Genomic DNA, 72,089 nt, shown 5'->3' with positions numbered 1-72,089 from the left:
ATGCTAATTTTGAATGTCTATTTGCTGTCTTTATGCTTCACACTTTAACCAATTCCTCACTGTGGCAGAATTGCCTGAGAAACATAATGCAATATTAATCAGTCCTAGATTTAAATAACACAGGGTCATTCCTGTTTTCAGAGGTGAATTTTTTAAAACTTTCTTGAATAAAATAAAATAACAGGTCATTAAGAAACCATCTATGTTTTAAAATATTGAAAAGTCTAAGAGTTCAAAAAAATGGTGCAAAAGTGCCGATTACCCAATTTATCAATTATGTTAATATTTTCTTCAGGTGTTAACATACACATTAAACTTTACAGAACAGAAGAACTGGAGAATAATTCTATACTTATTGTTGTATTTTCCTAGGTTACTGCATCCATTCTACAATAAAGAACTCTGAGCACCAAGTAAGAACCAATGAGTAGGAGTTACAGGGAGTTCTCATCATCCTGGTGGAACACCCATAAAACCATTATGCCATGTATATTCTTGTTGAAGTATTTAAGCCACTTCTGAGTTTTTATTTATCGGTTTATTTATTTATGATTTTTTCTGGTTGAATGAAAGGTTCTTTAAATTCTACAGTGCTTTATAATTTTCAAAAGTTTCACGCACATGATTTCATATGATCCCATAATAACTTTTTTTTCCCCTTCCCCTGTATTGCTCAAGAATGCATTGACAAGAGCACAGCCAGGCCAACCTGGACTAAGAGAGATTGTGACTGAGATTCTAGGCTGCAGGAGACAGCTGGCAAAGCTTCTCAGCAAGCAAGGAGAGTATATTCTCCAATGCCCTCCTCAAATGTGGCTAAGATGATGATATATAAAAAAAAAGAATAACCCAGAGGGTATCTGAGACCTTTTGGCAAATAGATTTCATCCCCCTGTTCCACCCCATCTCTGCACTTGAAGGGATTATTCAAAGTCAGCATTTGCTAAGCCGTAGGAGAAAAGTTGGCTTTTGGCTGCCTACTTTGATTATATTGACATTTTCATAACTAAAAGAGATTTAGTTGGGGCATTGGCTGCCTACTTTGATTATATTGACATTTTCATAACTAAAAGAGATTAAATTTTTTTTTCTCCCATAGTAACAAAAATCTGCCCAGAAAAGATTTGCCTTTTTACCGATGATGATAGAGGTACTTCAACTGGCAACTCTCGTATAAGTTGTAAAGTTCCCTGTGACAAGGTCAAGGTGGAAATCAACTTGCTTCTTTTTTGGTGTGTATTGGAAAGTAAAAATCCTTTCCCTTCTTTTTCGGTTATAATTTCTTCAACACTAGCAGTTTCACATTGCATCTAATATTACACAAGACATATCCGTGATTAAAAGGTGTGAACTAATGTTTACACAGAATTTTCCAACTCCTTGATCCTTTTTCTCTCTCACAAGACGCAGCAAATTCTTAAAGTTACAGCATTGAACAAGTTGGAGAGTTGAATCTCAATCCCTAAAATCAAGTCTTTCTACATTGTTTTAAACATTATACTACAGTTTTCAGAAATATTCTTTGTTGATTTCTTTCACTAGGAAATTTAAATGATTTGTCAAGACTGGCTTCAGAGAAAGGAGTTTTTGTTGTTTTGTTCTAAAATAAATATTCTGAAGCTTATATATCCAGATGTATAGGGGAGTTAACTGCAAAAAGCTTAGTGGTGGAAGGAAAATAAACTTTAGCTTGGTAAAAGGAAAATTATTGAATATGATTTCCTTGAGTCATTTGAAATGGTGATATGTGGAGGAGGAAATAGGTTTATTCTTTTAGCTTCAAATGTTGTCAGAACTAAGGAAAGTTAGTGGATGTCTTAGAGAAGGAAATCCAATAGAATCAACCATGGGCTTAAGTAGACCCTAAATGATCATAAATTGCAGATATTATAGATTTTTATATTGAATGAAATGTTGGACAATATACATATTAAAGTATTCTCCAACTTTAAAACTCTAAGATTTCATAAATTTCATAATTTGGGGAAGACATAAACGTAATCTAGAAAGGTGAACATTACTCAGATCTTTTTTGAAACTCTTTTTATTGGAACAGACTTCAGAGCCCATGTCTTTCCACCGTGAGAAAAATATTATTTATAGTTACAAAAATTTCTTTCTTGATTTTCATTGTTTTCTTCCTCTATGTACATCTTCAGACTTCTTTTCATCTTACTTCTTCCCTTTCCACCCACATGGGTTCGTAGTGCTCAGCAGGTCTTTGAGCCAACAATCTGGATGATCAGACAGTCTCTGTGCTGGTATTGACTTTTTAAAAAAAATCTTTGGGGAACAGAGGCTGTGATATAGACCCAGACTCAAGATGTACATTCAAATAAATATGGGTCTTGCTAATGTATGTTTTGTAACAATAAGACTTAGCCTCATAAAGCCAGTCATGGGAGTTTCATACTTTTTAAATCTTAGGATTCTTATGATCTCTATTATCATGGATAAATAAACAAAAAAATGATATTCCTAATAATTCTAAAGTTCATCTAGCCATAGGAAGCACTGTTATAACCAAAAAACGTACCACAATTTAAAAAGTCCCTATCATTGAATTGCTTCTTTATGTTCTTTTTGTTCACAGAAAGCTCTTAAAATGCCAGTGTGAACTCCAGCATGAATAATACATAAGGCCACATACCCTTATAACTCATGAATACTTTCTTATATCAACTTTCTTTTACATAGCAGACAGCAGTGCTCTCATGAGTTAGGGCATAAGAAAGCCATGCTATATGGAGCAAGAGTAGAGGAGAGCCTGGAGGGCAGGACTGCATACACACAGAGGGCCAAGGAGGTCTTTGGCAGCTTAGGGAATAGCATAAAGTCTCTGCATTGCCGGTGGGAAGAAGAGTCCAGTGGGGATGGATATGAGTTTGTCCCTTACAGAAGACAAACTCAGTTGGTCAAAAGTACTTAAAATTAATACTAAAAGGTATTTTAGATCTTGTTATATCTAACGAGTTACTTAGTCTATATAAGCCTATATAAGCTTCTTTATCCTCATCTGTAAATTAGAAATAATTCTACTTAACAGTGGTTAGTATTTAGATGAAATGACGTTAATGAAAGCGTGTTAAATTCTTCTGAGTTATGCATGAATTAATAAATAATGTTCATAGAGGAAAATATAGGAAGAACACTCTTTGACATAAATCACAGCAAGATCTTTTTTGATCCACCTCCTAGAGTAATGGAAATAAAAACCAAAATAAACAAATGGGACCTAATGGAACTTAAAAGCTTTTGCAAAGCAAAGGAAACTACAAACAAGACGAAAAGACAACCCTCAGAATGGGAGAAAATATTTGCAAATGAATCAACAGACAAAGGATTAATCTCCAAAATATATAAACAGCTCATGCAGCTCAATATTAAAAAAACAAACAACCCAATCCAAAAATGGGAAGAAGACCTAAATAGACATTTCTCCAAAGAAGACATACAGATGGCCAAGAGGCACATGAAAAGCTGCTCAACATCACTAATTATTAGAGAAATGCAAATCAAAGCTAGAGTGAGGTATCATCTCACATCAGTTAGAATGGGCATCATCAGAAAATCTACAAACAACAAATGCTGGAGAGGGTGTGGAGAAAAGGGAACCCTCTTGCAATGTTGGTGGGAATGTAAATTGATACAGTCACTATGGAGAACAGTATGGAGGTTCCTTAAAAAACTGAAAATAGAATTACCATATGACCCAGCAATCCCACTACTGGGCATATACCCAGTGAAAACCACAACTCAAAAAGATACATGCACCCCAATGTTCACTGCAGCACTATTTACAATAGCCAAATCATGGAAGCAACCTAAATGCCTATCAACAGGTGAATGGATAAAGAAGATGTGGTACATAAATACAATGGAATATTACTCAGCCATAAAAAGGAATGAAATTGGATCATTTATAGAGATGTGGATGGATCTAGAGACTGTCATACAGAGTGAAGTAAGTCAGAAAGAGAGAAACAAATATCGTATAATAATGCATATATGTGGAACCTATAGAAATGGTACAGATGAACTGGTTTGCAGGGCAGAAATAGAGACACAGATGCAGAGAACAAACGTATGGACACAAGGCGGGAAAGTGGCAGGGGAGTAGTGGTGGTGTGATGAATTGGGCGATTGGGATTGACATATATACACTAGTATGTATAAAATGGATAACTAATAAGAACCTGCTGTACAAAAAAGTAAATAAAATTCAAAAACCCAAAAAATAAAATAGAAAAGAATGTTAATAATGATTATTATTATCTTAAAATTGTATCTGAGGTCTGAATGATATGTGAAACAATTAACTAAGAATTATAGTTAAGAATTAAACCTAATTACACTACTGAATATTTGAGGGAAATAGCAGTTTCTCCTAAGAAAAAGCTGTAATCCTATCTACTACCTTTGGAAATCTTAGTTCTACATGAGCAATTTTATTTTTTGTGACCTGGAATTTGGACAGAAGTTCTGGCTGGGAGGTTGAGACAGGGAAAACAAAGGGTAAGCAATTTGGTTTTTTTGGCACAGCTGACTATCAGACTGTCTCCACATCACAGTGTTTTCCTGATTCTCCAGGCTTGCCATCCCTACTCCCTATTTCTATTTTATTTTATTATGTATTTTTAAATTTTATTTTAATTTAATTTAGTTTTATTTCTATTGTAGTAAGAACACTTAACATGAGATCTACCTTCTTAACAGATATTTAAGTATACAATACAGTATTGATAACTATAGGCACAATTTTGTGTAGCAGACCTCTAGAACTTACTCATCTTGCATAACTGAAACTTTATGCTTATTGATTAGCAACTCTCTATTTCCCTCTCCCTCCTAGCCCCGGTAACCACTATTCTATTCTCTGCTTCTGCAATTTGACTATTTTAGATACTGCATATAAGTGGAAACACGCAGTATTTGTCCTTTTGTGACTGGTTTTTCCACCTAGCATAATGTCCTCAATGTTCATCCATGTTGTTGCATATTGCAGGAATTCCTTCTTTTTAAAGTCTGAATAATATTCCACTGTTATATATACCACATTTTAAAATACATTCATCTACTGATGGACCTTTAGGTTGTTTCCACATCTTGGCTATTGTGAATAGTGCTGCAATGATGTGGAAGGGCTAGCATCTCTTCAAGATCCTGATTTCGGTTCTTTTGGATAAATACCCAGAAGTAGAATTGCTAGATCATATGGTAGCTCTAGTTTTAATTTTTTGAAGAACATCCATACTGTTTTCTATAGTGGTTGCACCACTTTGTATTCTCACCAATGGTGTCCAAGTGTTCTAATTTCTACATATCCTTGCTAACATTTGTAATATCTTTATTTATTTATTTTATTTATATAGCCATCCCAGCTCATGTGAGGTAATCTCATTGTGGTTTTGATTTGCATTTCCCTGATAATTAGTAACATTGAACATCTTTTTTATATGCCTGTTGGCCATTTGTATACTTTGGTTAAATAAATGTTGGCTGACACTGGGGAACTGGTGACCTCAAAGATGATGTGGTAACTGGCAATTGACTAGTATCTGGGGCCTTGTGCGTTGCTCCCAAGATACAATAGTTTTTCACCAGTGCTATCAGCTCTTAATATCACTTTCTAACCTGCCCCTACCCAGTCTCAGAAGTTTAAGAAATAAGATCCTTACTTAGGCATATGTGTTAGTCTTATTTAACATTGGTTCAACTTGAGCATATATTCAATTGATATGTATATGGGTGCAGTACCTATACATTAGGTATCCTATTTTAAATGCCTTAATTTCTAGAAAAACCATAGCATATGTCCAAAGTAATAGTCTCTAATCCTACACTTGACTCTTCTATAACTTCTAAATGCACTTCTGAGTGTTGTAGAACTACAAATACTAGTAGCACAAAAAGTGGCAATAGTATTCTTTTACTTATATATTTTATCTGTGTATCCATTTCTACTGACTAAAAAGCTAAAAAACAAAAAGTCAGGAACTCCATGTTTCAGAAGGCTCTTTTGTTGTCTTATGTGTTGATGCTAATAATACTAAATTACAAGGTGCATTTTTTCATCTTCAGTTAGAGAGTTTTCCTCTGGTATTTCTGTAAAAATTATAAGAAATTCTTAAAAAACAGATTTATGTGTGGGCTGCAAATATTTTAGTTGCTTAGAAGTGCGTGCTATTTTCAATACATGAATAGTAGTTTTCATAAAAATCGTTAAGAATTAATCTCCTCTCCTGTGTCCTCACTATGTGATGCTTTGAAATATCTACCTAATTAGAGAAATTCTTATCCCCAAGTGGCAAACTGGCCTGCCCCATTATCTACAGGATAATTTTCCCTTTCACTGATGTTCTCCTTTACAGTAGCGTGGTTAAGAGCTGGGGCTCTGAATCTATACTTCATGGGTTTGAATCCAACTCTGCCATTTATTAAGTCAGGACTCAGATTTGATTAATACACGTCAGGATGGTTCTCTCTCTGTTCTGATTGTTAATGCCCATGTTGCCATTATATATATATATATATATATATATATGATTAATTTTTATTGAAATATAGTTGCTTTACAATGATGTGTTAGTTTGTACTGTACAGCAAAGTGAATCAGCTATACGTATACAAATATCCCTTCTTTTTTGGATTTCCTTCCCATTTAGGTGACCACAGAGCATTGAGTAGAGTTCCCTGTGCTGTACAGTAGGTTCTCATTAGTTATCTATTTTATACATAGTATCAATAGTGTATATACGTCAATCTCAATCTCCCAATTTGTTGCACCCCCCTTTTTCCCTTTGTTTCCATACGTTTGTCCTCTACATCTGTGTCTTTATTTCTGCTTTGCAGATAAGATCATCTATACCCTTTTTCTAGATTCCACATATATGCATTAATATATGATATTTGTTTTTCTCTTTCTGGCTTACTTCACTCTGTATGACAGTCTCTAGGTCCATCCACATCTCTACAAATGACCCAATTTCGTTCCTTTCTATGGCGGAGTAATATTCCACTGTATATATGTACCACATATTCTTTATCTATTCCTCTGTTGATGGACAGTTAGGTTGTTTCCATGTCCTGGCTACTGTAAATAGTGCTGCAATGAACATTGGGGTGCATGTGTTGTTTTGAATTATGGTTTGCTCTGGAAATATACCCAGTAGTGGGATTGCTGGGTCATATATTAGTTCTATTTTTAGTTTTCTAAGGAACCCCCATAGTGTTCTCCATAGTGGCTGTATCAGTTTACATTCCCACCAACAATGCATGAGGGTTCCCTTTTCTCCACGCCCTCTACAGCATTTATTGTTTGTAGATATTTTGATGATAGCCATTCTGATGCTGTGAGGTGATACATCATTGTGGTTTTGATTTGCATTTCTCTAATAATTAGTGATGTTGAGCATCTATTTTCGTGTACATCTTGGCCATCTGCATGTCTTCTTCAGAGAAATGTCTATTTAGGTCTTCTGCCCATTTTTTGATTGGGTTCTTTGTTGTTTTGATATTCAGCTGCATGAGCTGTTTGTATATTTTGAAGGTTAATCCTTTGTCAGCTACTTCGTTTGCATATTTTCTCCCATTCTGAGGATTGTCTTTGTCTTGTTCATGGTTTCCTTTGCTGCACAAAAGCCTATGTTTAATTAGGTCCTATTTGTTTTTAATTTCATTACTCTAGGAGGCTAAGAGGTGGGTCCAAAAAGATCTTGCTGCAATTTATGTCAAAGACTGTTCTGCCTATGTTTTCCTCTAAGAGTTTTATAGTGTCTGGCCTTACATTTAGGTCTTTAATCCATTTTGAGTTTATTTTTGTATATGGTGTTAAGGAGTGTTCTAATTTAATTCTTTCACATATAGCTGTCCAGTTTTCCTGCACCACATATTGAAGTGACTGTCTTTTCTCCATTGAATATTTTTGCCTCCTTTGTCATAGATCAATTGACTCTAGGTGTGTGTGTTTATCTCTGGGATTTCTATCCTGTTCCATTTATCTATATTTTTGTTTTTCTACCAGTACCATACTGTTTTGATGTATGTAGCTTTGTAGTAGAGTCTGAAGTCAGGGAGCCTGATTCCTCCAGCTCTGCTTTTCTTTCTCAAGATCACTTTGGGTCTTTTATGTCTCCATAAAGATTTTAAGATTTTTTTGTTCTAGTTCTGTGAAAAATGCCATTGGTAATTTGATAGGGATTGCATTGAATCTGTAGATTGTTTTGGGTAGTTTAGTCATTTTCACAATGTTGATTCTTTCAATCCAAGAACATTGTATGTCTATCCATCTGTTTGTGTCATCTTTGATTTCTTTCATCAATATCTTATAGTTTTCTGAGTACAGGTCTTTTGCCTCCTTAGGTAGGTTTATTCCTAGGTAGTTAGTTTATTGTTTTTATTGCAATGGTACATGGGATTATTTCCTTATTTTCTCTTTCTGGTCTTTCTTTTTTAGTGTATAGGAATGCAAGAGATTCCTGTACATTAATTTTGTATCCAGCAACATTACCAAATTCATTGATTAGCTCTAGTAGTTTTCTGGTGATATATTTAGGATTCTCTATGTACAGTATCATGTCATCTGCAAACAGTGACAGTTTTACTTCTTCTTTTCCTATTTGGAGTCCTTTTATTTCTTTTTTATTTCTCTCATTGCCATGGCTAGGACTTCCAAAACTATGTTGAATACTAGTGGCGAGGTTAGACATCCTTGTCTTGTGCCTGATCTTAGAGGAAATGCATTCAGTTATTCACCATTGAGAATAAAGTTTGTTGTGTGTTTGTCATGTATGGCCTTAATTATGTTGAGGTAGGTTCCTTCAGTGCCCACTTTCTGGAGAGTTTTTATCATAAATGGGTGTTGAATTTTGCCAAAAGCTTTTTTGGAATCTGTTGAAATGATCATATGGTTTTTATTCTTCAATTTATTAATATGATGTAGCACATTGATTAATTTGCATATATTGAAGAATCCTTGCACCCCTGGGATAAATCCCACGAGATCACAGTGTATGACCCTTTTAATGTGTTGTTGGATTCGGTTTGCAAGTATTTTGTTGAGGATTTTTGCATCTATGTTCATCAGTGATATTGGCCTGTAACTTTCTTTTTTTGTGATATCTTTGTCTGGTTTTGGTATGAGGGTGACAGTGATCTTGTAGAATGAGTTTGGGAGTGTTCCCCCCTCTGCAATTCTTCGGAAGAGTTTGAGAAGGATAAGTGTTACCTCTTCTCTAAATGTTTGATAGAATTCTCCTGTGAATCCATCTGGTCCTAGACTTTTGTTTGTTGGAAGATTTTTAATCACAGTTTCACTTTCATTACTTATGATTGATCTGTTCATATTTTCTGTTTCTTCCTGGTTCAGTCTTGGAGGTTGTAATTTTCTAAGAATTTGTCCATTTCTTCCAGGTTGTCCATTTTATTGGCATATAGTTGCTTGTAGTAATCTCTCATGATCCTTTGTAATTCTGCATTGTCACTTGTTACTTCTCCTTTTTCATTTCTAATTTTATTGATTTGAGTCTTCTCCCTTTTTTTCTTGATTAGTCTGGCAAAGGTTTATCAATTTTGTTTATCTTCTTAAAGAACCAACTTTTAGTTTTATTGATTTTTGCTATTGTTTTCTTTGTTTCTATTTCATTTACTTCTGATCTGATCTTTTTGATTTCTTTCCTTCTGCTAAGTTTGGGTTTTGTTGTTGTTTTTGTTCTTTTTTCTTCTTTCTCTAGTTACTTTAGGTGTAAAGTTAGGTTGTTTATTTGAGATTTTTCTTGTTTCTTGAGGTAGGATTGTATTGCTATAAACATCCCTCTTAGAACTGCTTTTGCGGCATCCCATAGGTTTTGGGTCATTGTGTTTTCGTTGTCATTTGTTTCTGGGTGTTTTTTGATTTTGTCTTTGATTTCTTCAGTGATCTCTTGGTTATTTAGCAGCATATTGTTTAGCCTCCATGTGTTTGTGTTTTTTACAGGTTTTTTTTTCCTGTAATTGATTTCTAATCTCGTAGCATTTTGGTTGGATATGTTTGATATGATTTCAGTTTTCTTAAATTTACCAAGGCTTGATTTGCAACCCAAGATGTGATCTATTCCTAGAGAATGTTCCATGTGCACCTGAGAAAAAAGTGTATTCTGCTTTCTGATGGAATGTCCTATAAATATCAATTAAGTCTATCTGGTCAAATGTATCATTTAAGGCTTGTGTTTCCTTATTAATTTTCTGTCTGGATGATCTATCCATTGGTGTACGTGAAATGTTAAAGTCCCCCATGATTACTGCGTTACTGTCGATTTCCCCTTTTACGGCTGTTAGCATTTGCCTTATGTATTGAGGTTCACCTATGTTGGGTGCATAAGTATTTACAATTGTTATATCTTCTTCTTGGATTGATCCCTTGATCATTATGTAGTGTCCTTCTTTGTCTCTTGTAATAATCTTTATTTTAAAGGCTATTTTGTCTGCTATGAGTATTGCTATTCCAGGTTTCTTTTGGTTACCATTTGCATGGAATATCTTTTTCCATACCCTCACTTTCAGTCTGTATGTGTCCCTATGTCTGAAGTGAGTCTCTTGTAGATAGCATATATATGGGTCTTATTTTTGTATCCATTCAGCTAGTCTGTGTCTTTTTGTTGGAGCATTTAATCCTTTTACATTCAAGGTAGTTATCGATATGTATGTTCCTATTACCATTTTCTTAACTGTTTTGGGTTTGTTATTGTAGGTCTTTTTCTTCTCTTGTGTTTCCCACCTAGAGAACTTCCTTCAGCATTTGTTGTAAAGCTGGTTTGGTGGTGCTGAATTCTCTTACCTTTTGCTTGTCTGTAAAACTTCTGATTTCTCTGTTGAATCTGAATGAGATCCTTGCTGGGTAGAGTAATCTTGGTTGTAGGTTTTTCCCTTTCATCACTTTAAATATGTCCTCCCACTCCCTTCAGGTCTGCAGAACTTCTGCTGAAAGATCAGCTGTTAACCTTATAGGGATTCCCTTGTAGTTGATTTGTTGCTTTTCCCTTACTGCTTTTAATATTTTTTTTGTATTTAATTTTTGTTAGTTTGATTAATATGTGTCTCATTGTGTTCCTCCTTGGGTTTATCCTGTATGGAACTCTCTGTGCTTCCTGGACCTGGGTGACTATTTCATTTCCCATGTTAGGGAATTTTTTGAATATAATCTCTTCATATATGTTTTCAAGTCCTTTCCCTTTTTCTTCTTCTTTTGGGCCCCCTATAATTCGAATGTTGATGCATTTAATGTTGGCCCAGAGGTCTCTGAGACTGTCCTCATTTCTTTTCATTCTTTTATCTTTATTCTGCTCCGTGGCAGTTGTTTCCACCATTCTATCTTCCAGCTCACTTATCCGTTCTGCCTCAGTTATTCTGCTATTGATTCCTCCTAGTGTACTTTTCATTTCAGTTATTGTGTTGTTCATCACTGACTGTTTGTTCTTTAGTTCTTCTAGGTTCTTGTTAAACATTTCTTGTATCTTCTCGAGCCATGCCTCCATTCTATTTCTGAGATCTTGGATCATCTTTACTATCATTACTCTGAATTCTTTTTCAGGTAGATTGCTTATTTCTTCTTCATCTATTTGATCTGGTGAGTTTTTACCTTGCTCCTTCATCTACAACATATTTTTCTGCTGTCTCATTTTGTGTAACTTACTGCGTTTATGGTCTCCTTTCCACAGGCTGCAGGGTCATAGTTCCTCTTGCTTCTGTTATCTGCCCCCTGGTGGATGAGGTTGGTCCAGGGGCTTGTGTAGACTTCCTGGTGGGAGGGACTTGTACCTGTGCTCTGGTGGGTGGAGCTGAGTCTTTTCCCTCTGATGGGCAGGGCTGCATCAGGTGGTATGTTTTTGGGTGGCTGTGAGCTTAGTACTCCTTTATGCATCCTGTCTGCTGATAGGTGGTGCTGTATGCCTGTCCTGCTGGTTGTTTGATGTGAGGTGTTCAGCACTGGAGCCTGCAAGCAGTTGGTTGGAGCTGGGTCTTGGTGTTGAGATGGATACTTCCAGGACAGTGCATGCTGATTAATATTCCCTGGGCCCGGGGATTCTCTGGCAGTTCAGTGTCCTGGACTTAGCACTCCCACTGCAGAGGCCCAGGCCTGATGTCTGGCTGGGGAACCAAGAGCCCACAAGCCACGCTGTGCAGCCAGAGAAGAAAGAAAACAAACAAACAAACAAAACCCAAGAGAAACAGAAAAAACAAACACACAGCAACAACAACACAGCACACACACACACACACACACACACACACACACACACACACACACACAAGAAGAAAGAAAACAGACACACCAAATCCATGATAAATGATAACAACAAATCCAAAGTAACAGAAAAAAAGAAGCAGACAGAAAAGAAAAAACAAAAACAAAAAACAAACAATAAAAAAATAGGAGAGCAAACAAACAAAAGAATTCAAAAGTGAGAACAATCAATAAGGACTAAACTAACAACAAAAAAAGAAAACTAAAAGAAAAACAGAAAGCAAACAAAAAGCAAAGAAAACATAAACACATAAAAGCAATCAAAAAAAAAGAAAAAAATTAAAATAAAATAAAAAACGAAGAACAAAAATTAGGAAAAATACCAAAACAACAAAAAAGTAAAGTAAAATAGAAACATTTAAAATATATATTAAAAAAATAATAATAACAACAACCATAACTGAAGAAAACAAAACAAACAAAAAAAGAATAATAGTAATAAGAATATTTTCCTGGGGCCTCCTCTGTCAGTGTCCTTGCTCCCACAGTGAGCTAGAGTCAATCCCTGCCTCCCCAGGAGGTCTTCCGATACCTCTAGGCAGGTCTCTGGACCTTCTGTGGGCATGGTGGGACCAGCTCAGACTCTGACCTGGCCCAACTGCCATGTGTACTTGCCCCCAAATTCCACGGGTGCTAAGGCTAGACTGGTGTCAGTTGTGGTAACACACATTGTCTATTTAGGTATTCCACAGATGCAGGATTTACCAAACCAATCGTGGGGATTTAATCCACGGCTTGTGCAGCTACAGAGAAATATTTCCCTTCCTCTTCCTTAGTCACACCGCCCCTGGAACTCAACTTTGGTTTTGGCCCCGCCTCTGTGTGGTCACTACCCTCAGGCATCTGTTCCCTGCCCAGGTGAGAGGGAGCGAATGCAGTGGCTGATTGGGGCATACTTACTCCCTCAGACCCGGGAGGGGTATGGCAGCCACAGCTGGGGTGTGTGCAAATTGCCTGCAGCTGCAGGGACCAGCAGGCAGTTGCAACAGACTGGGGTGTGCTCACTCTGGTGGGAGTGCCATTATATATTATGAAGATTACCTTTGACCAGCTGTATGACCTTGGATAATTCACTTAATTCAACTGTGCCTCAGTTTCCTCAACTGAGGGATAAAATGTATATCTATCTCATTGAACTGTCACGAGAATTAAATATATAAATATCTGTACAGTGTTTAAAAAGTTCCTGTCACAGAGTAAGTGCTTAATATATGCTTTTATCATCTTTTATTTCCCTCTGGCTCCTTCTGATCTATGTCTCTATCTCTCACTTTCTCTGTCTTCTTCCTAAACTTATGCTCTTACAGAATGTAAATGTGAAGAAAAAAAGGGAGGGAGGAGAAAATGTTAAGGTAGGGATACTAGCTCTGGGGTTATTTCAATTGTCTGTTCATGAGGAAACACATGAGACAGAAGAGCCTTATCAAAGGGAGTAGCTGTGGGAACAGAAAGCAAGAACTGATGATAATAGCTGACATTTATTGAGCATTTACAGTGTGCTGGGCACTATGATTTCTTAAATTTATTCTGCCACAGATTTTGTTCTAGGTATACCAATCAACAATTTAAGGACGCTAGAGTTTACTGAGGTTAAATAATTTGACATCCAATCAGTGACAGACTTGAAATTTTAATCCAACTGTTTGAGAGTCCCAAGCATATGCCCTTAACCACTATATATTACTTCACTCCAGGCATTGGACCTGAAGGACTCAAGGGAGTCTAATTGATATGGTTTGAGTCATTTGAAAAAGCCGTCAGATAGTATTTTAAGTTTTTGGCTTATTGTTTCAATAGCCAAAATCAAGGCTTTCATCTGAAGCAGCTTCCTTTTTGATCTCAAAAAGCTGTAGGAGTCTTATCAACAAAACACCTGTCAGTAAAGGAGGACTCATTAGCCTTATCTCTGTAGACCCACTCAACCACTAGCTACCTGGAGTTGTCCCATACTATTTTATCTCGGCACAAGATGGTAAATGGCAAAACTGCCCTTTAAAAATAACTCTTTTCCCATAACTCTTTCTCATCCTTGCTATTTCCTGGTCACTAGTATCTAAGGAAGTTAAATAAAGCTTGCCTGCTTTTCCTCTGAAGGAGAAGCGATGACAGATCCCTTTTATAAATAATCCCCTTCTTTGCACAAAAGAAATGTCACTTCTTAATATAATTTGTAGCAACTCTTACTATTTATTTCCCTGAATTCACACATTAGTTAAATCAATCATGGGATCCACACATGAGGGGCAGATGATAAACTTGAATTTCAGTTGATCTAATTTTTCTTGATTACAAATATTGGAAAGGGAATGAGTTTGGGAAATAAGTACCTCTAAATAGATTTCTTTTTTATATGCACCAAATAACATACTATATTCAAAGTTTAAGATGAAAACCAAAAACATAGGTATACCTGCATCACAGACCTTATATTGATACATATGTAAGAAAACAGATGTTCATGTATACAGTTTTGTTAAATTGTATTTATGAGTTTTGGATAAATTCAAGAAATTATATGAAATGTCAAGGTCTTATAAGAGAATTTTCTTTTTGATTATCAACTCCTGTCAATGCAATGAATGTTTCTCTTTTCCTTAATTTGGTAAATTTCCCCCCTACGCTAAATATAAAAGACTCACTTTTAAGAGTATCCATAGTTCAGTCATATCTGTTAAATAAATAATATTTTATAACTTTTATTTCATAAATATGTATCAAGGGCCAACTATGTGCACTCTCCTAGTCATGGTAAAGAAAGCAATGAGAAAAACAGTCTCTTTGCCTATGGATGTTACATTTGAGTGAAGAAAGACAATAAAGAAGCAAACAAGTCATATGTCACAGTGGTAAGGGCTATGACAAACAGTGGGGTTGGGCAAGGGTGATAGCTATCAGGGTGCTATTATATATCAGGGGTCTGTGGTCAAGAAAGTCTTCCCTGAGGAAGTTCTTCACCTACCTGTGTATGAACAAACCTTTTTGTCTAAGACATCACTCTTCTCAAAAGAAGACATTTCAGAAAGGAGGCAACAGAAAGGAAACCAACACCTAAGCATTAATGGAACTTGAACACAAACCCCATGTTTACCTAGATCATGTAGATGTATATATATATTCCTCATGTAGAAGTGTATACATATATGGATATACACACACACATATGTGTATATATATATATATATATATATATATATCCTATTAGTTCTGTTTCCCTGGAGAACTAATATATTCATAATGGACTTGCTATAGCTGAGGTGGGAATGTGGCTTGTAAAACAATGCAACAAAGTAAGTAAATATAATCATGACAAAATGTTTTCAGGAACATTCAAATATAAGTTTTTATTTTCTTATTAAAATACAGAAGTATTTATATTTTTCCTGCCAATGCACTATAGTACAAGAGATAAGAGGATCTCATATGACTACATCAGGCAATTTTGAAAAGTTCACAGTGCAGTAGAATAAATGTCCTTAACTCACATGGATCTGGGTATTAGCAAACAGAAACAAATAGCCAAAGTAATAGGTGAGAAAGTATGTGTATTAGATATGAACTAAAATTGTCCTGTAATCATTTTGCCAACACTAACACAATAAATAACTAGTCTAGCAGGGTGATCAGCATGGTCCATAGAGCACTTTGGGGCACAGAAAGATATAAATGAATCATTAGGACAATGAGGCCAGAAGATCAATTAAGACAAAGTAATTATATTGATATATTTATGCTTCAGTTTATTCTAAATTAATACCCCTGGTTGCTTTTACAAGTCCAGGTGAGTTTAATATTGATAAATGTTGTAAATATCTTTTTTTCAGTAATAGCTTTATTGACTTATAATTCATATACCATAAAATTCACTTTTTTATACTGTGCGATTTATTGTTTTTTAGTATATTCACAGAGTTGTGAAACATTGCCATTCTCTACTTATAGGATGTTTAAATCACCAACTAAAATCACACACCCAAATGAAAACTCATGCCCATTAGCAGTCACTCCCTATCCTAACTCACCCTACCCCTACTCTCCCAGCCTTAGACTACCATTAATTAATCTATTCTCTCTCTACAGATTTGCCTGTGCTGGACATTTTATACAATATGTTTTTTTGATTGCTTCTTTCACTTAGCATAATGTTTTCAAGGTTAATCCAGGTTGAACATATATCAATTTACCATTATATACATATATATATATATAGAGAGAGAGAGAGAGAGAGAGAGAGAGATTGAGAGAGAGACGTTTGTTAGAGGGATTTGGCTCACTTGGTCATGGAAGCTAAGGAGTCCATAGTCTGCCTTCTGCAAGCTGGAGAACCAGGAAATCCAGTGGTATAATTCAGTCTGAATCTGAAGGGCCACTAGTGTAAGTCCTAGAGTCCAAAGGCCAGAGAACCAGGAGCTCTGATATCTGAGGGCAGGAGAAGATGAATGTCCCAGCTCAAAAAGATAAGAAAAGAGAGAATTTGCCCTTCATCTGTCTTTTTGTTCAATTCAGGCCCTCGACAGATTGGATAATTACCCACTTTGGTGAGGCTGGATCTTTTTTACTCAGTCTACTGATTCAAATACTAATCTCTTCCAGAAACACTTTCCTGGATGTACCCAGAAATAATGTTTTACCATTATCCTGACATCCTTTAGCCTAGTCAAGTTGACATGTAACAGTAACCATCACAATAGGTGATTGTTCCACAAAATGGACAAAATATCCCTTATGTAGGACTGAAACAGAGATACTGCTCCTGGGAGTGCCCTAGAGCCATATTATATGTACAGGTGGCTAGGTAGGTAAGCACGTGTATGTTCTCTACTTTATATCTCATAGTATGTTATTTTTTATGTAGAATCTTTTAACCTTCTTTGTGTTAACTAGGGGGCACGGGCAAAGACTACGACTGACACAAGGTTAGGCTCAGTGAAACTTACAGGTGCAGGGCTGGTAATGCATGTTTCTCTCTTGGGCAAAGTGGGGCTATATGCTCCATAGGTTTTGCTCTAGAAGAAAACCTGTTTTCCCTGCTGCTTCTCATACTGGAAATTTAAATGAGGGCAGAATCATCCTAACTGGGACACTTTGAGTTAATAATCTGGGTTTCAGTTTTGCTGGCATGAAAATTTAGTGTTCTCTGGTGCCTCTCTGCATATCAGCATTAGGTTTAACTGGAGGCCTTATTGCTTACAACCTCCCAGGTCAGAGACATGACTCCTAGGCTACCTGAGGTATTGCTGTAGGGGTTATCCAGGGAACCAACTGGTTTTATGGGGTTTTTTTTCACCATTTTCCATACTACCTTGAAAGTTATCTAAAGTCCTCTCCCCAAATTTGTCAATATTTTGTATAAACTTAATCTCCAAATTGTTTCCCAAATGTTTTATCCCAATGTGAAGTTACTAATGAAACGAGTATTGGGAAACATGAGTTATATAAATCTGGCTCTGCCTGAATTTCAGAGCTCGAGAGTCAAGTAAGTTCTATTAGATTCATTTCATCACTAGTAAGATGAGGGAGCAAGACAAGATGATCCCTCATCTCTTACAAATCTGTGATTCTCTAATGATGTGCAGTATGGATAAATGTACTAAAGGAAACAACTCAATTTCTATGTGTCTAAACAGATCACTTTACAACCTTTTCATTGAGAATGTCTCTTTTTATTCCAGATTTCTCTTTACCTTATTATGCCCGTCTCTTAAGAACTGTAAGTTAACAAAGCAAGAGATTGGTATAGCTTGCTTTGGAAGATAATGCGTTAAATTTATCTTGCTGTATTTTAAATTCACTAAATCCAGATGACTTTACCATAATTGCATCTCAAAAGTTCACAACACTGCTGTCATATAGACTTTCTGTCTTAATGGGTATAAAATTGGCTACAAGAAAATGAACATTGTAACACCTTATATATACAAAGGCCAAATCAGATGTCATTTGTGTAGCTATCTCTAGTGAAATAATCATGTAGTGTAATTAGCACTGTATTGTGTTAATTCTGCCTGCTCTTAGGGAACACAGACTTCTTAACATTGCGAATAAACATCTAGAAATGAACTCATTTTTGATAACAACGGTAAAATGGCCATGTCTACTTTTTTCCATTAGTGTCTGTTTATGGGCTTGAGTGAATCATTGAGTAGCATAATAAGATATTTATTATTTATCAATAAACTTATAAGGTGAACTAGGCAATAGGAGTGTCTCTTAAATACAAATTAGTTTACACTACAGAAACAACTCTTTTCAGAATGAGTATGAAGTGCTGATAGTATTTCAATAAGAAAATTCTCAAGATATGTTTTCAGTCATAATGCACTTTTGCAAGTACCCAAAATGAACTGTACTTATTTCAAAGGCTTTACCATTATTTTAACTTAAGGAAAATGCAAATCAATGTAAAACAGATTTCTGAATCTGAGTTTAACTGTGTGTGAAATTCTACTTAGAAATATGTGGTGTTTGGCAGCTCCTTTGTAAAGTGGCCTCACAGTGGGACCTTTAGAACTGAAGTTTTCCTTTTTCCTGACAAGTGACAGTGGAAATGTCCTTATATTGGGTCTCTCCTGGGAAATATCTGCAAAATGTCACAAAGGCACTACATGAAAAAAATTGAATGAGTAAACTGTAATTCTAAATGGATAACTATAGATTTTTCTGGGCCAGTTTTCTCAATTTTGACACTATTGACATTTGCACCCTATAATTCTTTGTTGTAGGGGGCTGTCATGTGCATTGTAGAATGTTCAGCAGCATCTTTGCCCTCTACCCATTAGATGGCAGCCCTCTTCTAGTTGTGACAATCAAAAATGTCTCCAGACAAGATCAAATGTGTCCTGAGGAGGCAAAATCACCCCTCCCTCCCCAACGCCATTGAATACCACTGTTTTAAGCAAAGCAATGATATAACATGTCTTCTCTGATTTGGAAGCTGCTGTACTGTTCTGTTAGGGGATCCACTGTGGTAGGAAATACTTGAGATGAGTTCTTTATGTATTTCGATAGTAAGTGCTTTTCAGATCTATGATCTGCAGATATTTCCTCCCAGGGATGACCAACAGTCTTATGTGTATAGAAGAATGATTAGGTTCGTTTGTATTTCTGTACAGGTACCAGGGAGCTGGGACTGGTCCTTGATGACTGCTTGGCGTTCTGCAGGCTCTTTATCCAGGTTGTCTGAAGAGTATAGTATCATCTGTAGAAAATTGGATTATAGTCCTGCCATTGGCAGTTTCTGAAAAGACTACTAGGGAAAAGACCATTAGGTTTATACTACCTATCTCTTCAAAGCTCTGTAGACATCACTAACACCACTCTCCCTAAAGTCCTTTCAGTTTCTTCGCATTTCCTGGGCACTCTTCTCTTTCCAAAGCTGCTTCTCTATTTTTTTCATGTTTATCATGGGGGGACCTCCACTACAAGAAACCAAAATCTGTTTAGTTATTCATTGCTATATAAGAAGTTACTCCAAAACTTAGTGGCTTAAAACAATAATGAATTTTTAATATCACACACAGTAGTAGTGGTCAGGAATTCAGGAACTGCTTAGTTGAAGGGTTCTAACTTGATACCTGTTGCGAGTTTGCAGTCAAGATATCAGCCAGGTCTGAAGTCACCTGAAGCTTTGACTGGAACTGGAGGATCCATTTCTAAGATGGTTCTCTCACATAGTGCTTAGTAGGACCCTTTAGTCTCTTTCTAGCTGTGGGCAAGAGGCTTTACATGGCCTCCCATGGGGCCGCTTGGGAATCCTCATGACATAGCCGATGGCTTCCCATAGAGCAAATGATCCAAGTGGCAGTAAGGCAGAAGGTAGAAAAGTCTTTTATGACTTAATCTTGGAAGTCACACATTATTTCTGCCACATTCTTTTGATCACGAAGTCAGCCCTATTCAGTGTGTGAGGGAACTACACAAGGGTGAAATACCAGGAGGCAGGCATCACAGGATACCATCTTCATGGCTGGCTGCCACAATCTCTTGGGTTTGTTTCTGTTTTTGGTTTTCTCTTGACTCTCAGTCACATTTGCTGCCTCTCTGCATGCCAAGATTCACTTGCATGGTGGGCTTTGTGTTGAACCTCCAAAGGACACTATCTTTCTTTTACCTGAAGTTTTGCCTTTCCTCTATTGAGCAGGTAGAGTAAGGGGCTCATTACCTCAATCTGGTTTGAGACTGGGTTAGATCAGGGCTGGACTGCAGGTTTGCTAAGATTCTGTCTATCTTTGATTTTCTTTCCTCTGTTGTGTCCTGTCTAGGCTTCTTACCAAGAGCCTGGTGAGTCACTGTCTCCTTTCTGAAAGATAATACATGTATCATGGGGAAAATCTAATTGCATGTTTAGGATTCGTGGCATTTCCAATTTATTACACCAGTGCTTCATGACTTTCAAAAGCTTTTCTGATTTCTCTTTACCCCGGTAGCATACCTCTTTGCGCTCCAAGCCATCCTCTGCTCATCCTAATTCTCGGCCAGAATAGACGAATATCCCCACGGGAATAGGGTTACTGGTAACCCTATTAGAAAAGAAAATGTCCAGTAACAGATTGCTGCCTCACAGCGGCTCTCCCCTTTTAGATATTCTGAAGTTTCAGTTCATCGTTCCTCTTTCCTACAGCTCCCTGTAATGCTTTGGCATATATATTGAACAGCTTTTCGAGTGTGGGGCTCCTGTAAGCTATGCAACATCACAAACAAGACACTTTATTATTGTATTGTCTGCATATGCTTTTAGGACATATTTATAAAAATTTGTCTTCTTACTAAATTTAGTCTTGAAAACTGAAGTTACTTGCTATGGCTCAAATGATGAAATCAGACTTGGAAATTAATGCCATATACTTGTCATAATTTCCAACAATTCCTAGCAGTTATGCTAATTAGAAGTTTCCTGAGGCACTTGGTTTGACGACTGAGGTTAAGTAACTGTGTTTAATTACAGAAACCAGAAACTTACAAATCCGAATGGGTCACTCAGGCCACACCTTAAGAGTAGAGTATTTCTCATTAATTACACACATTGAAACATAAGATGTCCATTCTAAGATGTACGATTGCTATTCTTCTTTTGAGGGAATCACAGAATCAAAGACCTGGAACAGAGTTCAGGGATTACCTACGAGCATTCTATTCACTTGCAGACACCCACTTGTCTGCCATCGCAAGCCCAGTTAGAACCTAATTGTTTTTGTCCCCCTTTTCATTCCTGCCCTCACACCTTCCTCCCCACCACTTGTCATTATCTTTTACTGTACCCCATTCTGTTAAACTAAAGTTAGTCCTCTTTCCCCTTCCCTTCCTTTTCTTTCCTTCTACCACGTTTTGTGGGAACTCATATTTAACATCACCAAATTTCTTGCTTTTCCTGACACACTTCTTTCACCTCTTGAGGTTAACTGAACCCCAGCATTTTTCTCACGACAGTTTATACTCACAGCATGCTTTCAGACTTTGTGTTATCTTTTTGTCTACATTAATGCTAGACCCCTCAGGTGCCCCACATTTGTCATTCTCTCTATGGAGGACCCTTGTCTAGATGCTAAAATCTAGGAGGACAGGGATCAGATGGCTGTCTACCTCTGAGGAGCGCACTCAGGTAGGCATCTGCCACAGTGCTGGGAATATTGTGTATAGTAGGCCCTCACATTTGTTGAATTAACTAGTGAGTGAGTCAATAAATTAATTAATTAAAAATGGGGCCCATATTTACTGTTCATTTTTCTCACCTTCTTTCTCTCTACAACTTTTTTTATAATTTGTCTGCCCTTTCCACGGGAATGAATTTCTCAAAAGGTTAAAAATGACCTTTAGACTATCAGATTGCTAAATCCAAGGATCCCTTTTCATAGCGCGTCCTGCAAATTTCTTTGGCCTTTCTCTTCACCTTCTTCTTTGGCAATCATCACACGCTTCAAAGGAAAAGAATGCTTCCATTAATTCCTACTTTTTTTTTTCTTTGCTGTTAGAAAGAAGTGATTCCTAAAACTCTTATGATAGATTTTTATGCTTTACTTTGGTAACTTAACATTGTGTAGCTTGCGGTAATTATAGTTTTATATTATTTCTTATTTTCCCTCTTAGATTGTGGAGTCTTTGTGGTTAATAATAATGACTAATATTTAGAGACCAGTAACAGGCATTATTCTAAGTACTATATACATAATAACTTAGTCTTCATAACTCTATAATTAAGGTATATTGTTGTCATTATTTCCACTTTATGGAGGAGGAAACTGAGGCCAAGAGAGATTAAATAAGTGTTCAAGGTCATGTCGCTAGTAAATGACAGAGCCAGGAGTAGAACACACACAGTTTGGCTCAATAGTCCATGTGCTTACTTCTCACTATGCATCAGTCTCTCGCAGCATGACCTGCATTTTATTACTCTTTGTATCCTCAGCTGCTAACTTGATGCATGAGACGTAATGATTACATAATACATTTTTTGAGGGGGGGCATTAGATTGAATTATTCATGTCAATCCCTTTACTTCACTTCTTTGAGAATCACATAGGCCTTCACGGAAGAGTCAGGACTAAAAGTAAGATCTCTAGACAGCTTCTTCAGAACTCTTTCTACTGCTTGTAGAGCATCAGAGAAGTAAAAGATATTAGTTTTATTATCAATAAACTTTACTTGATGTGAGTCTACTGACAAATCCTTGATATGTTAGAGTTCAATACACATTTTTTTGAGTTTCAACTTTAATTCTAATCACATATGTCTCTCAGTTAAATTGGGAGTTAAGGTTTGATTTCTGGTTGCAGATCTGTCACTAATCAGTTGAGTGACCCTGAATAAGTCTCTTTACCTTTCTAAGTCTAATAAGTTAAGTGTACAAATTAGGTTAAAATGATCTTCAAATTTCCTCCTGCTGAAATTCTTTTTATTTTTTTATTCTGTATTCATAGCAACCAAGTACTGATTCCTTGATGGAATCATTCATTTAGCAAACATATAATGCCTACTATGTGCAAGAGATTGTAGACCATCTCCAACAATAGGAAGACAGAGCAGAAAATTAACATATTCTTTTGTATTATCAGGCTGCATGTTTTTCTTGGAATATTCCTTGATATTCATTTGAAAAAAAAATAAAGCCCAATTTACTTTTCTGCAGCCTCCTGGGCTTTAGATATTTATGACTTTAATTATTTTTCCAAATAGATTCATCCCTTTGTACAATTCAACTTGTTTTCGCTGATAAGAATCATTTCAGTAAGTGTTCTGTACCCAATTGTCTTAATAGTGTATCTCATTTGGTGGGTAATCTAAGTAATTGTATAACGTTATACTTGAAAATGAGCTTCAGGTATTATAGCAAAAAAAGCCCAGTTGTAAGGAATGGGCCCAAAGGCCATGTCTGCAGAGCTGGGGCATCCAGAGCGCCATGAGCTCTAGTAATTGCCCTTACAGTGATGACTCTGCTATCTGTTCTGTTTCCATGGATGGGGATGCTAGGTGACTCTGCCACATTTCAGAGCAACAACTTTATAATGTGCATGCTTTTGAAATCTTCTGATTTCAACACGTCGCATTCTTAATTTAGGCGTTAATATTACTACTAGGTAGTAATATTAACTGCTACTTATTAAATATATAACTATAAGCCAGATGGTATTCTGAGTACTTTATAAATATTACCGCATTTAATTCTGACAGATCTGTAAGGTGGATTTTATTATCATTCTGATTTTACTTATGAAGAGTGTTAAGCAGCTTGCCTAAGGTCATATAGTTTGTAGCGAGAAATAGAGCAGGAATTTATATCCCAGTCTGACTAACTTCAATCTATTAGGCTTTATTCTAAGTACCGAGTACCATTTTAACTCTTAATTACATATTATTCCCTAATTCTCTCCATATAAATCTTGTTTTCTATCACTGACTAAAGAAGAGCCTCTATTTAAACCAGCTTTGTGAATCTACGTTCCACTTATTTTTTAAGATATGTATAATTTTATACATGAAATCTAAAAGTTTTAAAAGAAAGATATTAAAATATAGATATCAAAAATCGATGTTATTTCATTCCAAATTTAACTTGGATGTCTAAGTACTTATATATGGGAAATGCTGCCATTTCACAAAATGGTTTTGGAACTAATTTTCCTGTGGGAACACTTTCTTAGTATTCATTTTCCTGTTTAGGCATAGAAAGAGAAAATGCTCTCATTTATGCACAGATAATTACAGTATTCACATAACCTTTAGAAGTCTTTATTATTATTTTCTTTCCCTTCAAAGTTTCTGTATTCACTGAATTTATATCAGCCTAAGCACAGGGAATTCTTCCAGCTTGCACTTAAACTAATTTCTGGGAGAAAGCAGCATAATTTATACCTTATATTGCATAGTATTTATGAAACTGCATTTATTAAAGCTTTATAGACAAATGTGTTTGGGCTTGTTGTCATTTTTTCCTGGTTTGGATTGATTATTCAGTGCTGATTTATGGCAGTCGTCCCTCTGCACGAGTAACACTAGTAACAGGGAAAATCCTGTAAATACAACATTTGCTATAGAAATATGATTTCTCAGCATCTCTTTGATATAACAAGTTTAGGGGTCTCTTACTTTCTTTTAACATAGTATCTATTAGAATAATTTGTAGCTTCTTATTTATCTTCTGTCTGTGTAGTGTCAATAAACATGCAAAACAGAACAATTTTTCCTCATTACCTAGTCCAGGGCGTTCAAAGGGAAACAGTATGGAGCAGGGCAAAGATATGGGCTATGGAGTCAAAATACCTGGGTTCAAATCCTACTTCTACTATTTTCACACTGCATGACCTTGGAGCATGTTAATTAACTTCCTAAACCTCAGTTTTCTCATCTTTAAAATGGGATTAATACAAATCAGCTAACATTAATTGAACACTTAGCATATGTGAAGCATTACTTTTAAAGCTTTTTATTTAGGAACACATTAACTCCTCACAGTAACCCTGTGTAGAGGTGCAATTATCACCTCCATTTTACAGGTAAATAAACTAAGGCACAGAACAGTTAAGTAGCTTGCTCAAGCTCTTATGGGATTGTTGAGAGGATTAGAAGTGTGTCAGGTAACCAACAGAGTGCTCAGCAAGTAGAAAACACTGAAGAAAGGTGTTTTCCAAGCAGCCAGGAAGAGCTCTTGGTCACATACTTGTGTACCTTTAATAACAGATAAAAGGAGTAGATGCTGTTCTTTACTCTCTACAGAAGTACTTGATTGACTAAGTTAATGTTTCTGGAAACTTGACAGAGACCAGTCACTTTGTTTTATATATAAAAAAGTGTATACCTTGCCAGGTTACATGACTTGGCTAAGATTTGGGTAGTTCAAAGACTAGAACCCAGATTTTCTATCTTAACCCTGGGTTTTTTCTCTCCCATAAGCCCAATGTCATAGCTCCTCTCATTGCTATCAACTTGGTTTGGGCAATTCATTTTTTAGTTAGAAATATCCAAGGTCAAGGAGATATGGCTTGTCTTGTCTTTCTACTTAGTGAAGACAAATTACATTGGTACCAGAGTTACGAACTTTTGGCAAGATAAAAATAAAGTGATGTATATTTTTACCTTGTCACACATAATCACAGTTTATATTTGGTTATGATAATGTAGGTAGCTCCTTTATCGTTGCCTTTCTCTATTGGGAGAGTGTGGAAAATCTATTTCATTAATCATTTACATTATCTAATCAAATTATATAAATTAACTTTCTTATTTAGTACTTTCTCTCTTTAGGACACCATGTAGGAAACCTAAATGTCAGATAATGACTCTCAAGTAAAGGGTCAGACAAAGCAGAAAGCAATTAACATATCCAGGGTAAGCAATTTTTTCTAAAGATATGAGAAACATCTGAGATTCATTTTCAATGGTTGTGATTTGCTTTGTGGTTTTGAAATGAAGATAGCAATAGTACTTCAGAACTAAACCAAACACAGACAAAAAAAGCGTAGAAATCTAGGCTTGTGAGGAGCATTCCTATACACCCAAGTTCAAAGTTACCAGTTAACCTTTAAATGTCACCAAACTGTTTCAGAAATGGTGAATGTCATGGCTAATGTGACAACTGGTCTTTATGTGTGTCATGTACATACAAGAATTCTCCAGGTCCCAAGGGCAATTGAATTGGTAGATTTATCTTAACCCTTCACATAAACTCGAGTTTACATTGAATTGGAACATTTTTTTCCCTTGATGTTCCTTTCTATTCTTTGGTTGAGAGTGATCTTTTCTGTCTACTGTTACTTTCTTGGGATGTGTGGATGTAGACAGTCACAGTATAAATCAGATTGTTGGAGGTGCTATAATGATAGTGATACTAAGTGAGATTAAGTGAATTCAATCAAAATTGATCCCTATTCCACCACAAAATATAAAAATCAAGTTTCTTGGAGTTTGAGGGTTTTTATATTAGTTTTATCTGACTCTTTCCCCTGGTTTGTTTAATGTCTAACAATTTTATCTAATATAAAAACATGAACTTAGTTTTTTCTGGTTATCATAACTGAATAGATACCAGATATGTGGCAAATGGCATGATCTTGGGGGTTAAATGTTTGGAATCTTGCTCTGGAGCTGCCTGGGTTTGCATGCCAGCTTTGTCCCTTACCACAAGACGTTGGGCAAATTACTTGTCTTTTCTGCACCACAGTTCCCTTATCCATAAAAGGATAGTGTATGTACACTGCAAAAAGTCATTATGAGGATTAGATGAGTCCATCTATGTTAAGTGCTTAGTATTAGTACCTGGCACAGACTAGGGGGAGGTTTGCTATTATTATTGCTTTAACTGGCATGAATTACCATGGAGGTTGAAAATATTTTTGTTTCTTAACCATTTATATTTCTTCTGTAATTTCTTGTTCATACCCCTTGCCCATTTTTATCGCCATGTTCTTTTTCTGTCTTATTGATTTTCAAAATGTGTACCATTTACTGACATACTACTTTGAATATCATTAAATATCATAGGTATACAAAATAATAAAGAAAAATTAACCAAGCACGTGCAATGTCTGAGACACTGTGCTAGGTGCTGTGCAGAATAGAAAAATGGATTACATGATCCCTTTCCTCTAAGTGATTTTTAATGTAGTAGGGGGAAAAGGAAACCTCCAAAATAATGCAATGTGTTATAATAGAGCTTTCCATATCTGTGCTTTTGGTACATTGATAAGGATGACATTAATTCAGATCGGAATCATCCCAGAAGGTTTTTGGAAGAGGTGGCATTTAAGATTGGATTGAATAGTGGGCAAAATTTTGAGACACATAGGTGGCTGGACAAGGGCATTCTAGTGGGTTAAAATAATGAGAGAGAAGACAGAGTCGGGGAATAAAATACTCATTTAAAGAACTTACTTTTAGATTTTTTAATCTCTACATGACACTTGTTTTCAACAAAGCAAAGTAAACATTGTGATCACTGACCCCTTAGAGCTTTGAATCATAAGGAAAGATAGGAATTGTACTTAACCTAAGACTAATTCAGGAACTCAAACTAGTGGTGTATATGATCCATTCAAAGCTGCAGTTTACATTAAAAGGCTAAACTAGATGCGTAGGACTGACAACATACACAAAATGACCATTTCTTTTTGTCAGCATTGAATAGAAAATGTAGATTATGGCAGTTCCAAGGCTGTAAAAATCTAGAGGGATAACAGCCAAGGCTTTGTTGTCAATTCACAAGGGCAGATTTGGAAGAAAACAGTCAGCAATCCTTGATGTATTTTAATAAGCAGGGTGGGGCTGTCCTGTGCATTCTAGGATGTTTAGCAGCATCCTTGGTCTCTATCCCCTAAATGCCAGTGGCACCTCTCCCAACCCCAGGGTTATGACAAATAAAAACGTCTCTAGAAATTGTTGAATGTCCCTTTGGGGGCAAAATCTCCCCTGGTTGAGAACCACTGGAATACAATATACAATTATTCCTTTATTTCAAATTTCTTTTAACTGTTTACCATATTCTTGGGCAATATGTTCAATTTTTTATAGTTATAATACCAAAGACCTACCATTTATTGAACATATGCATAAAAGAGTTTTTAAAAATATATGTATGTTCCATACAAAATGCATTCCAAATGTTAAAGCTTGGACACGTACTTTGGAGTGTCAATACCTTGGTACAAACCAAGCTGAGCTCATTTTCTGAATTTATCCAAATAGCAAATGCCTTACTTGCAGCAACTTAATATTCCTGTTGTGAAAAATCAAGCAGATTACTCTAACTTGGGAAACTTATGGAATCACCTTTTCACAAGCCTTATATCTTGAAATAATTTCAGAATTAAAGAAAAGTTGAAAAGATATGTACAAAGTATTTCATATACCTTCATCCAGATTTCTCAAATGTTAACATTTCACTACTTTGAGCTCTCTCTCTCTCTCTCTGTAAGTAGATAGATAGATAGATAGATGTTTATAAAGATACAGATATAATTTTTTAAGACCCATTTGAGGATAAGTTATACATATGATGCCCCTTTACAACTAATACTTCCATGTTTATTTCCAAAAACATTCTCTTTTGTAACCACAATGCATTTGTCAAAACCAGTACTAATATCTAATCTTTAGGCCTTATTTAAATAATGCCAATACCTCCAATAATATCCCATCTAAGATCACACATTACATTTAGTTGTCATGTCTCTTTAGACTCTTTTAATATGGAACGGTTCTTCGGGGTTTTTTTGTTTTGGACTGAATGTTTGTTTCCCCCCAAAATTCATATGTTGAAGCCCTAACTCCCAGTGTAGCTGTATTTGGAGACTGGTCCTCTAAGGCAGTACTGTAATTAAAGTTAAATGAAGTCATAGGGTGGGACCCTGTTACAACAGAATTAGAGTCCTTACAAGAAGAGACATCAGAGAGCTTGACTCTCTCTCTGTCTCTCTCGTTCTGCGCACGTACGAGGAAAGACCTTGTAAAGACATAGGGAGATGGTGGCCATCTATAAGACAGAAAACCAGACTCACTAGAAACCAACCCTGCCAGACCTTCATCATAGACTTCAACCTCCAGAACTGTGAGAAAATAAATTTCCATTATTTAAGCTACCCATTCTATGGTAATTTGTTTTGGCAACCTGAAGCTGACATACAATGACTGACATTTTTGAAGTATACAGACCATTTACAGTGCTTAACACTTAGATTTAATATCCATAAAATCTATATCAGCTAAAGGGCTATTACAATGGTACAGGCAATACATGATTGTGGATTGGTCTAAGATGACAGAAATGGCATGGTGAGATGGTTCATATTCAGAGTTTATTTGATATTAAAGCAAACAGGCTTCCTAATGCATTGGCTATGAGGCAAGAGGGAAAAAGAAGAGACCCAGTTTCAGCAAACATAGCAGAAATCATACCTCCAAATGGGTGCAAAATCAATGACAGCTTAAATACATTACCAATTTCTATTTTGAAATAATTTTCAGTTCTAGTGATATGTTTTTATATATTTCCAGTATAAGTTTATTGAATGAAAGATGGTTGGTAGAGTGAATAAATAGCTTCATTCATAGCAAATTTTTATTTCAGGGTAAATTTAACTTTAGGAGTAATCCAAAAGCCATAGGGTAAATAAGTTAGATAACCACTTTAAGCAATAACATTTTCAGTCAAAAATTTAAGTAATGACTCTGGTTTCTTTGCATTATTCTTAACCTGATTCTGAAAGCAATTCCAAGGGCAAGTTTTCAAAAAAGCTTTTAAGCAATAATAGCATTATTAGCAAAAGTGGCTATATCTTAAAGATTATTTTTCTTTGAAAGAAACAAAACTCAATAATATCTATAGATAATGTAATAGCTATTTATATCTGCTGATATAAATATCTATGTTACACCATTTTTCATTATTTTCATGTCTCCTCTCCCCTTGTAGAAGGCTAAACTCTTTTCCTTCAGTTTTTCATTTTCTAGATGTGGCTATCTCTAGGGTACCCTGGTGTGGTACTTACAGAAATGTCTATACCTATACCTATATCTATATTATCAATCTCTCTCTCTGTATATATTTGTATCTATATTTATATATAATCTATATTTATATATATATATACCTAGATATATATGACAATTATAAAGAGGGCTTTCTTTTTCATCTGATAATTGCTATTGCATTGCTTACTAATTTCTGTTTGATTCATGAATCTGGAAAGAAATTAGAAGTCATCTACTCAAACTCTCCAATTTAGTACATGAGGAAACTGATTTTCTTCCCCCAAAGACCTTTAACCAGCACTACATTTAGGATAAGAACCCAGGTTTTCTGTCTGCTGGTGGAGTGCTCTTTCTAATCTATTAGAATGAAGGTTACAATAGTATTCAGAGGAGGAAAATTATTATTAGCATTGTAACTTAGTTTGGGAGTTTGAGTCATGCTAATTTCTGCTATAGATATTTTGGAAAAAAAACAAAATACAGGTCAGTATCTTAACTTCAGAGGATCCACAAAAGGGTCAGAGTTGCAAGCCAATCCATTGCTCTAAAGCCTGCAAACTCAGAATCAACAAGTCACAGTAGATAGTGTTAAGACAGGTGAATTGCAATAAATTATGAGCTAACAATAGGGCTTTTCTCACTGAAAATGATTACCTCTGTAATTAGGGGACCCTAGTGTTCTGTAAAGTACCCATTGGATATTCTTAATCTGTAGATGGGTAGAGAGAATGTGGAGAAAAAAGCATTTCTTGAACATCTGTTGTTTGGCAGTCACTTTTCATGCATTAGTACTGAACAAAATTTTAAATTTATTGAAATTCTGGTTCCAAGAGAAATTTTAAATAAAAGTTCTGAGTTGAATATTTATTATTTTAAGGTCATTAATTCATACTTCTACATCAAATAATGGAGTAATGCTAAATGACTGGTAAATTCCTGAAAATATAAGCTAAACATTGTTATATTGAAATTTTCTTATTAGAAATAAATTATGGTGAGTTAAAGTATTATGTCTTTTGTTTTTTTCATGAAAAAATTAATCAACACAGTTGATTATTATTCAACAAATATTTATTAAATATTTGCTCTGAGTCCATCGGTGGCACATGAACTGTTTAGAGCAGTATCCATTTGTCTTAGTCAGCTTGGGCTGCTATTGATTGAATATTTTAAACAACACATTTTTTTTTCTTATTTTTTTAGTTCTGGAGGCTAGGAAGTCCAAAGCCAAGTTGCTGGCCTATTTGGTTCCTGGTGAGAGCTCACTTTCTGGCTTGCAGTTGGCCATCTTCTTGCGATGTCCTCACATGGCTGAGAGGAGCAAGCTCTATTGATTCCTTCTCTTTTTATAGAGACTAATCCCGTAGAGGAACTCACCATCATGAACTCATCTAAACCTAATTACCTTCTGTAAGCCCCACCTCCAGTTACTATCACATTGGGGATTAGGGCTTCAACAGATGAATTTGAGAGGGGTATAAACATTCAGTCCATAACACATATCAATGTGTTTTCTTCCTTGATGGAGCTTAGAGTCTTACAGAGAAAAGCATAAATAAAAACTTCTTGTGACCACTGTTATAAAAATGGTAGAATAAGGTCCATAAGAGAGAAGAATGGGGAATCAACTTTAGGTACAATTTTCAGGAAAGCCCACCCTAAGGAAATGTTTGAGATCTGATGGGTCCTGGAGAGCCAGCTTTGCAGAGGGAGCTGGGCAGAGTTGTTCAGAAAGAGGGAATGGAACTTCACTTGCTAAGGCACTGAAGAGGGAGAGATTGCAGTGTGTTTGGGGAATGAAAAGAAAGATTTCTGTCTAGGGCACAGAGAGATGGGCTTGCAAGAAACTGGAGCCCCAGCCCAGATTGTGTAGGATGTCTCAGACTGTGCCAAATGCAAATAGATACTACCAAGTTTGAATTTTCAAACTTCACTCTGTTTGCTTTGATAGACACTAGAAAACTTAACAAACAAGATCAGAATGTTGGATGAGAAAAAGAAAGAAATACAGTTTGCTAATTTATCTCTTGTTTTATATAAAAATAGTCTGTTCTTGTTTTATTGGAGAAACATAGAAAATATTTTAATGATAGGCAAATATTTTTGGAACAAGTGTTTGTCAAGAAGCCACCTAAAAGATCACATAACTCATTAATAGTAGACCCTACTACTTAAGTTTAAGCCCCCAACTTCTAATCTGCTTTCCTTTTTACTATATTTTTATCTTCAGAGTCAAGAGGGGAAAACAAAAAAAAACCTCTACTGAAAACTGGGCCCCTAAAAACATGGACCCTCTGAGCACAGTTTCCTATTCTTCTCTGTGAAAAAATTTCCATTCTAAAATGGAAACTGGAGGATGTAAAATGAAAAAGCTCACATATGTGCCCTCAGGAAAACAAAACTTAAAGACTGAGAGACTGATTTCCCATAAAAGCCTGATTTACAGAAAACTGGTAACATTTGAATTTTCTTAAATAATAGGGAGTTGGTCAGGGGTTGCCTCATATCAGCCTTGGGAAATTTTCCTAATGGTCTCCAAAAGCATGAGCGAGAAATGATCCAAGTTGGGTTGATCTCGCAAAATAAGCAGAATTGAACTTTTGTTTGTATGACTGGACTGGTTTTGTCTGCTTGGGGGACTCTTCAGGGCTGGTCTCCAGTTGTTTTTGATTTTTAACAGATTCTTACTGAATCCCTCTTTACATTCTCTGCCCAAAAATACAACCCCCCTGAAAGTTTAATGGACTTGCCTGCAACTTGCTACAGTTTGTATGTCCCGAATTGCAGTTCTTCTGCTATTCCCGGATAAAGTCATCTTTCTGAAAATTTCGAGCTTGCCTCATTTTACCTTTTTATTTAGGTCAACACTCTCTTATAGACCCTGTTCATGGTGTTCTCTCTGAACCCTGGCAAGCTACTCCAGACCAGTAGGAAGAAGCACTGGTTTTCTCACATAGCTAAGTGCTGGTTTAAATCTCTGGTAAATGGCAAGCTGGGCTCTGCTCTAAGGCACCATCTATTCTTCTGATTTTGGAAATGATCTAAGGGATTTGAAATATTTCATTACGTCATATGTAAAAAACCAAGTTTGTTACCGAACACAGTTTCTTGTGCCCAATGCACAGTGAGGCCAAACAAATCAAAACATTAGAGTTTGGAGCAGAGAAAGGTTTATTGCAGGACCATGAAAGAAGAATGGGTGGCTCATGCCCCCAGAAACCCCCAAACTCCCCAAAGGGATTCAGCAAAGCATTTTTAAAGGCAAGATGAGAGAGGGGGTCACAGGGTTTGTGATCAGCTGGTGTAGGATTCTCTGGCTGATGTTGAGGTAATAGGTTGGTTAACATGGGGCTATGTGCTCATGATCATCAAGTAGTTAATTTCTTCCATTTGGTGGTGACTTTTAGCATCTGAAACACTCAGGAAATATGCATGAGATACCATTCTCTGGGTACTTCAGAAAGGAGCTACAGCAGAGGATATGGGGGTGGGGTCTGTCCTGGGAAGGCCCCATGGGGTCCTGCTCGGTTACAAGTTGATAATTCTTTTTTAACTAGTGACCAATATATTCTTTTTTTTTTTTTTTTTTTTTTTTTTTTGCGGCACGCGGGCGTCTCACTGTTGTGGCCTCTCCCGTTGCGGATCACAGGCTCCAGACGCGCAGGCTCAGCGGCCATGGCTCATGGGCCTAGCCGCTCCGCGGCATGTGGGATCTTCCCAGACCGGGGCACGAACCTGTGTCCCCTGCATCGGCAGGCGGACTCTCAACCACTGCGCCACCAGGGAAGCCCTGACCAATATATTCTTTGAAGACGCACAGTTTCAGCTTAAAGTCAAAACAGAGAAACAGCTCAATAAGGTTAATTCTGGCAGGAAAGAAAATTTTATTTCATAATGAAAACACACTTGCAAAAATGTTATATTTTTCTATCTCCTTTGTTAAATACATTTGCCTAATTGAAGGAAGAGACTTTTTTCTTTTTCCTGAAAGTTTAAATGTCCATCATATCTAAATAGAAGATAGGACTGCTTCAAATGCAGTATTCTGTTTGTGCACAAATCATTTCTTCTGAAAGGTTAATAAAGGCATGTTTTGGATCCATAAGCATGGTGGATGTATATGCTTTCTAAAATGAAAACATTCTATGAAGAATTATATATATATTAAGTCAGTTCTAGTATAAATTGGAGTATGGGAAATTTGCAATGAATTTGAAAAATGCGAGCCTGTTTTATCTTTTCCCTAACTTATCTGGCAAATTGAAGCAATATAAAAGAAATATACTTACATTTAAAAATAACTATCTAAATTGAATTGATATAATTTGAGATTTAAAATGTTTAAAGGGCTTGGCTCCAATAAGTTAATTCTTAATAATTTTTAATCACTTTCTTTTTTCTGCAAAATAATTTGCATTTTAATGCACATCATATTCCTTAAACACAAAATTCTTTAAACCAATAATGCTCAGAGGGACAGATGTTGTTTATTTCTTCTAAGGGCCCAGAAATGAGACAGCTTGAAGGCAGTGTTTAGATAGTCACCAGGTAGTCAGTTTTAGATGTGCTTCCTTTCCATGGTGTTCTTTCTGCTGTAAATGAAATGGTAAACGTATTCAGTCTATGAGTATTTATTAAGCAACTACTACATATCACACATGGTGCTCGATACTACATATATGACTATGACATAGCACTTGCTTCATGGAGTTTTTAGTAAATTCCATTTGGAGTAAAAATTCTTAAAATTTCAAGTGAGTACAGTAATTATCCCTAATTTTTTAAAAATCAGGTTTCTTATGAATTATCCTGTTGTATACTATATTTCTTCCTTTTTATAGCTTTATTGACATAAAATTGAAACATAATAAGCTATATATAAAGTATAAAAATTCTATACATATAAAGTATACAAATAAGTTTTGATAAATGTATATACTTTGAAACTACCACCATAATCAAGGTAATGAGCATATCTTCTGTCCCCAGAAGTCTCCTCTTGTCCCTTTGTGATCACTTCCTCTTGCTAATTCCTTCCCAACCCCCCACCCTCACCCATCCCCAGGCAACTACTGATATTTCTATTACTATATTCTAGTTTATACTCCCAGAATATTATACAGTTCTAGTATGAGTTTTTCTTTGCTGTGGTTTCTTTTATTGAACATAATTATTTGGAGACTCATTCATTTTGTTTCATATATCAATAGTTCATTTGATTTTATTGCTGTGTAGTATTCCAGTGTATGGATATACTACAATTTGTTCATCCATTCACCTGTGGATGAACATTTTTGCCATTTCCAGCTTTTGATGATGATTAGCAAGAAAGCTGCTATGAACACCAGTGTACAATATTTATGTTTATGTGCACAGATCTTTTTGTGAACATATGATCTGATTTTCTTGGAAGTGGCTGTTTGATATGGCAGCCGTACATACAAGTTTTTTAAAAATTGCCATACTTTTCTAGATTTGTTGACTATTTCCTGTTTCCACGAGCAGTATAGGAGAGCTCTAGTTACTCTACATTCTCACCAATACTTGGCATAGCCAGTCTTTTTAAATAGTGAACATCTGGGGTTTGAGTGGTATCTCATTGAGGTTTTTAATTTGCATATCCTTAATGACTAATGATGGGCATTTTCCATGTGTTTATTTCCATGTTGCCATCCATATACCTTCTTAAGTGTCTAATTCAAACCTTTTACTTAATTTAAAAATTTTTGTTGTTCTCTTATTATTGGGTTTTGAAAATTCTTTACGTATTATGGATATAAATCCTTTATCAAATATGTGACTTGCAAACAATTTCTTTTAATCTTTGGCCTTTGTATTTATTCTTTTACTGTCTTTCAAAAACCAGAAATTATTAATTCTGATTATGACCAATTTATCAATTTTTCACTGTATGGAAAATCTTTGCCTAATCCAATGTCAAAAATATTTTCTCCTATGTTTTCTTTTGGAAGATTTATAGTTCTAGTTTTTATTGTTAGGCCTGTGACCTATCTGAGTTAATGTTTATATATGGTGTAAGCTATAGATTGAAAATAATTCTAATTCTTCTTCTTTTTTTAATATAGATATGTGCCATTTGTTGAGAGGACTGTCTTTTCTCCACAAAATTGCCTTTGCATCTCTTTCAAAAATAAATCCATTCTGGACCCTATATTCTTTGTCTGTATTGACACCGATGCTATACTGATTTGATTACTGTAGATTTCTTTTAATACTTGATATTACCTACTATAATCCTTCGAATTTTTTAAGTATGTCTTCACTAAAATGTTATTTTCTTAGACCAGTTTTAGGTTCACAAAACAACTGCGGGGAAGGTACAGAGTTTCCATATACCCTCCCGCCCCCAAACATGCACAGCTTCCCCCATTATCAACGGCCCCACCAGAGTGGTGCATTTTTTACAACTGATGAAGCTACATTGACACATCATAATTACCCAAAGTTATAGTTTTACATTAGGGTTCACTTCTGGTGTTGTACATTCTATGGGTTTGAATTAATGTATAATGACATGTATCCACCATTATGATATCATACAGAGTATTTTCACTGCCCTAAAAATCCTCTTTGCTCAACCTATTCATCTCTCCTCCAACCTAACCCCTGGCAGCCATTGATCATTTTACTGTCTCCATAGTTTTGCCTTTTCCAGAATGTCATATTGTTGGAATCATACACTATGTATCCTTTTCAGATTGGCTTCTTTCACTTAGCAATATGCACTTAAGTTTCCTCCACGTCTTTTTATGGTTTAATAGCTCATTTCCTTTTAGTGTTGAATGATATTCCATATTTCTTTATCCATTAAGCTACTGAAGGACATCCTGGTTGTCTTCAAGTTTGCCAATTGCAAATAAAGCTGCTATAAACATCTGTGTGGACGTAAGTTTTCAACTCCTTTCAGTAAATACCAAGGAGTGCTATGGCTAGATTATGTGTTTAGTTTTGTAAGAAACCCCCAAACTGTCTTCCAAAGTGGCTCTAGCATTTTGCATTCCCATCAGTAATGAATGAGTGTTCCTGTTGTGCCACATCCCTGTCAGCATTTGGTATTGCCAGTGTTCCAGATTTTGGCCATTCTAATAAGAGTGTAGTGGCATCTCATTTTTGTTTTAATTTGCATTTCCCAGATGACATGTGATGTGGAGCATCTTTTTTATGATTACTTGTCATCTGTCTATCTTTTTTGGTGAATTGTCTGTTAAGGCCTTTGGCCCGTGTTTAAATCGAGTTGCTTGTTTTCTTGATGTTGAGCTTTAAGAATTCTTTGTTTAGTTTGAATAACAGTCCTTTATCAGATGTGTCTTTTGCAAATATTTTCTCCAAGTGTGTGACTTGTCTTCCCATTTTCTTGACGTGATCTTTTGCAGAGCAGAAGTTTTTAATTTTAATAAAATTTATCTTATTAATGATTTATTTTATGAATTGTACCTTTGGTGTTGTATCTAAAAAGTCATCACTATACTCAAGATCATCTAGGTTTTCTCTTATGTTATCTTCTAGGAGTTTTATAGCTTCGTATTTTACATGTAGGTCTGTGATCCATTTTGAGTTAAATTTTGTGGAGGATTTAAGGTCTGTATTTAGATGATGACGACTCTTCATTTTTTTTCTTTCTTTCTTTCTTTTTTTTTTTTTTGCATGTATATGTCTAGTTGTTCCAGAACCATTTGTTGAAAAGATTATCTTTGCTCCATCAAATTGCCTTTGTTCCTTTGTCAAAGATCAGCTGACCATACTGATGTGGGTCAATTTCTGGGCTCTCTATTCTGTTTCATTGATCTATTTGTCTATTCTTTTGCTGATACTACACACTACCTTAATTTCTGTATCTTTATAGTAAGTCTTGAAGTCAGTGAGTGTCAGTCCTCCAAATTTGTTTTTAGGTTTTTCGTAGATACTCTTTTTCAGGGTGAGAATCTTTTTATTCATAGTATTCTAAGAGATTTTGTTTGTTTATTTTTTGTCTGTTTTTAGGAAGGAATAGATGTTGCATTTTGTCAAATGTTTTTCATGCATCTATCGAGAAAATCATATGGTTTTTCTTTTTTATTCTGTTAATATGGTGAATTACACTGATTGATTTTCATTACTAAACCAGTCTTACATTCCTAGAATAAACCCTATTTGGTCATGATATAGTATACTTTTTATATTTTTTGGATTTAATTTGAAAAATTTTTCTAATAATTTTTGTATCAATTTTTATAAGAGTTATTGGACTATAGTTTTCTTTTCTTACAACATCCTTGTCTAGTTTTAGTATTACAGTAATTCTGGCTTCATAGAATTATTTAGTGTTTTCTATTTTCTGAAAGAGATTTTACAGAATTGGAATTACTTCTTCCTTAGATATTTGGTAAAATGGTGAAGCCATGTGGACCCTGAATTTTCTTTGTGAGAAGGTTTATAATTATAAATTTAATTTTAAAAATAAATATAGGGCTTTCAGTATTTACCCATGCAGTGTCAACTCCCAGTGTTTCCATTCCTCTGTGTTGATCCAGATTTTTATCTTATCCCATTGTCCTTCAGAACTCCTTTAATATTTCTTGTTATACAGGCTTGCTGGTGATGAACTTATGAGCTTTAATGTCTGAGAAAGCCTTTATTTTACCTTTGTTTTAAAATAATATAGAATTTTAGTTGATAAGTTTTCATTCATTACTTTAAAGGTGTTGTGCAAGCAAAGGGAAAAAGTACTTATAAAGAGATTAGAACTATGTAGAGTTTAAAAAAAAAAATTTTTTTAATAAAATATCTTGAGTAAAAATAAATAAATTTTTTAAAAATAAAAGATCTGGGCTTCCCTGGTGGAGCAGTGGTTGAGAGTCCACCTGCCGATGCAGGGGACACGAGTTCGTGTCCCGGTCCGGGAGGATCCCACATGCCGTGGAGCGGCTGGGCCTGTGAGCCATGACCACTGAGCTTGCGCGTCCGGAGCCTGTGCTCCGCAGCGGGAGAGGCCACAGCAGTGAGAGGCCTGCATACCAAAAAAAAATAATAATAATAAAATAAAAAAATAAAAGATCTTATAAGATTGGTTCAAGATAGGGTAGTAGAAGGATGTGTGCTTACTCCCTCTGGTGAGAGCACCGACATCACAACTAACTGCTGAACAATCATCAACAGGAAGACACTGGAACTCACCAAAAAAGATACCCCACATACAAAGACAAAGGAGAAGCCACAATGAAACAGTAGGAGGGGTGCAGTCACAGTAAAATCAAATCCCATAACTGCTGGGTGGGTGACTCACAAACTGGAGAACACTTATACCACAGAAGTCCACCCACTGGAGTGAAGGTTCTGAGCCCCACGTCAGGCTTCCCAACCTGGGGGTCCGGCAAAGGAGGAGGAATTCCTAGAGAATCAGACTTTGAAGGCTAGCGGGATTTGATTGTAGGACTCTGATAGAACTGGGGAAAGCAGAGACTCCACTCTTGGAGGGCACACACAAAGTAGTGTGCACATCGGGACCCAGGGGAAGGAGCAGTTAACCCATAGGAGACTGAACCAGACCTACCTGCTAGTGTCAGAGGGTCTCCTGCAGAGGCAGGGGGTGGCTGTGGCTCACTGTGGGGACAGGACACTGGCAGCAGAAGTTCTGGGAAGTACTCCTTGGCGTGAGCCCTCCCAGAGTCCACTATTAGCCCTGCCAAAGAGCCAGGTAGGCTCCAGTGTTGGGTTACCTCAGGCCAAAAAACCAACAGGGAGGGAACGCAGCCCCACCCATCAGCAGACAAGCGGATTAAAGTTTTACTGAGATGTGCCCACCAGAGCAACACCCAGCTCTACTCACCACCAGTCTCGCCCATCAGGAAAGTTACACAAGCCTCTTAGATAGCCTCATCCACCAGAGGGCAGACAGCAGAAGCAAGAAGAACTACAATCCTGCAGCCTGTGGAACAAAAACCACATTCACAGAAAGATAGACAAGATGAAAAGACAGAGGGCTATGTACCAGATGAAGGAACAAGATAAAACCCCAGGAAAACAACTAAATGAAGTGGAGATAGGAAACCTTCCAGAAAAAGAATTCAGAATAATGATAGTGAAGATGATCCAGGACCTTGGAAAGAGAATGGAGGCAAAGATCAAGAAGATACAAGAAATGTATAACAAGGACCTAGAAGAATTAAAGAACAAACACCTAGAAGATTTAAAAAACAAACAAACAGAGATGAACAATACAATAATTGAAATAAAAAATACACTAGAAGGAATCAATAGCAAAATAACTGAGGCAGAAGAACGGATAAGTGACCTGGAAGACAGAATGGTGGAATTCACTGCCATGGAGCAGAATAAAGAAAAAAGAATGAAAAGAAATGAAGACAGCCTAAGAGACTTCTGGGACAACATTAATCACAACAACATTCGCATTATAGGGGTCCCAGAAGGAGAAGAGAGAGAGAAAGGACCCTAGAAAATATTTGAAGAGATTATAGTCGAAAACTTCCCTAACATGGGAAAAGAAATAGCCACCCAAGTTCAGGAAGTGCAGAGAGTCCCAGGCAGGATAAACCCAAGGAGAAACTTGCCGAGACACATAATAATCAAATTGACAAAAATTAAAGGCAAAGAAAAATTATTGAAAGCAACAAGGGAAAAACAACAAATAACATACAAGGGAACACCCCTAAGATTAACAGCTGATTTCTCAGCAGAAACTCTACAAGCCAGAAGGGAGTGGCATGATATATTTAAAGTGAAGAAAGAGAAGAACCTACAACCAAGATTACTCTACCCAGCAAGTATCTCATTCAGATTCGATGGAGAAATCAAAAGCTTTACAGACAAGCAAAAGCTAAGAGAATTCAGCACCACCAAACCAGCTCTACAACAAATTCTAAAGGAACTTCTCTAAATGAGAAACACAAGAGAAGGAAAGGACCTAAAAAACAAACCAAAACAATTCACAAAATGGTAACAGGAAGATACATATTGATAATTACCTTAAACATGAATGGATTAAATGCTCCAACCAAAAGACACAGGCTCACTGAAGGGATACAAAAACAAGACCCATATATATATGCTATCTACAAGAGACCCACTTCAGACCTAGCGACACACACAGACTGAAAGTGAGCGGATGGAAAAAGATATTCCATGCAAATGGAAATCAAAAGAAAGCTGGAGTAGCAATACTCATATCAGATAAAATAGACTTTAAAATAAAGGATGTCACAAGAGACAAGGAAGGACACTACATAATGATCAAGGGATCAATCCAAGAAGAAGATATAACAATTATAAATATATATGCACTCTACATAGGAACACCTCAATACATAAGGCAACTGCTAACAGCTATAAAAGAGGAAATTGACAGTAACACAGTAATAGTGGGAGACTTTAACACCTCACATACACTAATGGACAGATCATCCCAACAGAAAATTAATAAAGAAACACAATCTTTAAATGACACAATAGACCAGATAGATTTAATTGATATTTATAGGGCATTCCATCCAAAAACAGCAGATTACACTTTCTTCTCAAGTGCACATGGAACATTCTCCTGGATAGATCAAATATTGGGTCACAAATCAAGCCTCAGTAAATTTAAGAAAATTGAAATCATATCAAGCATCCTTTCTGACCACAAGGCTATGAGATTAGAAATCAATTACAGGGGGAAAAAAACATAAAAACACAAACACATGGAGGTTAAACAATACGTTACTAAATAACCAAGAGATCACTGAAGAAATCAAAGTAAGTCAGAAAATACCTAGAGACAAATTACAGTGAAAACGCAACAATCCAAAACCTATGGGATGCAGAAAAGCAGTTCTAAGAGGGTAGTTTATAGCAATACAAGCCTACCTCAAGAAACAACAAAAACGTCAAATAAACAATCTAACATTACACCTAAGGAAACTAGAGAAAGAAGAACAAACAAAACCCAAAGTTAGTAGAAGGAAAGAAATCATAAGGTCAGAGCAGAAATAAATGGAATAGAAACAAAGAAAACAATAGCAAAGATCAATAAAACTAAAAGCTGGTTCTTTGAAAAGATAAAGAAAATTGATAAACCATTAGCCAGAATCATTAAGACAAAAAGGGAGAAGACTCAAATCAATAGAATTAGAAATGAAAAAAGAGAAGTAACAACTGACACTGCAGAAATACAAAGGATAATGAGAGATTACTACAAGCGACTACAGGCCAAAAAAATGGACAGCCTGGAAGAAATGAACAAATTCTTAGAAAGGTATAACCTTCCAAGACTGAACCAGGAAGAAATAAAAAATATGAACAGGACAATCAAAAGTAATGAAATTGAAACTGTTATTAAAAATCTTCCAACAAACAAGTCCAGGACCAAATGGCTTCAGGGGTGAATTCTGTCAAACATTTAGAGAAGAGCTAACACCTATCCTTCTCAAACTCTTCCAAAAAATTGCAGAGGAAGGAACACTCCCAAACTCATTCTATGAGGCCACCATCACCCTGACACCAAAACCAGATAAAGATACTACACAAAAAGAAAGTTACAGATCAATATCACTGATGAATATAGATGCAAAAATCCTCAACAAAATACGAACAAACCGAATCCAACAACACATTAAAAGGATCATACACCATGATAAAGTGGGATTTATCCCAGGGATGCAAGGATTCTTCAATATATGCAAATCAATAAATGTGATACACTGTATTAACAAATTGAAGAATAAAACCATATGATCATTTCAGTAGATGCAGAAAAAGCTTTTGAGAAATTCAGTACCGATTTATGATAAAAACTCTCCAGAAAGTGGGCATAGAGGGAACCTACCTCAACATAATAAAGGCCATATATGACAAACCCACAACAATCATCATTATCAATGGTGAAAAACTGAAAGCATTTCCTCTAAGATCAGGAAAAAGACAAGGATGTCCACTCTCACCACTATTATTCAACATAGTTTTGGAAGTCTTAGCCATGGCAATCAGAGAAGAAAAAGAAATAAAAGGAATACAAATTGGAAAAGAAGAAGTAAAACTGTTACTGTTTGCAGATGACATAATACTATACATGAAGAATCCTAAAGATGCCACCAGAAAACTACTAGAGCTAATCAATGAATATGGTAAAGTTGCAGGATACAAAATTAATGCACAGAAATCTCTTGCATTCCTATACACTAATGATGAAAAATCTGAAATAGAAATTAAGGAAACACTCCCATTTACCACTGCAACAAAAAGAATAAAATACCTAGGAATAAACCTATCTAGGGAGACAAAAGACCTGTATGCAGAAAACTCTAAGACACTGATGAAAGAAATTAAAGATGATACAAGCAGATGGAGAGATATACCATATTCTTAGATTGGAAGAATCAATATTGTGAAAATGACTATACTACCCAAAGCAATCTACAGATTCAATGCAATCGCTATCAAATTACCAATGGCATTTTTTACAGAACTAGAACAAAAAATTTCACAATTTGTATGGAAACACAAAAGACCCCGAATAGCCAAAGCAATCTTGAGAACGAAAAATGGAGCTGGAGAAATCGGACTCCCTGACTTCAGACTATACTACAGAGCTACAGTAATCAAGATAATATGATACTGGCACAAAAATAGAAACACAGATCAATGGAATAGGATAGAAAGCCCAGAGATAAACCCACACATCTGTGGTCAACTAATCTGTGACAAGGAGGCAAGGATATACAATGGAGAAAAGAAAGCCTCTTCAATAAGTGGTGCTGGGAAAACTGGACAGCTACATGTAAAAGAATGAAATTAGAACACTCCCTAACACCATACACAGAAATAAACTCAGAATGGATTAGAGACCTATATATAAGACCAGACACTATAAAACTCTTAGAGGAAAACATAGGAAGAACCCTCTTTGACATAAATCACAACAAGATCTTTTTTGATCCACCTCCTAGAGTAATGGAAATAAAAACAAAAATAAACAAATGGGACCTAATGAAACTTAAAATCTTTTGCACAGCAAAGGAAACTACAAACAGGATGAAAAGACAACCCTCAGAATGGGAGAAAATATTTGCAAACGAATCAATGGACAAAGGATTAACCTCCAAAATATATAAACAGCTCATGCAGCTCAATATTAAAAAAACAAACAACCCAATCCAAAAATGGGCAGAAGACCTAAATAGACATTTCTCCAAAGAAGACATACAGATGGCCAAGAAGCACATGAAAATCTGCTCAACATCACTAATTATTAGAGAAATGCAAATCAAAACTACAATGAGGTATCACCTCACACCAGTTAGCATGGGAACCATCATAAAATCTACAAACAGTAAATGCTGGAGAGGGTGTGGCGAAAAGGGAACCCTCTTGCACTGTTGCTAGGAATGTAAATTGATACAGGAACTATGGAGAACAGTATGAAGTTTCCTTAAAAGCTAAAAATAGATTTACCATATGACCCAGCAATCCCACTACTGGGCATATACCCAGAGAGATAACCACAATTCAAAAAGCCACATGCACCCCAATGTTCATTGCCACACTATTTATAATAGCCAGGTCATGGAAGCAACCTAACTGCCCATCGAGAGACGAATGGATAAAGAAGATGTGGTACATATGTACAGTGGAATATTATTCAGCCATAAAAAGGAATGAAGTTGGGTCATTTGTAGAGATGTGGATGGACCTAGAGACTGTCATACAGAGTGAAGTAAGTCAGAAAGAGAAAAACAAATATCGTATAATAACGCATATATGTGGAACCCAGAAAAATGGTACTGATGAACCGGTTTGCAGGGTAGAAATAGAGACACAGATGTAGAGAACAAATGTATGGACACCAAGAGGGGAAAGTGGCAGGGGGTGGGGGGGGGATAAACTGGGTGACTGGGATTGACATGTATACACTGATGTGTATAAAATTGATGAATAATAAGAATCTGTTTTATAAAAAAATAAATAAAATTCTAAAATTAAAATAAATAAATAAAGTAAACCATATGTATATGTGAATTTTGAGGAAAAACTTAGCCAAACAACTGAAATTACCTGGAGCCAGATGTAAAAATGTTGTCAGGGTGGTGTTAATATAGATTTCTTAAATAGAATCTGGTCAGCCTTCAGCAATACTTATTAAGCTACCCTGTCTATATGACTTTGGGGTATCTGCTATAGACACAAAGGAGACGTACACCTTACCCCATAAAGCTTAACTTATAGATGAAGAGAAAAAATAAAATGGAAACTATCTTTTGAAAAAAATAATCATAAAAAAATAAAAGATCTTGAGTAAAAATAAATAAATAAAAAAGTAAAGGTGTTGCTCCTCTGTTTTCTGGCTTACTTGAATTTCAACAAGAAATCTGTTGTTTATCTAATTTTCTTCCTTTGTTTTCCCCTGTCTTCTTTTAAGATGTTATCTTTATCACCAGGTTCAAACAATTTGATTATAAAATGCCTTGTAGTTTTTCTCACATCTCTTGGGGTTTGTGAAACATCTTGGAATTATGGTTCTATAGTTTTCTTCAAGCTTGGAGAAGTTTTGGCATTAGTTTCTTTAAATAATATTTGCCCACCCCACCTCCTTTCTTTCCAGGACTCTTATAACACAGGTATTTGGCCACTTGAAGTGGTCCCACAGCTCTTTTAATTTTTAGTGAGCTTATGCCTCTGGACTGGGATTTTCCTAAGTGTTTCTCAGTCTTTTCCTCCCACCTCAGGTAGGACAAATGGCTACAGCTGTGGGTATTTCCCTTCCCGCGGTTCAATTAAGCTCTAATGATATCCATCTGGTTAGGCTCTGTTAACTAGCTTCTCCCGAGGTTGGGCCTTGTTAAGAAGAGTGCTGCGGTGTGTTTCAAGATGGTTCCTTTGCTTCTCGCCGTGCGGGGAGAACAAGCGGGTTTTTCCTCAGATATTTGCTGCGAGAACGTGGTTGAGCTCTTGGAAAACTCAACAAAAAGTGAGTGAATGTTTTGCGTTATTGAAAGTACTGGATATTTTTGTATTGTATGTGTATTCTTGAGTTTTGTTCTGGGATAGTTAATTTACTTGGAAGTAATTTGATTCCTACTGATTCTTGCTTTAGAACGTAATTAGGTAGGATGTGTATTATTATTCTAGGGCCAATTTTGCCAAACTAGTAAGAGAATTTTTCTGAGTAGTCTACATGATGTCACTTAAATGCTGAGATTTTTCCATTCAGCTGGTGACTACTGTAGATTATTCCTTCTAATCCCTTTTCTGGGCCCCAGGTAATTTCTTCACATGCATGAGCTCATGGTTACCTGGCTGAAGTCTGTAGGGGAAACCGCCGTAAATCTCTGGAGCTCTCTATGTGGTTTTCTAACCATCTAGTGGCCTTTCTGGTCTTCCAGCTTTACCTGCTCAACTCAGGGAGTCTGCAGAGCCCTCCATGGTTTCCCTTTTCCTTGCCATATCATGTACACTTTGTCCTTAATTACCTGATGTATAATATCTTAGAGCTGTGAAGTTAGAAATGTCTAGTAACTTCAAACTGTTGTTTTATATATTCCCTGTCCCACCCAGTTTTTTTTTTTTTCTTAGTTGTTTAAGTAAGAGGATACATCTGATCCCTGTTACTCAATCTTGGTAAGAAGAAAAATACCCCTCTTTTGAATTTTGTTTTTAAGAGTTATTTTGATAGGGTGGTTATGAGTTACGTGTATGCTGATTTCTGTAACTCAGTGGCATTAAACATGGATTATGTAAATTTAAGGTAGGATAATTTAAGAATTCTCATTAACTCTCTCCATGTTTAAATTTTACATAATGCAAATTAAGTCTCCCGAAAAGAACCAAGAAACTTTGGGAACTGTGTATTTTCAAAACTTGATAGGCCAAATGGATTGTAAGTTATGTTCATGCTGTTGACACATTTTAGCACCATCTTTTGTTTGACTTAGTTGAAGTATGTTGGGTTTGAATTTTGCAAAATATTCAGTAATGAGTCCCTTATAAAATGTTATCTTCTTGTTTATATAAGTTTATCTCTTGAAAGGGAGGCATTATTATCTTATCACATAAGTATAAAAGCTGAGGTTCGCAGAGCTTTTTTTTTCCTTTTTTGTTTTTACATCTTTATTAGAGTATAATTGCTTTACAGTGGTGTGCTAGTTTCTGCTTTATAACAAAGTGAATCAGTTATACATATGTTCCCATATCTCTTCCCTCTTGCATCTCCCTCCCTCCCACCCTCTCTATCCCACCCCTCTAGGTGGTCACAAAGCACCAAGCTGATCTCCCTGTGCTATGCGGCTGCTTCCCACTAGCTAGCTATTTTACATTTGGTAGTGTATATATGTCCATGCCACTCTCTTGCTTTGTCACAGCTTACCCTTCCCCCTCCCATATCCTCAAGTCCATTTTCTAGTAGGTCTGTGTCTTTATTCCTGTCTTACCCCTAGGTTCTTCATGACATTTTTTTTTTCTTAAATTCCATATATATGTGTTAGCATATGGTATTTGTCTTTCTCTTTCTGACTTACTTCACTCTGTATGACGGACTCTAGGTCCATCTACCTCATTACAAATAGCTCAATTTCGTTTCTTTTTATGGCTGAGAGCTTTTGATGTTTGCTTAACTTTGTGTAGCTGAATCAGAGCAAGTGATAAGACTGAAGTATTGCAGAGTTCAGAGTAAATACTTTCTGCTCTTCCACGTTGATTCAATGGTTGCTTTAAATTCTTAGGTAAATTAGTGAATTAATGCAAATATAATGAGCTTAATATATTTGTAAAAGAGTTGAGGCCACATTATTTATGCTAGCTCCATCTTTTGTTAGTGAGGCTCTAAATTATGTGTATTAACCCCATCTAAAGGGAAGGGACCTCCCACTTGATCCAAAGGGATCAGTGTCTTTCACTCTCTCTTTAATCTTATTTGTTGCTCTTCTCAAAAGTAGGAGTGACCTATCTGACTAATATTATTTGGGAAAGAGAGTCTGAGCCTGGGCTACTTCACTCTTCTTGTTTCCTCCTCTTCCTTTTCCTCTCCACCTCTCACTCTTGCTCTGGTTTGCTTCTTCTTCCTACTTGCTATGGGAAATCTGGGTTAGAACACTATTCAGAACCTTTCAGGTCCATCAAACTCACTTGTCCTTTTTCTTCTGCCTCTTAGTTTCTTGGGTTCTTTGCATTTGGTGTGTTGAGGGAAAGGCTAGGATCCTCTGGTGACCGACTGGTAAGGCTTCAATTGGAATTATTAGGGAATTATTTTTGGCTTCAGTTCCTAGTCACATATTGCATCCAGCTTTACCAGCAATAAATCTCATATTTTAAAGTTTAAGTCTTAAAGGTGAAAGAGATATGATAGATCATCAACCTCACAAACCCCACAGGTGTCTTCAAATCAAATACTTATTTCCGAAGGGTAAGAAGGAAACTTTAAAGTAACCAGGGCCACCCCCAATATAACAACTAAAGGGTAAACAGCTGGCATAGCAGAATATTGCCAATACTTAATTCAAACACCACAGCTGGCATCCACTAGATTGTCAGACCCATGGCAAATTGGCTGTTGAAAAATACTATTGCCCTTGCCTAATGCATTAAAAAGAAGGCAAACTTTAAAAAGAAAACATACTGTAAAACATAATAGGGAAGATAAAAACCATTTTTGTTTAGTAAAATTGATATATTACAACTTTTAAAAGTTTTTATGTGAAAACTACATTAAGTGAATCATTTTTCTCCATTGGTTCCTATAAAAATAATGAGATTTAATCTAAAAGAGGGGAAAAAAGTTATTTACTCATAACCTGCCTTTTTGACAAAAGATTTGAAGTAGCTTACAGGAAATACATATAATAGAAACATAAAATGAAGTATAAATTTGAATGGCCACCAAAGTGGGATGAAACGCTAAATATAGATTTATAGGCTTACTGGACTATGCACTTGCTTAAAGAGGGCAATACATTTGTTCTGAGACCCACAGGAGCCAAAGTTTAAAGAAATCCAACAGCAGAAGAAATACAAAAAAGTTCAGTATATTGATTTCTCTGGGTGAATGATGCCTTTTTTTTTAGCTTAAATAAAATCAATAAATGAAATCATGATGGAAAAATGGCAATTTTACTACATATAATTTAAAATTTTTATTTTATCAAAGATAATAAAAATATCTGCCATTAAAGAAACATAATGTGCTCAGAGAAAATATTTCTAGAAAATATGACAATTTGTGGGGTTTTTTTGGATTTGCAAAAGCCACTTAAGAACTCAGAAGGATTGTCTGTAGTAGGTTTGCAAGTCTTTCAAATATTTCAAATGTCTGACAGACTTACAAACCTACTAAGTGACCCAATTATTTTTTGCCAGTTCCCATCACCATTCTGGAACTTTGTCCTAAGATGCATTCTTTTGGTAAAGTTCTACTTTGTACAGAAATGTAGAAATCACAGATGGTTTGTTTGACTTCTCATTGCTCAGATATCCCTGTTACCCCACTTGCAGCCACAAATAGTTGATCAGCTGATGTAAGCCAATGAGCCTTTTCCATGAGGACTTTGAAACTGAATCCAGGTGATTCCAATCAGTCAGGCATCACTCTCTTGAAAGGAGAAAATGAGCTGGAGGCTATTAGTGATGATCACTTTCTATCATGAATGCTATAGAGCAGATAAAGCCATTTTCAGAGTGAGAGAAGAGAGGGAGGTGATTTTGTGGTTTTCCTGTAGCTTTTCAACTATTGGTTCCATGCCCTTCTATGGCCTCAGCTGAAATGCTGTCCTTTGCTTCCCTGAGAAACATTTATATCTTTATACTGTCTACTTCTCTGGTTACCTTAGCTGCCAGTCAGTTTCCATGAAAACTTGGGTCCATAGGAACTGTACATCCTCACCTAAATCATGCCTGAGAGATTGCAACAACTTCCCAGATTCTGTGCCTTTACTTCTGGTTGCTCATGAAGAGTTTGCCTCTGAGACTGTCATCTGCCTCGGCACGTCACTCAGGTGTGCAAATCTCATTTATCCCAAATACCCCTCCTTCTTCTGACATCTCCATGTTAACTTTTAGGTCCCCTGACTTCCATAATTACCCATACTCCCATCTGGCCACTACACAATGAAGTGAATTAAATTTGAGGTTTCTGGTAGACAGCTCTAGAAATTTTAATGAATATTTTTACATGACAGTATGACTTAAAATTCTAAAATTCTTAAAATCCATTATTTTATTGCATCTGTATGCCATTTTGCTATATTTGAATTTGGAAAACACTAGACTATTCTAGTTCACTAATTTAAAATTATGAAAATGTGCATTACTTGAAAGTCCCTTTATGTAGTAAGAATTACAATTTATTCTTGTAGGGTTCCAGCATCTGCTGGGCTTATTAGAACCTAACGTGAAAAAATCAGAACATTTTGAAGAATGACAACTAATTTGTAATTCCTTAAGAAGATCATGCATAGAAATAATGCATTGCTTTTATAATATAAATTCGTATTTATATATAGTACAGTAAGGATTATAAGGAAAAATACTTCCATTCTGCATAGTACAGTAATGTGTTACCTTGTAGGAAGAGTTCTATACACATTGTTTTAGAGATTTAATGGTCAGGAGGAATTTTCTTATTCAGGCTTCCATCACTGTTGGAATAAAAATGCAGTTTGTCTTTAATCTTGAGTCCTTCAAGAGTACCTTGTTCAACAATTTGATTTTGATTACTGTAGTTAAGATGACTAAGAATCTTTCAAATGTTACATATAATTGAAAAAATTTTGGTATCTTAATTTCTTAGGCAAACAAAACAGTGCAACAATGCAACATCATTGCTACTTGTTATAATTGATGCAAAACCTTGTGTTCAAAAGGGACCAATGAAAAATAAGTACATGTCATTGGCATGCACTCAAGATAAATCTCAGACTACCCCTTCTCACTTACTGCTCCTTAGAAATGCTAGTGCAGTAAGCTGATGAGACCACGCCCCTACTCTGCAGGCATCTGTACTGTAGGTCGTTTAGGCACTTAGAAAAACCAAGCAATATCCTGTCATTTGAACCAACACTTTTAGCCTTATTACAAGCCAAAGGTATCTAGGCAAAATGATACCACATTAAGAAAAAAACAAAAAAACTTCTTGTGGTGCTGGAATGACGTTTGATTGCTTTCAGCTGTTTGTTCTCTAATCCAAAGCCAGAGAGCTGCTTACTCCCTCAGGGAAAACAACTCCACAGCAGCTATTTTACACCAAAACGATTAACTGAACTTAATTGGGCATAACATTTAATTAAAAACAGCTTCCTTTGGGAGAAACAATTTTTTATATGTCTGCAACTGCACAGCATAAAATTGCTATGATTTTGTATATGTGTGTGTGATTTAGAAACAACTTTATAAAAGAGTCTAGAAACCAACAACTTCTACATGGTGCTTGTCAAATTGTTGACTATTAGAAAAGTGGTGTCAATTTCTCCTTCTAGACTTTTATGTGAGACTTCGTCTTCTCCTGACCAATGATTTATCAGATTCCACAGGAATGCAATAAAGGTGAATTTTGTTTGAAAAGTCTTCCTCTTTGAAGTATCTCATATTAACTTCTCTAAGGAGACATGTATTTCAAGATATATTTTCTGTGGCATAAGGGCAATTCCTTTCTTAAATCTGAAAAATTAAAAAATAAATTGAAGTTAGGTACCATTATAGATTGTGATACAATTTACTGTTTCTCTTTCCAAGTATTACCTTGTCCATTAAAATTTAAAATATAACATTCTATACCAGGGTTATGATATCTATCTTTTTTGACATAGGTCAACATGTTTACCTCTATGTTATACAGAAATTTCAACTTATGCATCATTTGCACAGTATTATACATTAGTTTAATAATACAATTGAAATGCCTTTGAATTTTAAAAATGCCCTAAAGAAACCATAAATTCTGATGAAAAAATGAAACTTAAAAAAGATAAAATTAGTCTTTTTTAGTGTCAGTGAAGGGATAATGTGCATACAGGAGAAGATATGAAAAATGTGCTTATTTGTCATTATTTATTCGTTTTAGAACTCAGTTTGAGTATACTGGAGAAGAGAAGGTCTTATTCTGATTCCCTTGTGATAAATTTAATAGCTCATAAAATTTTGGAGATGCTATTTCAGGACACGTTGGCATAAACATTTGTAAGATTCTTGCCTTAAAGTAAGAACTAAAACGTTTCTCAGAGGAAATGTATTTCTGTCACAGATAAGAGCATTCTAAAATAATCTGTTTTAAAGTAAATATAAAATATAGAATGTTTGGTGCTCTACTGTTTTGTATTCAAATATAAATCTGAGTTCCCTGAAATTATTGAGACCTGCCAGCTTTAGCAGTCAAAAATCTCCCACTTGGGCATGTATTCCTTCAACCACAGTAAAGACTAAAGCATGAGCTCTGAAAGAAAGCATATATATGATAAAAGATTCACCCTACTTTATCTTTAAATACGTCTAGGTCTAGTGAGGTCAAATGACATGCCCATGATCAAATTCATAAAAGCCAGGAAATATTTGTAAACAGTTAAAAAAATAATTACTTTTCAGTTGGTCCCTCTGCTTCTTCTGATTTTGTGTTGAACTGTTACTATGATAATTAATTATCTGTGGGGTGACTGCCTGGGTTCAAATTCCAACTTGACTACTTACAAATTATGTGACCTTGAGAAAATTAACCACTCTCTGTCTCAATGTTTTCACCCATAAGATGGGCATCTAACAGTATTTACTTCCTAGGATTGTTGTGAAGGTTAAATGATTTAAAATCTTTTTGAACAGTGCCTAGAATGAAAGTAGTACATTCAGCTGGGTAAGCCCTGTACATACGTATAATAGTCCTCTACCTTCCCTATGATGGCAAACTTCCATTAAGGCTTTATTTGTGCTTCTGTTCTTTGGATTTTTGTGTAAAAAATAACTTTTATTTTTAATAGCCAGAATGTGTAATCAACCCAGATGTTCTTCAGTGAAAGCATGGACATAATCCATGGCACATACATACCACGGAATATTACTCAACAATAAAAAGGAGCAAAGTGTTGATACACACAGCAACTTTGACTCTCTAGAGAATATTCTGAGTAAAATACATCAACCACAAAGGTTAAATACTGTATTGTTCCAGTTATATAACATTTTGAAATGAAAATGTTGCTATGAATTAGGGATCAGGGCTGAGCGATTGGGGGCCGGTGCGGTTATAAAAAATCAACACAAAGGATTCTTGCAGTGATGAACTGTTTTGTTTCTTGACTGGTTGTGGATGCATGAACATATAATTGTGATAGTAGTATTGTACAGAACCAAACACCACCCCCCCGTCCCACGCACATACACGTAAATATGCACAAATGAGTACAGGTAAAACTAGGGAAATCAGAGTAAGCAGTGTGGATTGCATCCATTCAATATTTTCATATTTTGCAAAATGTTATTGTAGTTTGGGGAAAGTGAACACAGGATTTGTATATTACTTCTTACAACTAAACGTGAACTATATTACAACTGCATTTGAATATACAACTATCTCCATAAGAATTTTAATTAAAAAATAAGGGAGAAGGGAGCCTGTTTGGTATTTGAAAATACCAGTAATCCATGTGTAGGAGATAGACAATGGGAAATTTAAAATGGACTACTCTTTTAAATATATAACATGAATAAAATCGTAGATCCAAAAGACACCTGAGAGATCATCTCATTTAGTAACCAGTCCAGGGTAAAGGTTTTGTTACTCGGTGGCAAAAGGAGAAATATAAGGAAAATGATGATGGTGTGTGTGTGATGTTGGCATAAGTTTCCTAACTGTCGTAACTTGAAGAAACTGTTCTTTATTCTATTATACCCTTCCTACCTTTTGATGTTATAATTGTCCTTGTACAGAATAATAGTTAGTGGGGTTTTTTTGTAATGTCTTTCCTTAACAAAATAAAAAGTTGATAAATTTACGGGAAAAAAAAGCAACTGAGCAGGTACGAAGACAACCCTCACCCCCCAAAAAAGGGACAGGAAACACAAATGAAAGTAACACCAGAAAAACAAGAAATCAATGTGTACCATTGATCACATGCACAGAATTTCTCTCTTGAAGGACTCATGTTTTGAGGCTGACTCGAGGTCTGGGAGGTTATACTGCATGTATATTGATTCTTTTCAACAGGACCTTTCTGAGGTTCATTAAGAGTTATTCCATGATTTAAAAGTGTCCTGTATTCTTTGTACTCAAGTGTTTTCTTCCTTTGTAAATTTCCACAGTCTGTTTAGGACTGGACTCTAACTAAAAGATTAAACTGTGTTCACAAGCTGATAGGATTATCTTAATGATCGAGCCCTTTTGAATAAGGAGAACCTTTTGGGAAGTTTTCCACATTTGTTATTTTTACATTGTTTCTCACCATTACTAATTTTTCAGATGATTGTTTAAACCTAAATTATTATGGACAACTTTAATATATGAGGCATGCTTATGAAATCATCTTGGAAGAAAGCTGACTGAAATATTCAACGCTGTTTTCCATAAACTCATTCTTCACCCAGACTCTCTCATGAGAAAGAGCTTTCCCTTTGGGTGAATGCCATTCACTATGAATGTCTCTCTTTGTTTCCTGGTGCTTCCTCATCTGATCCTTAACCCCAAACCAATCCACAGTAGCATGACCAGGACTTTTCCCTTGTTTCCTTTATCTTTTCAAACCATGTAATGGGTCATTATGAAAATTGCCCTATTTGAGGGCTTTCCCTGGCAGTCCAGTGGTTAAGACTCCATGCTTCCAATGCAGGGGTGTGGGTTCGATGCCTGGTCAGGGAACTAAAATCCCACATGCCGCTTGGGGTGACCAAAAAGTTAAAAAAATAAAATACAGCTGCCCTATTTGAGGTTGATTCTTTTATTCTGAGTACATCTGCAAAATCAGTACACTGCCTATCAGGCTACAGTTCCTCATCCAGTGCCTTCATATTTCCCAGGGTAGAGCCTGAGGACCCAAGGCTGCTAGGTGATCTCAAACAAGAAAACGCTGCAGAGATCTTAGACACACACATGCACATGCACACTGGTTTGTTTCTAACCTCCATTCACACATGACAGCCTACATGTTGTACAGAGATAGTTCAAGTATTATAAAAATTGATAGAGTTCAGTTTTTCCTTTTGGTAGAGTGTCATGGATTTAGTACCAAGTATGCATTCTGATCACAGTAGGTGTTTTGAAAGTAAGCTATACACTCAAAATATAGATATTATCAGTGATAATGGATAGCCAGGAAGAAATATTTAGATGGTTGCTTATAGTATCAAAATTTCCAAATTGGATATCTTCATTGAAGAAAAGTATGATTTCCAAATGAGTATATTGAGAGAGTTTAGACTCAGAATATCTGCTTGTCATGAAATTACCAATCAGTCAACCTTTATGCCAAAGTGATATTTGGTTTGTCTCCCTGCATAGTATAAACTTTCTCATGAGTTAATCTCAAGATGAATTCTTTGCCATTTTGCAGTTAAAGAAGTAGCCAGTTTTACACTTAAGTATACCTTAAATATTTTTGTAAAGATTCTGTATATTGTGTATTATTGTAGTCATTCAGTTGACACCTGATCTGGTAAAATAATTACCATGGTTATTCTTTTTATCTACTAGAGACCGTATTTTTTTTTTTTGCGATACGCGGACCTCTCACTGTTGTGGCCTCTCCCGTTGCGGAGCACAGGCTCTGGACGCACAGGCTTAGCGACCATGGCTCACGGGCCCAGCCCCTCCGCGGCACGTGGGATCTTCCCCGACCGGGGCACGAACCCGTGTCCCCTGCATCAGGAGGCGGACTCTCAACCACTGCGCCACCAGGGAATTCCGAGACCATATTTTTGATCCATGTAATACTTAGCCTCTTTCTTACTTGCTCACATTTGTCCATGCCCTCTGCTAAAGATCACCAGGAATGCATGTGTAGTCAAACAATTAGGGTTTATTGCTCTTGTAAGGAGAGATACCATGCCATGGGGTACTAGGTAGCACCTCAGTATCAGGGTGTTAGAGACAATTTATTGTAGAATTTGGCCTCATAGTAGGTAGTTTGGGGAAGAGTTTAAAGAAGCTAGATTTTGCTCTGAGTTGGATGCTATCAGGAAGTTTAGGTAGTTCCATGATTCAGTATTTTAAGAGGTCCTGTCTAGAAGGAGGGAATAACAGAGCTAGACTAAAGCTACAATTCATAAAGAAGCAGCAGTTACTCATGAGCCAGGGTAGGGGGATGTTGGGCTATTTTTGTGGTTTAGACAATGTTCACGTTCAGACATGTATAGGGATTGGTCTTTTTGTCTTGATCCATCACAACCACGGGTGGCCTTGTCTGATGTTGATGTTCTGTAAAATTATTTATTGTTCATAGTGGAACACGAAGACCTAGCTGTGAATACCTGGTAACCTCCTAGCAACACCAAGGTCCAGCTAATAATATTAGGCCAGCACCTAATGTTGAAGATGGCTTTTCTTTTTCTTAAATTTACTTCCTGTATCTTCTTTCCATTTCTGAAAGATAAGGATGCCTACTCTTAGGACTATGTTCCTCTCCTTTGCTCAGTTATCATCTTGGCCATGGCATGAGGAATATTTCAATAGAAATAAGCTATTTTGGACTCCCTGCTTAAATGGCAGAGTCCTCTGCTCAATGGTTCTCTAGTTAATAATTCTTTCTCATAGTGGCACAAGATTCATCACTTGCCAGGCCTTCTTTTGTCATCCTGCAGGATGAGAGGATTTGTATATGATTAAAATTCATTGAGGACCTACAATATCAAATGCTATATCTCTGAATAATTACTTTGAGTGTGTATTGTCTTGAACTGCCATGACAGTTACGGCTAAGTTATGGTCAACTTAGTGAGGTTGTGGTGCCCAGTTGTTTGGTCTAACTAAACACTAGTCTAGATGTTGCTGTGAGGCTATCTTGTAGATGTGATTAACACATAATTAGGAACTTTTAAGTAAAGTAGAATGCCCTTGATAATGTGGGTGGGCCTCATCCAATCACTTGAAGTTCTTAAGAGCAAAAATAGTTTTCCCAGAGAAAAATTAGTTCTACCTCAAGACTGTAATACAGAAATCCTACCTGAGATTCCAGCCTGCTGGCCTCCCCTACAAATTTCAGACTTGCAGCCTTCCTACAATTAAAACAAATCTCTTAATATACGTTTACACATATCCTATTGGTTCTGTTTCTCTGGAGAACCCTGCCTAAAACAACTGCTATTTAGCATTTTATAATTGTAATTTTTATGTATTTAAGTACATGATAGGGACATTGAGTGCAGGGAATTTTATATTCTTCATGCCCTATGAATACTTATTGAATGAATCAATGAAAATTTGGTGACACTTTCCCCATAACTTATAATGCTCTTTATTTCATTAGCTTTCACTGATGGTTAAAGGACCTGAGGGTCAGCTTAGTTTTTCTAAATCAACATAAAGTCATTTATATGTTAATTTAAAATTCAGACTTTATCTGTATTTTGAGTAAGACGATACAGGAGCTAGGTTAAAAATGACTGGGTTTGCTCTGAAAACTGAAATTGAAATATTTGAAAATGCAAGCAGGCTTCTCATTCTATGCCCTAATCTACTCCATTTATTAACACATGCTATTGAGAAGTAGACTAGTCCTAATTTATATGTATGACCAAGGCCAGAAACTTAGAGTGGTATTTAGATGTTGCACAGTAGATATTTTGAACTGGCCACTACCTTGTTATCACTATATTGACTAGATATTTATTTACTTTCTATTTATGTGCATCGTCCCAACTTCAATTTTTTTGGCTATTTCATGCCTTCAATCTTTTTTTTTAAACATTTATTATTTTTATTTAGTTATTTATGGCTACGTTGGGTTTTCATTGCTGTGCATGAGCTTTCTCTAGTTGCGGCGAGCGGGGGCTACTCTTCGTTGTGGTGCGCGGGCTTCTCATTGCAGTGGCTTCTCTGTGTTCAGGAGCACGGACTCTAGGTGCGTGGGCTTCAGTAGTTGTGGCTTGCGGGCTCTAGAGCGCAGGCTCAGTAGTTGTGGCGTGTGGGCTTAGTTGCTCAGTGGCATGTGAGATCTTCCCCAATCAGGGCTCGAACCCGTGTCCCTTGCATTGGCAGGCGGATTCTTAGCCACTGTGCCACCAGGGCAGTCCCGTGCCTTCAATCTTAATATGAATCTTAAAAGTGGTAGTTGTTTGAGGACAAATAATTCGAAAATTTTAAGAAGCTCAGGATATGAGTTGGCAGAAATTTGATTCTATGTTTAATTTTATTAGCATACATATAATTGAGACAAGACAAATCATGACACACACTTTCTTTACACCGTTTTTTTTGAACTCGTACTTCCAACATCTACGGTAGAGCATTCACTGTATCTTTTGCCCTTATATCTTTATGTCTTAGTAGAATTCCCTGATGTCAGAAGAACAACTGTTTTATTCAGAATTTTAAAACGGAGTTAAATATAATCATTGAAAGCTGAGTTTTTAGGATCCTAGCCATCAAGGATAAATGGAATTCTAACTGCTTCTATAATAGCGACTCCTGAATTTTCCAGATTCTGTCACTTCTGAACCCTGCCCCTCGCTTTACTTCCTTCACCTACTCCTTCAGTTTTAGCAAGGTAAGAGCTGCACCTGTGTGTGATCAAAATGGATTCTCTCCCTAGGACTAGATAGTATTTTGCCCAATCTATGCTCTCTGCCTAAGTCACCTTTCCTCTGGCTTCTTTTCCCTTAATTACTTCAGAATAAGACATTGATTTTATACACACACACACACACACACACACACACACACACACACACACACACACATATATACACATACACACATACACATTATTCCTAGGCTGGCCTCAATGTTCTCGCTCTGTGGTTTTGTGGCACTTGGGACTTCCATTATCTTAGCTATTAGCATACTGTACAACTGCTGTACACACTCGTCTCCTCCTATTCTGTAAGCTCCATGTCACTATATTCAGTAAGTCACCAGTGACTAGCAAAGAGCCTGATGCATTGTAGACAATAATAGTAAATTAACAATCAGATTTGACAAACATTTTTCATTCAGGGTGGAGAAAAAGAAGGCCAGAGTGTTTAGCAACCAAAAGTTAGTGAAGTGATATTTGCAGTTTTGCAAAGCTTCATGAGATATTTGACCAATTCTAATTCCTCCTCTGTTTTCTTCAAGCCTCACTTCTAGTTGTAATCTTAATTCAATGTATTATTTTTCTTTGTTGAAAAATATAACTTAATGGATCTATACAGTATATGCTTATTAAGAAAACTGAAAAAATAAAACGAAGAACCTATGTCTTTTTTTTTTTTTTTTGGTGGTATGCGGGCCTCTCGCTGTTGTGGCCTCTGCCGTTGCGGAGCACAGGCTCCGGACGCGCCGGCTCAGCGGCCATGGCTCACGGGCCTAGCCGCTCCACGTCATGTGGGATCTTCCAGGAGCGGGGCACGAACTCGTGTCCCCTGTATCCGTAGGCGGACTCTCAACCACTGCGCCACCAGGGAAGCCTGGTCATTTTTATACTATGAATTGTGGCATTGAAGTTTATGTATATGTTTTCATTTGCAAAATATCATCTGTTGTAGTATTTGAGTGATGAAAATAAAATATTTAAAGATATAAACCAAATATGAAATTACATATATCAACAATATATGTATATTTTGCAATCATGTATGTATGTTTGTGTATATATGTATTTATATGTGTATAAAAATGGTACATATTTCACAGGATCATTATGAGGATTGAATATAAAGAGCTTTGAATAGTGCCTGGAACATAAAAAACATTATATAAATTTTGTTAATATTATGATTATCGATGATTTATAAATATTTTTGGATTGAGGAAGATTTTTCTTTTCATTCCTAGAGAAAATGAGAGATAAAATATTATTTTTTGGTCATCAAAGCTATTAGGGTGTAGTGACAACTTGGGTTTTGGGCATCAGTAGACCAGAAGTGGCAGCCATGTCAGGTCAAGCTGAAAAGATCATGCATCAGTGTTGGCAGTCAGAAACCTATCACACTTCCATCCTTTCTTTGTCTGGACAGAGGCAAGTGCTCTCTCTGGGGTCACACTCGAACAGGGGCTTTACCTCTAGTGGCAATCTTTTGTCCTTTAAGTTTCAGAATTGCTGCCGTGCATCCTCTGGAATTTAAAAGCTTTTTGAGATTTTCATCTAAAATAAGTTTTCTAGAAAACTCACTGCAGTTTCATTTCTCTTGATGTGTTTCTTTGCTCTCTCTCAAGCAATTGGGACAAACTTTTGGAATTGCAAAAATATTATTACTTCCACAGGTACTTCTACCCACACTCTACACCTTCATTTCTACATACTCATCAGCATGCTTTTTCTACTATATTTCACTTAATGGGGTGTTTACTCAAAAAACTAAAGACAATAAATTGTCACTATAATGAAAATATAGTTTAAGTAGAATAAATGTATTTGAATTCTTGACATTTTTCTTTTATGAACTTAAAAGTATATTTTGCAAACTCTGAGCTTCTTCCCTCTTACTCTTTCTTCTTTGGAAAAAATAATTGTATTCAGAGTCTCTCCTTTCTATTTTTTATTATTTTTTCCATTCTAAATTTTTATATTTCTAAGACACAGCTGACTTAACCCACTATGAATTATAAGTTGTACAATGATTTACAATTTTTTAAGCTCTTTTGTGCTTTTCATCCTTACAAAGACCATATGAAGTCATCATGTCAGGGAATAATGCCCTCCCTCCCTTTTTCTAAAATAGAGTAAAAATAGTAAAGCAACTTGACAATGTTAAACTTCCTAGTAAATATTACGCAGTAATTTGGTCTTACATCATCACTCTCCCAAATATATTTATTGCACCATTGTAACCTCCGATGCTGAAAAGGGCTTAATTTAGAGACAAGATTTTGATCTAAAAGTAAAAATGTACAAAAAGGAATTAAAATCCTAATTTTTTTTTTTAAAGAAGATGTTGGGGGTAGGAGTTTATTAATTAATTAATTTATTTTTGCTGTGTTGTGTCTTCGTTTCTGTGCGAGGGCTTTCTCTAGTTGTGGCAAGTGGGGGCCACTCTTCATTGTGGTGTGCGGGTCTCTCACTATCGTGGCCTCTCTTGTTGCGGAGCGTAGGCTCCAGACGCGCAGGCTCAATAGTTGCGGCTCATGGGCCTAGTTGCTCCGTGGCATGTGGGATCCTCCCAGACCAGGGCTCGAACCCGTGTCCCCTGCATTAGCAGGCAAATTCTCAATCACTGCGCCACCAGGGAAGCCCCTAAATTTTAATAATTACCCTTGTCCTAGGTTACTACTTGCTGTTAAAAAGAGGAAGCAAGGTAAGAAGACCCAGCTTCTCCCAACTTACCCTCATGAATTCTTGAAATTCATCAATATTAGTCAAAATAGGAAAAGAGGCCCATTTGTCTGGTGAAGGAAAAGGAAAAAGAGGAAACTTGAGGTTGCCTATTCACCCAGTTTTCTCATTATGGAATCTTGGCAGGAAACTGTCCAGAAAGTATACTCTTTCAGGGTGAGTGTGGTTAGAGGGGACTGTGGTCCTTTTGCCCACTGACTTATTTCAATTTTCTCTTTCCTCTGCCCCCACCCCCTCTTCTCCTGCACAGAAGAATCAGTTGATCCTCACTGGTCCCTCAGAATTAGCACTCTACGTAATGCCTTTTCTTATTTTCTTCCTGGATCTACTCAGAGAAACAGAATTCTGTTACTAGATCAGCTGCTTTAGATTGCTTCAGAAAACAAATTTTAGAAAAAAAAAATGGGGCTTCACTGGTGGTGCAGTGGTTAAGAATCCGCCTGCCAATGCAGGGGACACAGGTTCAAGCCCTGGCCTGGGAAGATCCCACATGCTGCAGAGCAACTAAGCCCGTGTGCCACAACTACTGAGCCTGAGCTCTAGAGCTCGTGAGCCACAACTGCTGAGCCCACATGCCACAACTACTTAAGCCTGCGTGCCTGAAGCCTATGCTCTGCAACAAGAGAAGCCACAATGAGACAATGAAAAGCCCACACGCTGCAATGAAGAGTAGCCCCCGCTCGCCACAACTAGAGAAAGCCCGTGCACAGCAACGAAGACCCAATACAGCCAAAAATAAAAACAAATAAATTAATTAATTTTTAAAAAAGTGAACTGGGTCATTTATGTGATCAGTTATCGATGACCAGCTCAAAATTTTCTCTGAGGCATTTATTCAAAGTGATATATTCAAAGTCAAATTATATTAGAATAATTCTGTTCTATTAATTTAAATTATATAAACAACACATTAATTGCATTGCCTTTGTTAGTCATTAAAACATGCCACATAAATCTAAGTCCCCTTCATCATGACTGCAATCTTGGCCCCCTTCATCCTTCAGAACTAACTACAGAACTAACAAATAACTTATGTGTATCCTCCAGTGTCTTCCTTATATTTGAATTGCATAAATATACAAAACTGTAGAAAATAAAAAGTATTGTTTTGTTTTTGACATCAAATACACTGTTCTGTAATTTGCTTGCCTTCCTTACACTTAACAATATAGCTTCAAGATTTCTTTATGCTAGAACATAAAGATCTACCTCATTCTTTTTATCTATTATACTATATTCCATAATACAGTGTCCTCTTCCCTACTAATAAACATTCAGGTTATTTCCAGTTTTTACTGTTACAAATAAAACCACAATAAGCATCCTTGAGTATGACTTCTTAAGTTGAAATGCCAGTATTTTTCAAGAATGTATATGGATAATTTAAAATGGAAGATTATAGGGTACACATAGTCTCACTCATAACAGATCTTGCTAAATTCCCCATAAACTTACTATCACAAATACTATTCAATTAACAATGCCCATTTTCCACAGTCTCAATAACATATGGTATAAAACTTCAAATTTTTGCCAGTTTGATAAGGGAAAATGGTTTCAGATTAACTTTTACTGCTTTTCCCAGGGTGGGAAAGTCATCATAAAAATCCTCTTTAAAATAATTTTATATGATGCATTAAGTAAAACTCAAGTTGATATATTAATTTTTTCTGTATTTCTATTTTATTATACCATACAATCAGATGTCCTTATTCAGGGACTATTTAAGACTCTGTCTTTAGGGCAAAACTCCCTTCTCTCACTGAAGTAAGACTGTTAATTGGTTTTTGAATCTGATTACTGATACAAATGGGATCAACAGTAAAAGCACTAAGCAATTTACTTTATTTTCACAGTCCATTGCCAAGTAAAACAGCTGATAAGTTCCCATGAAACTAAGAAATTGTCCATCCTCCTAAAAGGCAAGCCAATAAAAAAAGAAAAATTCCTAAGCAGACATAACTGACACCTTGTTAAAGAAGCCTTTCCTTATAGTCAGTTCTTCAGGCTTGGGATTATGGGAAGAGTCTGAGCATATTCAGGCTCTCACTGCACTTTATATTGTACATACCATCTGCTTTTACTCAGGATAAAAGCTAGAGGTGAGCTTTAGGGTCTCTCAATGCATGGGCTTGAACAATCAAATCCAGTTATTTTTAGAACTAGGGATCCATGCACAGTTTCACTGGCTGTGCTGTGATACTGATAAGGAGGCCCAGTGGCCCAGAGAGTCTGACTTTTGAGAGGAATAAAAAGAGAAGCCCCTATCTCAATAAAGAGTGTCAGGGAAAAATGTGCTGAACTCTTCATTCTCCATAGCAGTGCCAATGCAGAGGAGAAGTAGTGGGCTCTGAAGTGCATTCAATGGACAGACATTTTCCAAGTGTGTTGTATTTATCCCAGGTAAAAGAAAGACACATTTTATAAAGATAAGTGCTTTTCATTCAATGAATGAATGATGTGGGAAAATAGTTTGAAGATTAAACCATACTGAAATTGACACCAAAGTAATATATAAGCATTTTTAGGTCATATACCCTATCTATATGGCTTTAGGTGAGAATTTAATCTCTTTAATTTTTTAACTGACTCATATATAAAATGGAGTTACTAATATGTCACTGACAACTTCATAGGGCTATGAGAGTCAGAAGAGAGCATTGTCATGTTGGGAAACCTCCAAACTACAGTTATGGATTCATTCATTTTTTAATCTATTCAACAAATTGTTATCGAGTATATAGCAAGTTCCAGAAATGCACACACACGCACGTATACTTTAATATATATGATCAATTTGGATAAATGCTGGGAAGGAATGTGGGCTCTTAGCTATTATGTCGACCTTAAGCAAGGATTCTTGCTCTAGAGGATAAATGCAGGCTAACGGAAGAGAGTAATATTTAAAACAAGCATAGGAAGGTGAGTTCAAGTTATTCGAGCCAAGGGTCTGGGAGTTTAAGGGGTCAGAGGCAGAGCAGCGCTTCCTGTAGGAAAAAGAGCATGTAAAATGCCTTAGGCAAAAAATGATTAACTAGGAAACTCCTTGAGCTTTTCTTTAGTTATTTTTACAGTAAATTCCAACTCTTGTAAAGTAAAATGTATATATAATATAATTTAGGATATTTGCTCTAAAAGCTTTCATTTTAGAAAATATATTATTAAAATGGGCTAATTACTTGAATTACTATGTTCGGTGGCAGATGGAAGGCTTTTAATATCCCTAATTCACATCCTATTGTACTTAGCACTTTTATGCATATATGTGCATTTGTTCTCTTTCTTTAAAACTAAAAACAAAATGTCCTTTAGCACTTCCAGCCTATCTTCAGTAATGGCTGAACCTATAGCAGCCTTAACTGGTCCCTTTCCCAAATGAGAACGTACATGAGGTATAATTTTATAGGCATATTGAGTTAGTAATTCTATCTGTATTTGTTTACTATGTTACATGAGCCATTTTGTTTGTAGATATACCCACTTAAAATATTTTTTTCTGAGTATAAAAATAACATAGATATTATAGAACACTGATATCAGGCAAAAAAGTATAACATTAAGTAACAATCACATGATACTACCAACTAGATTTAGATGTTACTAACGTTTTAGAGCATACATACATTTACAGTCTTTTTGTTCTAAACATATGTGTACTTAAACAAAATGGATATTATCTGGAATATGCATGAATGTATTCAGCTACTTCTAATATCTATAATATTTCTCCTGTTAGTAAATATTCCTTAGAATTATTTTAATATCTGCAAAATGTTCAACAAAGTTTATCTAAACACAAAGCTCACTTAAAAATTTACCTAGTCCTAAATATTTAAGTAGTTTCAACTTCTTACTAATCTAAATCATGCTGTCATAGATCTTCATGTACACGAATGTTTGGTTATATATTCAATTTGTTACTGGCAATTAATTCCTAGAAATTTAATTGCTAGATTAAAAATAACACGCATTCTTGATACATATTGCCAAATTGCCCTCCAGAAATAATGTACAAATTTATATTTCTACCAATAATGTTTTCATGTGTTTTCACATATTCAACAACACATATTCAGCCAGTAGGTAGTTGGCTATTTTAAAATTCTCTGTCATTATGGTAGTCTTCAAAATATACCCTTAAATTTCAATTTCTTGAATTAAAAGACTGAATTTTAATTAATTTTTGACCTATAAAATTTGTGCATAATTAATGTATAAAACTTTGAGTTTGGAACTAAGTCTACACTAGTGAAACCATCACCACAATCTATGCCATAAACATATCCACACCTGTAGAAGTTTCTTCCCACCTTATTATATTTATGTTTAAAGATGAGAAGCATTAACATAAGATTTACACTCTTAGCCAAGTGTTAAGTATACAGTACATTAACTAAAGGCACTATGCTGTACAGTAAATTTCTAGGACTTCTTCATCTTGTATAAACAGAACTTTGTACTCCTTGTCTAATATCTCCCCATATATCCCCACCCCGGCCCTTGGAAACCCCCATTCTACTCTCTGCTTCTATGAGTTTCATTATTTTAGATTCCTTATAAAAGTGATATTTGTCCTCCTGTGTCTGGCTTATTTCACTTAGCATAGTGTCCTCCAGGTTCATCCATGTTGAAACAAATGGCAGAATTTCCTTCTTTTTATATAAGAATATTCCATTATCTTCATCCATTCATCCATTGAACATTTAGATTGTTTCAACATCATTACTGTTGTGAATAGTGCTGCAATGAACATGGAGGTCTTAATATCTTTTTGAGACTCTGATTTCATTTCTTTTGGATAAATACTTATAAGTAGGATTGTGGGATATGGTGATTAAATTTTTAGTTTTTTGAGGAACCTCCATACTGTTTTCCATAGTGGTGGTACCTGTTTACAGTCCCACCAACAATGACCAAGTGTTCCAATTCTCCTCATTCTTTCCAAAATTTGTTATTGTTATTTTAATAGCCATCCTAACAGATGTAGGGTAATAAATAGCTCATTGTTGTTCTGATTTGAATTTCCTGATGATTTTGTGACATTGAACACCTTTTCATATGTTTGACATCTGTATGTCATCTTTGGGGAAATGTCTATTCAGTTCCTTTGCTCATTTTTGAATTGGGTTATTTATTAATATTTGCTGTTGAGTTGTAGGTGTTCCTTATGTATTTTGGATATTACCCCTTTATCAGATACATGGTTTATAAATATTTTCTCACATTCTATAGGTTGTCTTTTCATTTTGTTGTTTGCTTTGCTGTGCGGAAGCTTTTTATTTTGACATAATCTCACTTTTGTATTTTTGCTTTTGTTGTCTGTGTTTTGAGGTTGTATCCCAGATATTCATTGCCAATGTCAATGGCAAGAAGCTTTTTCTTCTAGGAATTTTAGGGCTTACATTTAAGGCCTAATTTCAAGTCTTGCATTTAAGTCTTTAAATCATTTGAGCTGATTTTTTGGGTATGGTGTGAGATATCCACTTTTCCCAGCACCATTTATTAAAGAGACTCTCCTTTCCCCATTGTGTATTCTTACCACCATTGTGAAAAATCAGTTTGCTGAATATGCCTAGGTTTATTTCTGGGCTCTCTGTTAAGTTCCATTGGTCCATATGTCTGTTTTTATACCAGCACTATACTATTTTGATTACTGTAACTTTATGATACATTATGAAGTTAGGAAGTGTGATGCCTCTAGCTTTGTTCTTCTTACTCAAGGTTTTTACTTGGGCCATTCAGGGTCTTTTGTGATTCCATATGAATTTTAGGATTGTTTTTTCTATTTCCGTAAAGAATACCATTGGAATTTTGATGGGAATAGCATTGAATCTGAAGATCACTTTGGTTAATAGAGACATTTTAAAAATATTAATTCTTCCAATTGATGAACATTTATTTGTGAAGAAAGACTGATTTTCCCTCATATTTATTTTTGCTTGTATATGTTCTTTTGTGATCTGTTACTTTTCCACTTTTCTTTCTGCTATTCGTAATGTTATTATTGACTTATGAGTCCTGTACAGATGGAAGCTTTTAACATTTTTGTGTGCCGTATTTGAAAAGAGTATTCCTATTTATTGATTTGTGGTATTACAAATTGGGAAAGAAAGGAATATTTGATAAATGGTGATGATAAATTATTTTGGTAAGAATACAGGGAAAAGAGGCTTAGAATAGGTATTAAACCTTTACTCTGTACATTCATAAAAGTTCACTTCAGGTAGGTTGAAGAGGCAAATGTAAAAAATATTAAATTAAGAAGAAATCATAGGATAATATCTCTGATTTAGAACTGGTGACATCCATTTTAAGCATAAAGGTAATAAAAGAAATTTGTAAAGGAAAAAGTTAAGATTTGGCCATAGTGAAAAAATAAATAAAACCTACAGTATAGGTTTAATATCCTTTTTTCTTAATATAAATTTATTTATTTTGGGGGGGCTGCATTGGGTCTTCATTGCTGTGCGCGGGCTTTCTCTAGTTGCGGCGAGCGGGGGCTACTCTTTGTTGCGGTGTGTGGGCTTCTCATTGCGGTGCTTGTTGCAGAGCACAGGCTCTAGGCATGTGGGCTGCAGTAGTTTTGGCACTCGGGCTCAGTAGTTGTGGCTTGTGGGCTCTAGAGCACAGGATCAGTAGTTGTGGCACACGGGCTTAGTTGCTCCACGGCATGTGGGATCTTCCCAGGCCAGGGCTCGAACCCGTGTCCCCTGCATTGGCAGGCAGATTCTTAGCCACTGTGCCACCAGGGAAGTCCCTAATATCCTTTTAAAAAAAGATTTCCAAGGGGAAATGACTGACTTTAAATGTAAAATCATCCTAATAATGGGTGAAACCAAACAACATAAAAATACTGTTTAACTCTTTTCTGGAGTCAATATTTTAACTCATATTCTAAAATGCAGAACCATTTTTATAGTAAGATAAGATTCAAGTAAACTGGAATTTCATATATAAGAATGACAATCATTTTGAAGTAAAAGTGTTTGTATTTTGGTGGTGTTTTATTAAAGAACAATATTGCCTTTCTAATTGACATGCATTTAATTCCAGAGAGTCCTTCTTCTGTTCGGCCTCTCTTGAGCTGAAGCCCAGGTGGCAGTACCTACTATGGAGACCACACTAATGTCACCCATGTTGTCTGATGACTCATGACCAGAGCCCCAATCTCTTTCTTAGGTTCAGAGCTGATGTTCCTAACTGCATATTAGAGCACCACACCTGGATGTCAGGCTGTAAATTAATCTGTCCCAAGCAGAAGTGATCATTCTCTCTCTCCAATCTCCTCCTCCTTAGTTATCTCCTCTGTCAGTTAATGATATCATTGATCACCTAGATGCCTGTTCTTGGTGTCATTCTGTACCCCCCCTTGTTTGCCATTGCACAGACCTAATTCTCAATAATCATTTGTGATTCCACTTTAGAAACCTTCCTAATTTTCTTCTTTTCTTTGTTTCTTAATGGTATTTGTCTAGTTTAGGCTCTTCTCATTGATCACCTCACTCTTTCAAGAGCTTGCTAATTTGTCTTTTTATCTCTTTTCTTTTCTTCATTCCAAAACCTAGTTAGATGCTAAAAAAAAAATCTGTAAAGAAACCCTCCTTGTATATTCTGGAATATTCACAACTATGAAGACAACTTTAAGAAAGTGTGCTCTTCATACATCTCTTTCAAACCTCCATATGCCATCACACTTTTTTTTTTTAATCTTAAAAATTGCAAGTGTTTCCTAAGCAGAAGTAGTTCTGCCAAGTAACATATAGAGCTCTGTTAAAGCAATGACTGGGTGCTTGCCAATGATTGTGGGTGAAGGACAAGAAGAGGAAAACATGAGAGGAGAGTTAATAGTATTCACTCCTTTCCTCTACGTCCTGCTCAGTTTGCTCTCATCTCCTCCCTCTTCTTCTCTCAACTCTTAACTTTTTAGATCAAGGAGTATGGTGGCCTCTACTCAGTACGCTGGCAAGGGATACAGAAATAAATAAGCTGAAATTTAATCAAATATGGGTCAAACACTGAAATGAACCACTAAAACAAAGAAAATCTTTCACTTATAAATTGTCTATCTTTAGATTTGCCATAGTCAAGTACTACACAGATATAACTTCCCTTAAATAAGGTTTTTTTTTCTCCCCAAAGTGAGGAACCCTTGTATTATTCAAGAAACTGAGATTACAGTGATTTTTTATGTTAATTGTTGAGTAATTATGGCTTCATCATTGTAGTAAAATGTTGGGACAGATGTCTAATTAAAGCTGATGAAATTATTGAAGTTATCCACTGAAGGGAACAAAATGCTTAGCAATTCTTCTTTGACGTCAGTGTACCCACCGTGATTCTGCAGTGAAATTATCAGCAGAACAAAGATGGGAGTATATACTTAAATATAGTAATTCTATCAAATAATATATTTTCTTAATTGTAAAGGGCTTTGATTTATAAATATATCAAATTCTTCAAAAACTAAATAACCAGCTTGATAGTTGGTCATATAGATGTAATTAAAATGAAATGATCTCTAATTCTCATTCATTACACTGAAGACTTTTCTCTATAAAATGGAAGCTAATGCTCAGTTTGATAAAAAATTTATTTTGGTAATAATAAAATTATTAACTCTCCTGTATGAGTTTCTGTGGAATTTTTTATGAGAGCTAAAGTCTACACGTTTGTAAGCACATATTTATTTGATTGGAAAAAAAGAAAGTGAAAATTTCCTTCAGAATAAAGCTTGGAAATAATAGAAAGTGATATTATTGAAGTATTTTTGCGTAGCATGTTTCAAAAGTATATTTCTTTGGGACAGCCACCCTGTTAACATTGAAGAACTCAGGGCACTCTCTCGATAAAGTATTTAAAGGAAGGAGGTTATTCTGGCCTCTCCCTAATAAATGACCTTTGGTATGGTCTTAGAAGAATGGGGCTAAGCTGTCCTTTACTTTTGTTCTTTGAGTCCCATGTGCTTATCATGATTGTGACAGAGTTTAATTTTCTCTAAGTCCTATAATAAAACAAAACTGTAAACAGAAACCAAAAACCATACAAAAAGAAAAAACAATCTTTCGTATCCTTCTTAATATACACAGAATTATGAGGATTCATTTAGAAGCCTGGTGGGAAATTCAGTATAAGAAGGTATTTAAATAGAAAAAATTAAAATGCTAAGAATAACTGTTTATTGAGAACCTGCCATGTGCCTAGCACCATGCTAAATGCTTTACAGACAATATCTCAGTTAATCCTCACCACAACTCTTTTTTAACGCATTATGAAAGAAAAGTGATAATCTGGCACCTACTAAAACAAATGAACCAAACATTCAAATGATTTCTTTAACTACACTTAAGGCAGTTATTGAATACCTCTATGTGTTGGATGCCAAGGCTAGAAAAATAGTCTGCTATTGTCCTCTAGTTCATGAGGAAAATGTTATCACAAAGAAAAAGTTGTCAGTTGAATTTAGGCAAATCTGTTTCAGCATAGGCAAGGAACAAAAGAAGATCTGGAAAAAAACTGAAATGCTTTTTTTCGACTGCCACCCCTGACTTTATCCACTCTGCCACTCCACACTGATTCCTGGTACCACACCTAACTCACCCCTTCTCTCCTCCCAGTAGAACTCCTCTCAGATAACTCCATCCTGTAGCTCCCCTCTTCACAGTATCTTCATCAAGCATGTCTGGTCTCTGTCCTATTCTATTAGAGCACTTTTATCTACCATCAACTGTGACAGTGAACTAATTGGATAAACGAATCCTTACTTTTGTGTTAATAAGAAACAATAGCTTATAAGATATTCTTCCCAGGTAACAGGTAATTTTCTCACTGAACTCCTCTTGCAGTAAAGTGTCAAAGTATTTCTAGGAACTGAGAAAGGGTGATAGGAGAGCAATTTGGGGGCAGAGTAGAAAGGGCATTTCGTTTCCTTCAGTGTACTCACTCGTAAATTTTTCACTTGATAAATTGTCTTTCCTTAATTCAACAAGTGTAGCATCTTTCATATGTAAGGCTAGTTTTAGGTGCTGGGGGTACAATGGTGAATGAGACAGCATAGCCCTCACCAGGCCCCACCTAGGGCTGTTACATATTTCTAGGATCGGTAAAGTGCTCAGAGGAGAATAACATACAGACTCTATGCTCAAGAAGTTTATGAGCTCAGAAGCCATAACTTAAATACTTCGATGATGCTTTTTCTTTACTTATAGAATTGGTCATATATAGGTCAAACACTGACCTCTACTTGCTCTTTAACAAAGCGTGCTAAAGGCTGTTGAATGAGATCACCCAAGTGTGCTTTAGGAAACTGTCTTCTCTGATCACTCTGTTAGGAGTATAAATACAAAGCAGGGTTCACAAACTCAAATATGTACACAGGCCCAATATGTTAAAAAAAAAAAAATCAGTGATGTCAATTGAGTGTAAGACAAGATAGGTTG

The sequence above is a fragment of the Grampus griseus genome, assembly GCF_964374135.1.
Source record: "Grampus griseus genome assembly, chromosome: 4".
Classification (NCBI taxonomy): domain Eukaryota; kingdom Metazoa; phylum Chordata; class Mammalia; order Artiodactyla; family Delphinidae; genus Grampus; species Grampus griseus.
Note: the sequence above shows the minus strand (reverse complement) of the source record.